At 45.1% G+C, this 72,089-nt stretch overlaps 1 pseudogene; it reads left to right on the forward strand.

The window, feature by feature from the left end:
- The first annotated feature begins 4,857 nt into the window (after positions 1–4,857).
- Positions 4,858–31,999, forward strand: LOC123067690 (probable nucleolar protein 5-1; annotated as a pseudogene).
- Positions 32,000–72,089: the final 40,090 nt, after the last annotated feature.

Raw genomic sequence — 72,089 nt, forward strand, 5'->3', positions numbered from 1 at the left:
AAGGTTACGACGATGCAAGCTTGACACCTATCCGGATAGCTCTGAGTAGAGAGACCGGATACATATAATGGAGCAATAATTTAGAATAGCTCCAAGTAGAACAGTTGTTTGGAATAGCTCCAAATAGAGCGTGGTAGCTGCATCTAGGAGATGACATAGAGATTTGTAAAGCACACACGGATCTGAAAGGTTCAGACCCGTTGACTAAAACCTCTCTCACAAGCAACATGATCAAACATAAAACTCATTGAGTGTTAATCACATAGTGATGTGAACTAGACTACTGACTCTAGTAAACTCTTGGGTATTAGTCACATGGCGATGTGACCTGTGAGTGTTAATCACATGGCGATGTGAACTAGATTATTGACTCTAGTGCAAGTGGGAGACTGTTGGAAATATGCCCTAGAGGCAATAATAAAAGTGTTATTATTATATTTCCTTGTTCATGATAATTGTCTTTTATTCATGCTATAACTGTATTATCCGGAAATCGTAATACACGTGTGAATACATAGACCACAATATGTCCCTAGTGAGCCTCTAGTTGACTAGCTCGTTGTGATCAACAGATAGTCATGGTTTCCTGGCTATGGACATTGGATGTCGTTGATAACGGGATCACATCATTAGGAGAATGATGTGATGGACAAGACCCAATCCTAAGACTAGCACAAAAGATCGTGTAGTTCATTTGCTAGAGCTTTGCCAATGTCAAGTATCTCTTCCTTTGACCATGAGATCGTGTAACTCCTGGATACCGTAGGAGTGCTTTGGGTGTATCAAACGTCACAACGTAACTGGGTGACTATAAAGGTGCACTACAGGTATCTCCGAAAGTATCTATTGTTTTATGCGGATCGAGACTGGGATTTGTCACTCCGTGTAAACGGAGAGGTATCTCTGGGCCCACTCGGTAGGACATCATCATATGCGCAATGTGACCAAGGAGTTGATCACGGGATGATGTGTTACGGAACGAGTAAAGTGACTTGCCGGTAACGAGATTGAACAAGGTATTGGTATACCGACGATCGAATCTCGGGCAAGTAAAATACCGCTAGACAAAGGGAATTGAATACGGGATCGATTGAGTCCTTGACATCGTGGTTCATCCGATGAGATCATCGTGGAACATGTGGGAGCCAACATGGGTATCCAGATCCCGCTGTTGGTTATTGACTGGAGAACGTCTCGGTCATGTCTACATGTCTCCCGAACCCGTAGGGTCTACACACTTAAGGTTCGATGACGCTAGGGTTATAAAGGAAGCTTGTATGTGGTAACCGAATGTTGTTCGGAGTCCCGGATGAGATCCCGGACGTCACGAGGAGTTCCGGAATGGTCCGGAGGTAAAGATTTATATATAGGAAGTCCTGTTTCGGCCATCGGGACAAGTTTCGGGGTCATCGGTATTGTACCGGGACCACCGGAAGGGTCCCGGGGGCCCACCGGGTGGGGCCACCTGCCCCGGGGGGCCACATGGGCTGTAGGGGGTGCGCCTTGGCCTACATGGGCCAAGGGCACCAGCCCCAAGAGGCCCATGCGCCTAGGGAACCCTAGAGGGAAGAGTCCTCGAGGGGGAAGGCACCTCCGAGGTGCCTTGGGGAGGATGGACTCCTCCCCCCTTCTTGGCCGCACCCCTTTCTTGGAGTAGGGGGCAAGGCTGCGCCTCCCCCCTCTCCCCTGCCCCTATATATAGTGGAGGGGAGGGAGGGCATCCATACCTGAGCCCTTGGCGCCTCCCTCCCTCCCGTGACACCTCCTCCTCTCCCGTAGGTGCTTGGCGAAGCCCTGCAGGATTGCCACGCTCCTCCATCACCACCACGCCGTTGTGCTGCTGTTGGATGGAGTCTTCCTCAACCTCTCCCTCTCTCCTTGCTGGATCAAGGCGTGGGAGACGTCACCGGGCTGTACGTGTGTTGAACGCGGAGGTGCCGTGCGTTCGGCACTTGATCATCGGTGATCTGAATCACGACGAGTACGACTCCATCAATCCCGTTCACTTGAACGCTTCCGCTTAGCGATCTACAAGGGTATGTAGATGCACTCCCCTTTCTACTCGTTGCTGGTCTCTCCATAGATAGATCTTGGTGTTACGTAGGAAATTTTTTGAATTTCTGCTACGTTCCCCAACAAAAACTACCGCACGACAAACCACCTCGGACGTACGAATTGTAAGACCTGTGTGCCGTGTGCGTGCGGAGAACGCGGCGTGGGCCGGCCCAAAGCAGCGCGGTGTCAAACTACAGAAATTTTGACGGACGGACAAAACTACAAACGGTTCCCTAAATTAGTACCACCTCGTTTATATTATGATTTTGTCTGTACAAATCGTAAAAGCGTATTATGACATAAGAAGAAAGCGTATTGTGACGGTGAACCCGAAGACCCAATCCGTGCTTTATTATTAAGGATAGACTAGCAAACATGCCCGTGCGTTGCAACGGAAGAACAATAATAATCAGTAACATGATCAAGCAGAGTGAGTCAACAAAAATACAACAATTGTATCGTTCTAGGAACCATCTCTGTAATCTATAAACATGATCAAGCACTCAACAGTCATAAATAGGTTGTCTAATAGAGCGAAGCACAACAAAGGGAATTCAGTTCACAAGAGCTTCCAAAGAGAATGTTTAATTTATGAATTTTTCTTGATAAGGAGGAGGATCTAAAGCTTGATATCACATGGAGGTTAAATTCATGTGTGTGACTGCTGCTCTACATCCCTCTATCTCTCACTTTAAAGGTACGACACCCAAGCCAAATATAAACATGTGAAAGTTCAGACAAATTAAGAAGGAATAGTCTGCAAGGACAAATAAGTTATTGACAACACCTTGCAGTCCAATGGTGGAATTTAAAGAATCATCTAAACCATTTGAATGAAAAACCGATGTACTAAATAGTTGAGGACTTGACGGTGCCCACAGGCCATTACTCTATGATGGTTCCAAGATAATTGACACAAATGAAACACGACATGTGACAAAATACAGCTAAACTGTTGGACTTTCAAACAGAGTAGATAAAATGCACTCACCTATATTTTGGAAAAAGTTATATGCACCAGCTTTATCTAGAGATGGGGAAACTACAGCTAAATGTTAACGAAATGTGACGTAAAAGAAAATAACTGCTTTAGTTAATGGCATATGTTGTGCTTTAATGCAGGCCCTAGTCAGGTCTGACTCCACCAATATTTAATTGTTGCTTTTCCACTTACTGTGCGAGTAGTAGCAAGGGGTTGTTGTTCGCTAAGAAATACTCCCTCCGTCCGAAAATACTTGTCATCAAAATGGATAAAGAGGGATGTATCTAGAACTAATATACATCTAGATACATCCCCTTTTATTTATTTTGATGACAAGTATTTCCGGACGGAGGGAGTAGCTTATTGCTCCCTGAAAAAAAAATAGCTTATTGCTTTCAGATGAGGCTCTTGAAATCATACTGTCGAAAATATCATTAAAAATAAAAAATGATGGCATGTGTGATCTCGATAGTGGACTAAATGATCATATGGACAACTCAACATTGAGTGTGAATTGATCTGCTTGTCTTAAACAGTAAAGCTACAGGGAACAGTAAAGCTACAGGGAATGCAGGTATGTAAGCCTTATGTATGAGATGGGCAGATTAACCATGTGCATATGTTAACTTCAACTTCCCGCTGGGACTTCTATTGACCGGGAGTTCAAAATACAAATTATTTTAATATTTTCCAAAAGTGGCAGGTGTACTGAACAAACCTGTAACTTTGATGTCAGTTTATTCCCCACATGAAAATGGCCACCATCAAATAATAAACCATTGTGACCTGATGTTCTAATAAAGAACGTTTTCTATGAGATGAAGTGATGAACTCACGGAAGGGAAGAGGGAGATTAGCAATATACAGTACGGAGTAATACGTAAAAGAAACAATACTTGAGCTTACCATGGAGTATGCATATAAGCAGAGGTTGTTTCCACTACATCGGCCATAGCCGGCAATGGCAACTACGATCTAATTAATCATCAGAGCGCACAAAGACTTGATGCGGCCGTGTTTCAAGCGCAGAGGCGGGGCATGGTAGAACGGAGGATAACGTCATGCCGCTACTCTGTACCCTTGTTGCAGAACAGGGAGGAGGAGGCCGAGGAAGCGGCTAACGACGCCCTTGTGACCAGTGGTGGGCTACACGCTACACTTGACACTCACCACCATACCTAGCCGGTCTTGGTGCAGTGGATGGCACGACAAGGAGGTAGGGCTGTCAGATTGAAATCTAGGCAGAGTGTGGGGGAGGGAGAGAGAGAGGAACCTGTTCCCGTAGACCCCGTAGGCGCCGCCGTGTTGTCAAGGTCCTGGCGCTGCAGCGGCCCGGTGACGGCACAATGCCCTCTTAAGAGAAATCCCAGTTGTGATCCAGAGAAATTTGAGGAGAGCTCGCTCCTTCCCAAGATCAACACATATAGCGCTACCCTTCGACGGCGTGTTGCTGGCCTGTACGCACGGAGGAGGAACCGTCAGGCGTTCGTGTTTCATGAGACAACAGGGGTCGGTTTCAGATGTTGGGGCCTGGCTGAAGCAACACACTCGAGCGTGACTTGCGTGGCCGGTGGCAATGGTCGACGCCTGTGGTGGTGCGACAAGGCGTGGTGATCAAGGAAAAAGTGGGGAAGAAGCTATGCTAGCGCCGTTCACCATCGGCTACGCTTTGGCGACATTTGGTGGACTCGACCGTGCCACCGCCGGATCTGAAATTATCTCCTATGGATGATCGGCAATAGAGCAACAGCACGTGCGTGTGGACGCCGGTGATAGTGCCTGTGGTACGGGCGCAGTGGAGGAAAAGGTATTCCGACGACATGGGCCTAGTTGGCTTGGCTTTGGCCGTTGCTGCCGTCGGCCTCGGCGAGGTCATGTACCCAGATGACTTCCGTGGGATCGTCCTCGTCTTACGCCTCCTCATCCGACGGCTTCGTCTCGTGCTTCTCCACAGCGTATTTATGGAGAGGCTAGGCAAGGCAAGAGGGGATTCAGAGTTTGACTCCAGGTAAGAGAGACCTGGTCAGTATGCATATAGATTATTACGTAAAGATTCCTACACAGTTATGAGTTAGATTAGATGAGTCCTGATGGTTTACGTCTAGCTCTTGGGACGAGAAGTCTTCGGTTCGAAGTCCAGCAACCCAGTTTTTTTTTACTGTCAGGCAGGCCAATCAGCGCGTCACGGAAGGCCCAGGCCACACGTACTGCGGGTTGATTTCAAAGGATGTCAGGTTCTTTTTGCAAAAAGTGCGCGACGGTGAACCCGGAGACCCAATCCGTGCTTTATTATTAGAGAGAGACTAGGAAAATTGCCCGTGCGTTGCAACGGAAGAAAAAAACCATATACCCATGACCTGCGTTTTGATATTGACTATTGGGATCAATATCACCTGGCAATTTATTTTATTGTACTTACATCAAATTCTCTCTTTGTACATGTTTTATAAGATAAGACCTTATGTAGGTATATTTTCTTTGCAAAATTCACACATGTACATACCATCGAACTACACTTTTTCTAGCAGCGTGGTGGCTCAAGCCTATCGCTTCCACCGGTTCGAACCCTAGGTAATACCGATTTTTCGCCTCCTTTTTCTCGGGCAACTCCCCCCCCCCCCCCACAACGCCTTCATGGGCCGGCCCGCTGGGCGTCACGTCCCTGTTTTTTTTTCATTTTGTCTTTTCTTTTCTTTTCTCATTTCTGTTTCAGTTTTTTTCTTCTTAAAATTAATTCAAGAATTCGAAATTATTAAAAGTTTCTTGTTTTTACTGTCAGGCCGGCCCGCTGGAAGTCCAGCAACCCAGTTTTTTTTTACTGTCAGGCAGGCCAATCAGCGCGTCACGGAAGGCCCAGGCCACACGTACTGCGGGTTGATTTCAAAGGATGTCAGGTTCTTTTTGCAAAAAGTGCGCGACGGTGAACCCGGAGACCCAATCCGTGCTTTATTATTAGAGAGAGACTAGGAAAATTGCCCGTGCGTTGCAACGGAAGAAAAAATCCATATACCCATGACCTGCGTTTTGATATTGACTATTGGGATCAATATCACCTGGCAATTTATTTTATTGTACTTACATCAGATTCTCTCTTTGTACATGTTTTATAAGATAAGACCTTATGTAGGTATATTTTCTTTGCAAAATTCACACATGTACATACCATCGAACTACACTTTTTCTAGCAGCGTGGTGGCTCAAGCCTATCGCTTCCACCGGTTCGAACCCTAGGTAATACCGATTTTTCGCCTCCTTTTTCTCGGGCAACTCCCCCCCCCCCCCCCCCCACAACGCCTTCATGGGCCGGCCCGCTGGGCGTCACGTCCCTGTTTTTTTTTCATTTTGTCTTTTCTTTTCTTTTCTCATTTCTGTTTCAGTTTTTTTCTTCTTAAAATTAATTCAAGAATTCGAAATTATTAAAAGTTTCTTGTTTTTAAAAATGTTAGATAAATTATAAAATGTGAATGAATTCAAAAAATGTTTGAGAAATCATGAAAAACTTGCTGTTTCAAAAAACGTTGGTGATTTTACAAAATTATTCGCCGATTGAGAAGTATTTCATGTCTAGGATTTGATTAGTGGGATTGAGGCCTAAATTCATTTGAAATAAAAATAGGGAAAAGCAGGTAAAAATAGGGAAAATCATTTGAACCTAGCTTTTATGTAAGTGCCTTTTCAAAATTGTTCCAAACCTTTCTAAAATCCCACGCTTTTTACATTTTAATATAGACCACCAAACCATTCTCTTAATTATTTATGCATTTATCAGCTCCACAAAAAATATGAACATTTTTGGAAATTCGAATGAGTCTGATTTTCAACTTTTCCAAAGTGGGTGTAACTTTTTTATTTGGGCTAAGTATAAATCTTAGACTCCATGTATAACTTTTTCAACATTTAATTTCTTTTTTTAATAAAGAAGACAACAGTAGGCACATGGGCCAGCCCACCTAAACTACCGCACGGCCTAAGGGCCCAAAGGTCGGCTTCCTCTATAACCTAGCCCCGATCCATGGTGTGCGCGCAGTGGCGGCTCACCAGATTTGGCGGCGGTGTTTGGGGACGCTGGTTCGCGTTCGTCTTCCCGTCGCGGATGTGGCGGCCGACCTGTGCGCGCCATGGCAGCCTGCGAGGCCGGCCTCTGGCGGAGGCGGTCTGGCGCAGCGGCGGCCACCCGCTTTGTCTCGAGGCTTTCTCTTAGGCTAGTCACCTCATTCATAATGCTTTTTTGTTGGATTCATCATGCGTCTCTCCTCTCTGATTGATCGTATCTCATCCTCTTCTTGTTGGCTTGTTGGTTCTTGCAATTTGGAAGTATATAAGTTGCTAGGATTTGATGCAAACTGCCGGGGTGGTACTATTAATTCGAATTGGATTGGAAATCACAAACTCTGATTGCCGCAGCCGGAGGGAAGAGTAGGTTGTGAGATCGAATATTTTTAGTGGTCCATAATAAAAATTCTGGCCCGTTGACTTATGCAGCTGCGAACGATGTCCTGAACCAGCGAACGCGGGAGACCAGAAGCAGTCGCCCTGCGGACCCCAAATTAGTATCACCTCAAATTTTATTTATACAAATCGTAAAAGCGTATTATGACATGAAAAAAAGCGTATTGTGACGGTGAACCCGAAGACCGAACCCGGAGACTCAATCCGTACTTTATTATTAGGGAAAGACTAGCAAAAGAGTCCGTGCGTTGCAACGAAAAAAAATAACACATGCCTCTAACACCGTAACCATGACTCAAGACCCAATAGGTCGATGTCGTTTATTTCAACATGCCATCTTATCAGTGTTGCCGTTTATCCTTCTTCCCACAGTCGTCGACGGACATGCATGGTTATATATGATTTGTTTCGTCTTCAATCTGATTTTGCTGAGGTGTTTATTTTCAATCTGGATTGGCACTGGTACAAAAGAAAGACGGATCATGCACTGCTGATTAATGTTGTGTAAGCCCGACAATCACGGTTGGTTTTCTCTTCTCTATTTCAAAGTTATAATCTTGTGAGGATTGGTTGCCTCTGCCTTTTTTTTTTTGCCTCTGACTTGATGCTACAAATTGTGTATTGTTTTGCTCATAGTCCGTTGTATTTGGCACTTTGGTTGGAATACGAAATATCTGAAATGGTTGAATAGTGACTACTTTCACTGTCATGCACACAGTTCTGTTTTGGCCAAATTCCTTGGAGCGGGCAGTTTTGTTATTACTTTCCCTGTACTAATACCAATGTGATGTACATGTACTAACTTATGTGCATATTTTCAATGCACGGCGCTTGCTTAGACGCTTATAGGCAAAAAAAAATACGTAAAGAGTAATTATGTAAGCGCCCTCTTACTCAACTCTGGCCGCTAACTAAGGCGCTAAATAAACTACGAAACCGGCGAGGAAAAAGGGGCCGATGCCATGCGTGGCTCCAGATTCTTTTTTGATCTGGTGAAACTCGTCTGTGAGTAAAAAAGAAAAAGAACTGCGGTCAACATGTGTGCACGCGAGCTTAACACGTTGGCTGGTCTAGAAAAAAACAAGCAGCCTCGGTGGCGCTCCTTCAGCCATGTATATGGACTCCTCCCTCGTAAGCCATTCATGTTGACAGCGGTTATCTTCCGCAAGGCTCGGCTCTTGCCGGTTATCCACTGCCCCACGATATCACGGGAACCGGATCCTCTAACATTAAGAAGGAAAGTTAGAAAAGCTATAATACTTTAACTTTTTTTCTTTCTATTCATGTGATTATGGCAAAAACGATTTAAATTAATTTGCAAACTGATGATCTACCATGTATATTTATTGTAATTATATATAAACAATTTGATGGTGAATTAAAATTAATTTTAAATTATTTATATCTACAGTAAATACCAACAGTAAACAACCTACTAACTATCTACTAACAATCTCTAACTTTTCTTCTTCATTTTACACTAGACAAATATTGTAGCACTGTGACTTTCCTTCACAATGTTACAGAATGTGGTTCCCATACCACGACCCCTCACCCCGGGACACGCCGTTGGCGCCTAAGCCCACCGCCGCCGGGTGACCCTGCACAGCCTGGGAAACCGCCCCCGAGGAGTTCCCCGTCTCCGTCGGTTGCGCCGGCCATGTCGCCGCCTGCAACACCTCGTTGCCTCTCCTTCTCCATTCATTCTTTTCCCAAGTCCAGCCGCAACCGCCGCCGGATCTCGGTTGCCCTCGACCCAACGCAGGACGCCGCAGCCCCTACAAGTCCAGCCGCCGCCGGATCTGGCTGAGTTCAACTTTCTGGTCGGTGCAGCCACTAAAATTGCATTCCACACCAAAAAAATCCCCACCGAGAAGCTCTCAATTGCGTTGCTCTTCTTCCACATCTCCATTCCTCTAGCACAGAGCTGCTCTTCTTCTTCTTCCCTCTATTCATCCATCCAGCGAGCCCACGAACCCACATCGTCAGCGCTGCTCTCCTTCTCTTCTCTCTATCAGTGGCTGCTCTCCTTCCTCTTCTACCCGTTCTCCAGCCACACCAAACTCACGCACGCCCGTGGCGGCTGCTTCACGTTCGTCGCCCGGTTGCGGCGCGGCTGCATATTGTGTATGGGCTCATGGTGGTCGGGCCGCGCGCACGGTGCTGGCTGGGCTTGTGGCGGAGGGTGCGGCAGTAGTGGCCTCGACCTTGGAGGCGCGACAGTGGTGTGGCCCGGCTGCGCATGTTAGAGTTGTGTTGAATATTGTATATAAGGTAGGTTACAGTTGGACTTGTAGTTATATTGTGTTTACATAGGATATGGCGTCGTGTTTTAGTAGGACACTTGTATCCTAGGCCTCTCTTATATAGCGAGGGTAGACACACGATGTAACCTATGCCAACATAATAGCACAGGCGCGCAAAGGGGAGCCGGCGCCCGTGTGGCCGGTGTGCGATATTGTGACGGTGTCACGGGGAGGAGCGCCCGTAATCAGGCCCCGAGGATGTAGCCATATCGGCGAACCTCGTTAACAAATCTATGTGTCATGCTTGTGTGATTGCTTGGTCCTTGGATGATCGACAATATTGCGTCGGATTTTATTCTAACAAGTGGTATCATGAGTGTGACACCCCCGATTCAATCGTACACTAATCATGCACGCAAATGTGTACGATCAAGATCAGGGACTCACGGGAAGATATCACAACACAACTCTACAAATAAAATAAGTCATACAAGCATCATAATACAAGCCAGGGGCCTCGAGGGCTCGAATACAAGTGCTCGATCATAGACGAGTCAGCGGAAGCAACAATATCTGAGTACAGACATAAGTTAAACAAGTTGCCATAAGATGGCTAGCACAAACTGGGATACAGATCGAAAGAGGCGCAGGCCTCCTGCCTGAGATCCTCCTAAACTACTCCTGGTCGTCGTCAGCGGGCTGCACGTAGTAGTAGGCACCTCCGGTGTAGTAGGGGTCGTCGTCGACGGTGGCGTCTGGCTCCTGGACTCCAGCATCTGGTTGCGACAACCAGAAAGAAGGGAAAGGGGGGAAAAGGGGGGAGAAAGCAACCGTGAGTACTCATCCAAAGTACTCGCAAACAAGGAACTACACTACATATGCATGGGTATATGTGTAAGGAGGCCATATCAGTGGACTGAACTGCAGAATGCCAGAATAAGAGGGGGATAGCTAATCCTGTCGAAGACTACGCTTCGGGTCACCTTCGTCTTGCAACAGGTATAAGAGAGTAGATTGAAGTCCTCCAAGTAGCATCTCCAAGTAGCATCTCCAAGTAACATCTCCAAGTAACATCTCCAGTAGCATAATCCTACCCGGCGATCCCCTCCTCGTATCCCTGAGAGAGAGCGACCACCGGTTGTATGTGGCACTTGGAAGGGTGTGTTTTATTAAGTATCCGGTTCTAGTTGTCATAAGGTCAAGGTACAACTCCAAGTCGTCCTGTTACCGAAGATCACGGCTATTCGAATAGATTAACTTCCCTGCAGGGGTGCACCACATAGCCCAACACGCTCGATCCCATTTGGCCGGACACACTTTCCTGGGTCATGCCCGGCCTCGGAAGATCAACACGTCGTAGCCCCACCTAGGCTCAACAGAGAGGCCAGCACGCCGGTCTAAACCTAAGCGCACAGGGGTCTGGGCCCATCGCCCATAGCACACCTGCACGTTGCGTACGCGGCCGAAAGCAGACCTAGCCTAGTGGCGTTCCAGTCCAATTCGGCGCGCGCCGCTCCGTCGCTGACGTCTGAAGTGCTTCGGCTGATACCACGACATCGGGATACCCATAACTACTCCCACGTAGATGGTTAGTGCGTATAGGCTCGTAGCCAGACTCAGATCAAATACCAAGATCTCATTAAGCGTGTTAAGTATCCGCGAACGCCGAACAGGGCCAGGCCCACCTGTCTCCTAGGTGGTCTCAACCTGCCCTGTCGCTCCGCCACAAAGTAACAGTCGGGGGCCGTCGGGAACCCAGGCCCACCTCTACCGGGATGGAGCCACCCGTCCTTTCAGCCCCCTCGTCAGAATCACTTGCGGGTACTCAATGAGCTGACCCGACTTTAGTCACCATCTGTATAGTATGTATGTATGTATAGTATATACCCGTGATCACCTCCCAAGTGATCACGGCCCGATAGTATAGCAAGGCAGACTGACAAGAATGTAGGGCCAATGATGATAAACTAGCATCCTATACTAAGCATTTAGGATTGCAGGTAAGGTATCAACAGATGTAGCGACAATGTCAGGCTATGCATCAGACTAGGATTAACGAAAGCAGTAACATGCTACACTACTCTAATGCAAGCAGTATAGAGGAGAATAGGCGATATCTGGTGATCAAGGGGGGGGCTTGCCTGGTTGCTCTGGCAAGAAGGAGGGGTCGTCAACTCCGTAGTCGAACTGGGCAGCAGCAGCGTCGGTCTCGTAGTCTACCGGAGATAAGAGGGGGAAGAAACAATGAATACAATGCAAACATAAACACGACGATGCGTGACATGACAATGAGCGGTGCTAGGTGTGCCCTAACGTGGTATGAGGTGGTACCGGTTAAGGGGGGAAACATCGGGGAAGTATTCCCGGTGTTTCGCGTTTTCGGGCAGAGGAGCCGGAGGGGGAAAGTTGCGAGTTCGATAGGTTAGGGGTGTGTGGCGAACGAACGGACTGCGTATCCGGATTCGTCTCGTCGTTCTGAGCAACTTTCATGTAGAAAGTATTTTAATCCGAGTTACGGATTAAAAGATATGATTTTCTAAAGATTTTATTAATTTCTGGAATTTAATTAATTATTTAATTAATTCGAAAATGAATTAATGACATCAGCATGATGTCATGCTGACATCAGCAGTCAACAGAGTTGACTGGTCAACCTGACCAGTGGGTCCCACTGGTCAGTGACACATTTTAATTAACAGGTTAATTAAACTATTCATAATTAATTAAGGAGGGTGGGCCCCACTGTCATACTAATTAATTAGCTAATTAACAGTAGTTAATTAAGTTAATTAATCATTAGTTTAATTAATTTTAATTGGTTAATTTAATCAGAATTAATTAAGTTAATTAATTAGTTAATTAATTAGTTAATTAATTAATTTCATTATTTATTTATTATTACTATTATTTTCTAATTATTTTTTTATTAAAACGTTCTCTGGGCGGGGGCCCACTTGTCATTGGCCCCGGGGGCCTTAGCGGATCGGGCGCAGGGGCGGGTCGGGCATTGCGGCGCCCGACTGGGCGTTCGCCCAGATCGCCGGGGTGAGGAGGCCCAGGGCAGCTTGCAGGCGCGGGCGCCGGCGAGGCCATGGCGGGGCGAGGAGCTAGCGGCAGAGGGCAGTGGGGAGGCGCGGGCGAGCACACGACGATGCGGGGAACAAGGGGCGTGCGCGGGCATAGGAGGGAGGGCGCGTGCTGCCCGGAGCGCGAGCTTCGGCACACGGCGGCGACGATGCGGGCGATGGCCACGACGGGGAGCACGAGCGGCACGACGAGCAAGGACGGCAAAACGCCGGCGAGCTAGGGAGAGGCCACGACCGTGTGCGAGCGCGGCGGGCGTAGGGGAACGGAGGCCGAGGGCCTCACCGGGCTTTGTAGGGACTAGGGCAGCGGGCGCGGTGGAGGTCGGGGTGGCCGGAGTAGCGCGAGGGAGAGGTGAGGAGGCGACGCGATGACGGCGGTGAGGAGCAGCGCCGAGGCTCGGGGCGCCGCGGGGCCGAGCCCTCCCCGATTTAGCTCGGGTCGAGGGGGCAGGCGCCTGTGCTGCAGACGACGAAGAGCGTCGGGGGAGCGATCCGGCGAGGGTCGTCGGCGTCGAGGGGGGGGGGCGACGGGATCGGGCAGCTCCCGATCCGGACGGCGCGGGGGAGGAGAAGGAGGGGATCGGGGGGGGAGAGGAGAGATTGCGAGGGGGGTATGAGGCGCCGTGGAGGCGGCGCTGGGGCGACGGGATCGGGGGGTTGCCCCGATCCAGATCGGGGAAGGGCGAGAGGGAGGAGTGGGAGCGAATGGGGACGACGTGGGGGTGGGGGTTAGGGTTTCAGGGGGATAAGGTGGAGTGGGAGGGTCCGGCCGGGCCAGTGGGCTGGCCTGGCGGCCCGTCGGCTTGCTGGGCCGAGGCCTAGATGGCCAGGGGGTTCTCTCCCTCTCTTTTATATTTTTTTGTTTTACCTTTTGTCTTTTCTTTTTATTTATTCTTTTCTGTTTTAGTTTATCTATAAACACTTAGGCATTTTATAAAATTGTGAACCTTACACCATAATTATCTTTGTAATATTTGGCACTAACCGAACATTTTTGTTTTGATATTTGAAAATTTTTGATGTTTGACAATATTTAAATTTTTAATTTAAAAAGTTTCGAACCGTCGCGAGATTAGCAACAGTAAACGAGGTGACGTGGCATCATTAGCAAAGGCCCACTGTAGCTTAAATACCCGGGCGTCACAATTCTCCTCCACTACAAGAAATCTCGTCCCGAGATTTAAGAGGGGTGTAAGGGGGGAAGTTTGGTAACGAATCTAGCGATTCTTCTCATCCTGGCCTGCTCTTCTCGAAGAGGCCGGTCCAATACATTGATATCTTCATTTCTCTGCTTTAGGTCATCAAGATGAAGTCGGCGTCCTTTCTTCCGGAACTCCATCGTACTTACGAAGGAATAAAGGGTGGGCATTCTGGGAGAACGGACCTCGGCAAGGTTGACTATCGGGTCGACAACATCAAGGCAGGTGGCGGAAAGTAACTCTCGAACCGAAACTTAAGAAAATATCAAGAGCAAAGTAAGGAGGTATCCTGGGAAGTTTCGAGCGGGCAGGCAATCGTTCGATGCCTGAAACAAAGGGTGAAAGGGGTTCAGAGCAACGAGAATAAGTATTGCATCTGGTACCAGAATAGATCGTCTCTAGGAAGGTGGTTGGTGATCTTCATACGAAGCCAATCGTGAGGAATAACTTCGGAGATATGGGTGTGCCGGAGAGTCAGGTTTCGATCCAGTGGACCTGTGGGTTATGGGCCCACCATGTGGGTTAGAAGTAGGAAGGGCGGAGACGTCTTGCGTGATCATGCAAGCAAGGCATGTCAGGGGGGTAGCCTGTCGATTATGTCGGCGACAACGTCGATACCAAGGGCGAGGGACGAAGAGAACTATTTTCCTGCTCGTTGAACGAGGCGGGCCAAGAGGCAAAGTTCTCATCCATCGGCGGTTACCTAAATGCCATCAACAATAGAAACAGGGTCTTACTGACAGAGTTGTACATCGGGGTGTTTGCACAAGCAGTGGATTATTACTGCTTATATCATATAGATCATAGCAAAGGTCTAAACAAACCAATGGAAGGAAAATATGATCATCAGATTAAACAGAACAATGGAAAGGAAAATGTGTTTAAACACATATTTCAGGGGTATATCCTTCCTAATGACAAGCAGAGCATGATATCCATGACAGGATATAAAGTAGAAAACCATTTAGGTAAGGGGGAAGGAATCTCATGATATTACCCATACAACGGTGTTAGGATAAATGATAAGCAAAATTTAGCATCGTGCTTCAAATGTTCTTGTTGAAACATCGGAGTACCATTGACATGCTTCGAGATAGAATTGACATGGTCTTCAGGTGAAGATCAAACTTTGGAAACACGAAGGATCCATCAAGAATAACTTGTAGAATAAGTCTTACAATTTCCTCATGGATGAATGGATAACCTTGCTGAAAAGGAATCTATAATGATAGGTCCTCCAGCCGGGGGGGGGGGGTGCTAGGCATGACATCATGTTACCGGGTCATCAGAGGATCAACATTATAACTCTTGGAAAGTTGTCCCAACCATCATATCTGACCGAGATTCATATCCGATTGGTGTAATGATACCTCAGACTCAAGATGTCTGAGAATAAAAGGTGCAACACAAATCGTGGAAATGGCATTGCAAGCTTCTCGGGAAATGAACTATGGGAGCGGGTTTCTGAAGCAATAGTTCACCATTAAACCAGGGAGAGGACAAGGAGGTGTCTGGTGAACTCAACGGCAATTCACCGAGATTCCCAAAAGATGGATTTCCACCATTAAGTGAACAAGGAGATAACATTTGTCAGATCGAATGATATAGGGAAGTATGCTCGAGGAAAACATACACAATTAAACATTGGTTGAAAGGTGCGCCCGAAATATGGGTTGGGTTGCACGACCAATGTCAGAATGGTGATTCAATTAGCGAAGGACTTAGAATGAACTATCGCCCATTCACTTCAAAGTAATAGGGTTGCTAGAAGTTTTGAATTCACACGTCATAGCTCCATTGTCGGTATTCCGGTTGAAACAATACGGGGACCAAGGAATGAACGAAGATGGCAAGTAGTATTATGATATCAAGAATTATTTAGAAGCGGACTCGGTTCAGTTATCGATGTCTTTGAGTGTTCAATAACTCAGAGCCCATGAAAAATTGTAATCAGTGAGTATGTAGTACTTGATGAAGAACTCATAGGAAGTTATGCAGTTCCAAGATAATCTCGAGATACCATGGGGTAATACTCGACGACAGATCAAAGTAGAGGTTGTACCGGGGTATTGATCCACAGAAGACAAGTGCTTACACTTGCATCAAAAATGGTATTTAAAGGAGAACATGGTCGGAACCACGATTGTAAAAGGCCATACCCCAGATATAAGATGAACTTATATCAAGGGAATAATTAATTTTAAAAGAAGCTTCGATGAGAAGATGTACATCGGGTCCATGGGCATGAACACAAAGTTCAAGGTCGACTCCCACTTCTCCAATGCATAACCTTTCATTCACTTCTCGCACTCGATAACGTCGTAGTTTTGAAATTTTATCTGGCAAAATACCAGAAGAGTACGACTCGTGAAAACTTTCGAGTTCTCACCCATTAAGGAAGGCATAGGTTCAACCCATCGGGGCATCTTATAATCATATACCAGAATCTTTAGAAGTAATTAACTCAAGCTCGAAGACAGAGCATGGTTAAGAAAGCAGAGGATACAATTTACCAAAGGCATTATGTATCAGAGGAAAGGCTCACAAGGTTATTGAATATGAAGGGCGTTGTCAGATAAAATCCAACAAAGGATTTGGTGGTCCACAAGGGATCTGACGTGAGCATCGGTACTCAACCAGAGGAAGAAGAATGCACGGGCATCATATTATAGAACATCGGAATGATTCGATGCTTAGATAATAAAGGAATTTCGATTTCCAAAACAAAGGATCAGAAGCAATGCTCTGAGTAGGGATGGATAAGTTGAATATACCAGAGGCACAATTGACGACAAATAGTTTGGTCGAGAACCAGCTCATGTTCAAAAATGATGTCTGAGCCGGAAGGATAATTTAGAAGGGTTGATAGATGATTGTGTGCATTCGCACACATGCTGAATCAATAGGATCAAAATGACGATGCCTAAGGATACTAACGAATATTGCCAATGGAAAGCATCCATAATGCAAGCAGACAAGTATTGCAGAGCAATAAGCTATTAAGGATTTTTGGAGGATCAAATAGTATTTCGAAGACCATTGTGAAACACATGAACAACTGGGGGATGAGCGGATACTCGATAAGTGCGAGAATTATCCATAGGGGTATTCAGGTGACAAGGAACAGCAAGGTGATAATCTCAAGGATTATCGAGACAACGACGAGTGTTTCGAGGTATCTGGTAATGACAAGACCAACTGGGGATGAATGTAAGAATAACAACTGCAAGTAGTTATCCATAAGGGTTGACGGTGGAAGGGGAATTGCAAATGCGATGAACATAAGTTCTCGGGTTAACAACGGAGAGTATCTTCAGGGTCTTCACGTGCCGCAGACGATCATCATTAATAAGGGGCTCTCCGGGTGAAAGTGATAACGAGATCCTAATGTTAGATTTTAGCAAAAATCATTTAACCCGAATAGAAGAGAAATAAGAGTCCCAGAGTATAGGTCGAGGAGTAAAAGATCCTACTACCACCCAATGGCGACGTGGGCCCATGGGCCGCACAGCCATGTTAGTAAAAGTTTTGTAAAGTCTAGACTCGACTTCGGCCAAGGAGTTGGAAGGGGGATTCCTACAGGCAGTCGGCTCTGATACCAACTTGTGACGCCCCCGATTCAATCGTACACTAATCATGCACGCAAATGTGTACGATCAAGATCAGGGACTCACGGGAAGATATCACAACACAACTCTACAAATAAAATAAGTCATACAAGCATCATAATACAAGCCAGGGGCCTCGAGGGCTCAAATACAAGTGCTCGATCATAGACGAGTCAGCGGAAGCAACAATATCTGAGTACAGACATAAGTTAAACAAGTTGCCATAAGATGGCTAGCACAAACTGGGATACAGATCGAAAGAGGCGCAGGCCTCCTGCCTGGGATCCTCCTAAACTACTCCTGGTCGTCGTCAGCGGGCTGCACGTAGTAGTAGGCACCTCCGGTGTAGTAGGGGTCGTCGTCGACGGTGGCGTCTGGCTCCTGGACTCCAGCATCTGGTTGCGACAACCAGAAAGAAGGGAAAGGGGGAAAAGGGGGGAGAAAGCAACCGTGAGTACTCATCCAAAGTACTCGCAAACAAGGAACTACACTACATATGCATGGGTATATGTGTAAGGAGGCCATATCAGTGGACTAAACTGCAGAATGCCAGAATAAGAGGGGGATAGCTAATCCTGTCGAAGACTACGCTTCGGGTCACCTTCGTCTTGCAACAGGTATAAGAGAGTAGATTGAAGTCCTCCAAGTAGCATCTCCAAGTAGCATCTCCAAGTAACATCTCCAAGTAACATCTCCAGTAGCATAATCCTACCCGGCGATCCCCTCCTCGTATCCCTGAGAGAGAGCGACCACCGGTTGTATGTGGCACTTGGAAGGGTGTGTTTTATTAAGTATCCGGTTCTAGTTGTCATAAGGTCAAGGTACAACTCCAAGTCGTCCTGTTACCGAAGATCACGGCTATTCGAATAGATTAACTTCCCTGCAGGGGTGCACCACATAGCCCAACACGCTCGATCCCATTTGGCCGGACACACTTTCCTGGGTCATGCCCGGCCTCGGAAGATCAACACGTCGCAGCCCCACCTAGGCTCAATAGAGAGGCCAGCACGTCGGTCTAAACCTAAGCGCACAGGGGTCTGGGCCCATCGCCCATAGCACACCTGCACGTTGCGTACGCGGCCGAAAGCAGACCTAGCCTAGTGGCGTTCCAGTCCAATTCGGCGCGCGCCGCTCCGTCGCTGACGTCTGAAGTGCTTCGGCTGATACCACGACGTCGGGATACCCATAACTACTCCCACGTAGATGGTTAGTGCGTATAGGCTCGTAGCCAGACTCAGATCAAATACCAAGATCTCGTTAAGCGTGTTAAGTATCCGCGAACGCCGAACAGGGCCAGGCCCACCTGTCTCCTAGGTGGTCTCAACCTGCCCTGTCGCTCCGCCACAAAGTAACAGTCGGGGGCCGTCGGGAACCCAGGCCCACCTCTACCGGGATGGAGCCACCCGTCCTTTCAGCCCCCTCGTCAGAATCACTTGCGGGTACTCAATGAGCTGACCCGACTTTAGTCACCATCTGTATAGTATGTATGTATGTATAGTATATACCCGTGATCACCTCCCAAGTGATCACGGCCCGATAGTATAGCAAGGCAGACTGACAAGAATGTAGGGCCAATGATGATAAACTAGCATCCTATACTAAGCATTTAGGATTGCAGGTAAGGTATCAACAGATGTAGCGACAATGTCAGGCTATGCATCAGACTAGGATTAACGAAAGCAGTAACATGCTACACTACTCTAATGCAAGCAGTATAGAGGAGAATAGGCGATATCTGGTGATCAAGGGGGGGGCTTGCCTGGTTGCTCTGGCAAGAAGGAGGGGTCGTCAACTCCGTAGTCGAACTGGGCAGCAGCAGCGTCGGTCTCGTAGTCTACCGGAGATAAGAGGGGGAAGAAACAATGAATACAATGCAAACATAAACACGACGATGCGTGACATGACAATGAGCGGTGCTAGGTGTGCCCTAACGTGGTATGAGGTGGTACCGGTTAAGGGGGGAAACATCGGGGAAGTATTCCCGGTGTTTCGCGTTTTCGGGCAGAGGAGCCGGAGGGGGAAAGTTGCGAGTTCGATAGGTTAGGGGTGTGTGGCGAACGAACGGACTGCGTATCCGGATTCGTCTCGTCGTTCTGAGCAACTTTCATGTAGAAAGTATTTTAATCCGAGTTACGGATTAAAAGATATGATTTTCTAAAGATTTTATTAATTTCTGGAATTTAATTAATTATTTAATTAATTCGAAAATGAATTAATGACATCAGCATGATGTCATGTTGACATCAGCAGTCAACAGAGTTGACTGGTCAACCTGACCAGTGGGTCCCACTGGTCAGTGACACATTTTAATTAACAGGTTAATTAAACTATTCATAATTAATTAAGGGGGGTGGGCCCCACTGTCATACTAATTAATTAGCTAATTAACAGTAGTTAATTAAGTTAATTAATCATTAGTTTAATTAATTTTAATTGGTTAATTTAATCAGAATTAATTAAGTTAATTAATTAGTTAATTAATTAGTTAATTAATTAATTTCATTATTTATTTATTATTACTATTATTTTCTAATTATTTTTTTTTATTAAAACGTTCTCTGGGCGGGGGCCCACTTGTCATTGGCCCCGGGGGCCTTAGCGGATCGGGCGCAGGGGCGGGTCGGGCATTGCGGCGCCCGACTGGGCGTTCGCCCAGATCGCCGGGGCGAGGAGGCCCAGGGCAGCTTGCAGGCGCGGGCGCCGGCGAGGCCATGGCGGGGCGAGGAGCTAGCGGCAGAGGGCAGTGGGAGGCGCGGGCGAGCACACGACGATGCGGGGAACAAGGGGCGTGCGCGGGCATAGGAGGGAGGGCGCGTGCTGCCCGGAGCGCGAGCTTCGGCACACGGCGGCGACGGTGCGGGCGATGGCCACGACGGGGAGCACGAGCGGCACGACGAGCAAGGACGGCAAAACGCCGGCGAGCTAGGGAGAGGCCACGGCCGTGTGCGAGCGCGGCGGGCGTAGGGGAACGGAGGCCGAGGGCCTCACCGGGCTTTGTAGGGACTAGGGCAGCGGGCGCGGTGGAGGTCGGGGTGGCCGGAGTAGCGCGAGGGAGAGGTGAGGAGGCGACGCGATGACGGCGGTGAGGAGCAGCGCCGAGGCTCGGGGCGCCGCGGGGCCGAGCCCCCCCCCCCCCCGATTTAGCTCGGGTCGAGGGGGCAGGCGCCTGTGCTGCAGACGACGAAGAGCGTCGGGGGAGCGATCCGGCGAGGGTCGTCGGCGTCGAGGGGGGGGGGGCGACGGGATCGGGCAGCTCCCGATCCGGACGGCGCGGGGGAGGAGAAGGAGGGGATCGGGGGGGAGAGGAGAGATTGCGAGGGGGGTATGAGGCGCCGTGGAGGCGGCGCTGGGGCGACGGGATCGGGGGGTTGCCCCGATCCAGATCGGGGAAGGGCGAGAGGGAGGAGTGGGAGCGAATGGGGGCGACGTGGGGGTGGGGGTTAGGGTTTCAGGGGGATAAGGTGGAGTGGGAGGGTCCGGCCGGGCCAGTGGGCTGGCCTGGCGGCCCGTCGGCTTGCTGGGCCGAGGCCTAGATGGCCAGGGGGTTCTCTCCCTCTCTTTTATATTTTTTTTTGTTTTACCTTTTGTCTTTTCTTTTTATTTATTCTTTTCTGTTTTAGTTTATCTATAAACACTTAGGCATTTTATAAAATTGTGAACCTTACACCATAATTATCTTTGTAATATTTGGCACTAACCGAACATTTTTGTTTTGATATTTGAAAATTTTTGATGTTTGACAATATTTAAATTTTTAATTTAAAAAGTTTCGAACCGTCGCGAGATTAGCAACAGTAAACGAGGTGACGTGGCATCATTAGCAAAGGCCCACTGTAGCTTAAATACCCGGGCGTCACAATGAGCTAGGTCGTTCGGAGGCAGCGGGTCGTTGGTCTAGAGGATGAAGAAGCAGTAACGTGGTTGGATGTCTTGGCGGCGGTGAGTTGTAGTTGTTTGGTCGATTCGGTGATCAGACGAGTTCTTGGTGAGATCGATTTAATCGATACAGGCGTGAACTCGGCGAGATGCAATCAACGACGGTGGCGTATCGTGCGCGGACTGGCAGACAGCACATCGGTTCGGAGCGCTGGCTGTGAAAGCGCACAGCGCGCACGTGGTGCGGCGGCCTAGACGGACTAACGGGAGGCAGGTGGCCAGGCCAGGCGTGTGGCGCTCGAGATCATGGTCGTGGCAACCGTAGCCAGGTCCAGGTTTGGTCGTGCGGCCGAGTACGAAGCAATCGTATCGAAGGATTTGTTTTGGAAAAAAGAGGACTGAGTCCTTGTGTGACACGGAGGCAGATCAATCGGCAAGGAAAAAGTCTATCAAGGGATATGCGTACATCAGGAAGGCTAAGGATTTGACAAAGCAAATAGCTAGCATTGAGAGTTGAGCCTAGGAGCTACACCACGTGAAGACCAACATTGTTTTGGTTGAATTGCTACTAGCACCGGGAGGTGACCACGTTAGGTTTGCTTATGTACTTTGGCATCGTGGAAAGAAGCTCGGTTATTTTTTGCAAGGTCAGTCGTACAAAGAATCATGACGTCATCGGGCATCGGGTTTGAGGTGGAGAAGTTCATCAGAACTAAAAACCTTGGGTTATGGCAGACAAGGACGAAAGATTTGTTGGCACAACGAGGATGCTTGAAGGCATTGCGGGAAGTCAATTCAGCTAAGATGGAATTATCACATGATGGATGGAAATTCGCGGAAGACGTTTTGGGAGCCTTGAGCGTGTCATACAGTCGAACGAGTTCAGCTGGGTCGGACTGGGCAGTCTGACGGGATCGACGCAAGTCGGTTGGTACAGAAGACGGTGCGGGATCGGCGACAACGACGTAGGAGCGTGATGATGATGGTGACCGACTTCTGGGGCGTGGAAACACGTGGCGCAGGCCCCGAGGGCTTGTGTGGCTTCGACAAGACTATAGCGCGGGTTTGATTCAAGACGGTGCACATGAGAGCTTGGAGTCGACGAGGCGCGGGGTGGCACGTACAACCACCATGGAGTCATGTTGAAGGTGGAGCTGGATTGAGGGGCTACGGCGTAAGTGCACAGAGAGTCGAAGCCTATTCAGCGGATGAGAAAAAGCGAGTGACACATAGTTCAGACTGGAGCCCAGTGGTCTGATGGAAGCGTGAAACTCGTCATCGGTCGGTGATGATCGGTGGCACTCTGCAGTGGGGGTTGAGTGGTGTGGGTTCGCGACCCTTAAGACTCGATCGGGACAACGGAGGCTTGACGCGGTAATAGCGGCGAGGCGTGCGGTATGCATGGGACATGGAGACGGGCCAGGGCTCTGGTGGCCATACATGTGGTGAGACAACTGCGAATTTGACTCGGGATGACTACAAGCAACGATGAAATTCCTTCATGTTTCAGACAGGCGGTCAAGAAAGGGGCAGTGATGTTGAGTTCAGGTAACTCTTATGTATGACATCCAATATGTGAGTTGTTCACTTTCACGCAGGTCAGTGATCGGTGTGTGATGGTGTTGGACGGATACTCTGGAAGTTGGGAGCACAAGCTAGAGTAACAAGGAACTTAATTTTGCTCGAGTGCTGACTGTGGTCAAGAAAAGAAGGGACTACAAGTTGTAGGTGGAGTCATATGGAGTCTTTGGAGTAGTAGCGGTACTCATGGGATAAGCTCAAGTCCAATGTACATGAAAGTTTGACGTATTGACGAATTCAAGGTGGTGAAGAATATTCGCCAAGGTGGAGTTTGTTAGAGTTGTGTCAAATATTGTGTACAAGGTAGGTTACAATTGGACTTGTAGTTGTATTGTGTTTACATAGGATATGGCGTCGTGTTCTAGTAGGACACTTGTATCCTAGGCCTCTCTTATATAGCGAGGATAGACACACGATGTAACCTATGCCAATATAATACAACTACAAGTCCAACTGTAACCTACCTTGTACACAATATTCGACACAACTCTAACAGCGCACACGGTGTTGGCTGGGCCTGTGGCGGAGGGCGCGGCAGCGTTGGCCTCGACCTTCAAGGCGCGGCAGCGGTGGTCTGCTCAGGGTCGACGCAGCAACGGTGGCCTGCTCAAGGTTGACCTTGGCGGCTGCTTGACGGGGCCGCGTGGATCTGCGTCGGGGCTTCGGGCTCCGATCGGCGTGGTCGTGTCCAGCCCACCCTCCTCCGACTACGCCTTGCTGCGGGTCTGCGGGCCCAGATCTCGCCGGTGGACGCTTGGACTATTTTTTCTGAATCTTTATCTGGGCTCTCTTTTTTCTTTAAGATTAGCCTAAATGGCAAATTAGCTGCAACCATTCTCCTCTGTAAGCTGGGCAGCTAGTGCTGCCTTTTTTTATTCACGGTAGTGGTGGCAAAGAGGCGGAGGAGGTCCCGGCCAGGGGAGGCACAGACGGCGGCAAAGAGAAGGGCCGACGGGAGTGGGCGCGCGTGAACCACTCGCAGTCGTCGGAGATCTGGAGGCTGGCCGGCGGAGATCGCCACCTCTGTTTTTTATCAGGCGGCGGAGGTGTTGAGGAAGAGGAAGACGGGATCGCGGGTTGAATTACTACAAATGCAGGGGCTTTTTTGTAAAAACAAAACATTTTCTCAGATTCACTTAAAAAAGGGACTGCGGGTTTAATTATGAAGAAGTACAGGGACTTTTTTGTAAAAAAAGCGAATGACGGACGACAGAAACCCAATTTTCTTTATTATTAGGTAAAGGTAAAGATTAGGGAGAGATTTTTATTGTTCTTCCCCTATCTCTTTTTTCCCATCCAAGATTATTTTTCTTATAAAATTTATTTCATAAATTCAAAATTGTCGAAAAAACGTTCAGAATTAAAAAAATCAAATTTTGTAAAATGTTCAGAATTACAATTTTTTGTACTTTTTAGAAAACATTTGGAAAGTGAACTTTTTCCCATTTTACAAAAAAATATTGTTTTTAAATTTTATTCGAGATTTCTAAAATGAAAATGGCATTTAAAAAAATTCTCCAAATTCGAAATATATTCTTGGTTTAGTAAAGTTTTAACAATTCTAATAATGTTCGCATATAAAAGATACATATTTTCAAAAAATATTATGAATTTTCAACACATGTTCCTGTTTTAAAAAATGTTCACAAAATCAAATGATGTCCATGTTTTTATTAAAAAAATGGTGTTTTGAGAAAATGTTGTGAATTTAAAAAGATGTTCTTGTTTCAAATTTTGTTCGCGGTTTTCTGAAAGTGTACATAATTTTCAGAAACATGTTCAGGATCTAAAAATTGGTTCATGTTTCCTGCTATATTAAGATACTTCATATCTTTAAATCTCCTCGGTTGGAAGGAAAAATAGATTGAATAATTCATGGGTCTTCTTTAGCGTACGATGACGTAAAAAACTCTTAAATGCCCTCGATCAATGAATGGAAAATAGCGGATTGATTACTTCACACCCGGCGAAACCGAGAAGCTAAATGTGCCTTTTCACGTGCACACAGGATTTTGCTTGCACATATAAGTCTCACTAACTTTAAATGCATATTATATTTTTCTCCCGTTGCAATGCACGAGCATATGTGCTAGTGGAATCCCTAAAAAACTTACATTTAAAAACAGAGGGAGTACATTGCTGCGAACCATAGAGGAGAAGAGTTAGAGAGGAGAAGAAGCTTCTTAAAAGTTGGCGAAAATGTCTTCCTACTTTTAAAAAATATAAATATTCCCTGCAAAAAAAAAAAAAAAAAATACAGCACAAAAGATAGACGCCCACATACATGCACATATAGTCAGCCATATGAATGCACACATGAGGTATTAATTCCACCACAACGAGCCTAACAATTTAAGTTACGCTCACAATATCTTCCTAAATATGAAGACATAATAATGTATAATTTATGTTATGATTTTGTTCATGCAGTTTCGAGATGTGTTATTCTATAGTAAAAAAATTAAAATAATAATTCTAAACAATAATTTTTAAAAACAATAGTTTTTTGAAAAACGGGAAAAAAATTCATTTTCCAAATATTATTCTAAATAGTAAAAAATTGTAATTCTGAACATTTTACAAAATTTGATTTTTTTTAATTCTAAATGTTTTTTCGACATTTTTGAGTTTATGAAACAAATTTTATAAGAAAAAAAATCTTGGATGGGAAAAAAGAGATAGGGTAAGAACAATAAAAATAGAAGTAAAACACCGAAAGAAATAAAAATGGGCCAGCGCATTATTGGTTGTCCTATGAGAAACACCGTCTATTTGTCGCCCTGTGCGGAAAATAGAATTTTCCCAGCTGTGTGGGCAGAAAAATAAGTGGGTTGGCTTCGCTGGGCCACAACACGCGGGCCACGTGCGAAATTTTGGAAAAACCATTTTTTCTAGCAGACAAACGCATAAGAATTTAGTACTACCTCGGATAGAAAAAAAATCTATTTGGTGGTGAACGGATGAAAAAATTGGCGAAACGCTCCTTGCTTTATTAGTAGGTATAGATAACTACATATGAAGATCAACCGTCATGTGTCCGAGAAAGGGAGAGACATAACTAGTGAGGTAAGTGTATCGGTGCGCGGGGAAAACGAATTATAGTCGACCTGGCTATATGTAGGGAGATTCGTACGTACACATGCATGCATGTGTTAGAAGCAGATAAGGTCCTAAGAGACAAGCAGGGGGAGAGGGGTGCGGCTAGGAGGTGGTGCGAGAGACGTACCATGTCGAGGGGGGGGGGGAGTGTGCGAGTATGAGATCAATGAAAAGAAGGGCGGGAGTGTGCACCTGCGTGGAACCATATTGGACCTAGGGGGGCATGGATGGCGAGAAGAGAAGAGGGAAAGTATATATGTGTTTGTGGTAGGCACACTTGGCTAGAGAGGTATATCGACCGATGTGTGCCAGAAAGAAGGAGCCGGGGGGCCTACACACACTGCAGGTGAACGGTCTAAAGAGAAATAACGAACGTGCGCGATGGAGGGGACACTGAGCGAGGGTGAGAGGGCTGCGGGCATGTGCATGCATGATAGAAAGTTAGCGCTAACTAGCTATAAATAGAAAAGGATCGGGAAGGTGTAAAAGACGAACAAAGATCATAATTCATTATAAAAAAATGGATACGGATACTTGAAGAAGATATCATAATGTAGAACATTGATTATAATTTAGGCTAATGTGTGGGTTTTGCAGCTCAGGGCTAAATACTTGCCATAACGTAGGGGGCGGGGCACTATACTTTGTGTGATAAACACAGTGTACGTATGGAACATGGTTTAGATTATGAATATATAGTTAGTACATCAAATATACTATTATTTGGAATCAACATCAAGTCTATTCAAAAAATAGAATTCGACTTCATATAGTACACATAGTGTATATCTATCTCTATAGTAATCATGTGTTGTGTTATTAAGGTAATACACAAATGGTGGTTGAAGTTGGCAACAATCATGATTGTAGATTTTTATTGAAATAGATAAACAAATTCAAATTCAGTTCAAATTGCAGCGGTAGTATAGACATTTTGAATGCACTAAAATATTGGTATGAGTAGGTTACATGCATTATATAGCCAGCAAAAAAATTAATTGGACATAACATGGATTCATACTCCCTCCTTCCATCTATATAGGGCGTAATGCGTTTTTAAGACCGCCTTTGACTATTGACAAGATTAATAGTACATGACATGCACAATGTGAAAATAATATCATTGAAAACTCCTTTTAACACACGAATTTGACAGTGTGCTTTCCGTAAGTTGCATGTCATATATTATTGCTTTAATATTTGGTCAAAGCTAGCCTCGAAAAACGCATTAGGCCCTATATAGATGAAAGGAGGGAGTAGCTTTGAATAACATTTGTATAGTAAATCGGGATAAGACTCTCTTGTGTGGTGTGAATAGTTTTATTTTTTTCGTTTTTTTTTCGTTGAGAGAAGTGTGAATTGATTTGGTACGTACCGGTATAATATTAAACGTTTGGCTTGTCCCTCAATTTCAACCCACGCCTTGTTATATACCAAAAATTCAGATATCGTGCTCCCAGAACTGGCGCCTTCACAACACGCGCCTTGCTATCCCGAAATTACAACGCGCGCGAAAACTCCCTCCAGCTGCCAAATCCCGACGCACGAAATCCCTCTTCTAACCCTAAGCCGAAAGGGTTGTAGTTCAAATAGGTGGGGGTACTTTTGTAACACACCCGATATTTTGGACAAGCGTGTCCCTAAGTCATGGTTCCCCCTCCCATTGCCTCCTTTTCGCCATTCAAAATCCCAGGCCGCCATAACCTCTCCGCTCCAGCCGCGAAACCCCACCCTCTTCCGTCCGCCACCTCACCGCTGCCCAGCCGGAGCCTCTTCCCCGACGACATCTTCCACCGCAACAGCTCAACGTCCCTCGTCCACCTCCCCGGATGAGGATCCGTCGTCCATCTCGTCGTCCCGCCGGTTCAGCCGCCCCGTCCTCCACGTCCAAGGAGCTGCTCCGATAATCACCTCGTCTATCACGGCTGCTCCAGCCCCACAGCGCCGCCTTAACCTACTCCACCGGAACTGCAACATCCTCACCGACTCCTCAAACGAAGCCGAGGCCTACTCAGCGCCACCGAAGAAGCTGTACACTAATCGCATCGCACCTTCTCCTTAACTCGACCTCCCGGCGCCAACAGTGCTCCACCCTGCACCCCCATGGAGTGGCTACCTCGAAGCCGGCACCGCGGGCGACATCTCCATGGCGACTCTCCGCCTGAGATGAGAGAGAATAGAGGGACATGCATGTGATTCGTCAAGTGCATGTTCAGACTCCAACAAAACTCCCCCATGTTTGTCTCCAAAATACCGGAATTTGGATGTTCGGACAGCTTCGCGGATTGATACAGGTCCCCATTGGATTGCAAACGTAAATAAAAGTTGTTTGGACACCATATGCTGGAGTTTTGCAGGTCTTTGTTGGAGATGCCCTAAGTAGGACCGGCGCATCAGCAGCCGTCATCGATGAAGAGTAACGTAGATCGAAAGGATCTAACATGGATACACACAAACGTAGACAAACGACAATCAGATCCGCGCAGATCCACGAAAGACAAATCCACTGGAGACACGCTTCACACATCCACGGTTGTGCTCATGAATGAGACCAAACTAAATCTCAGTTAGCCGAGTTGCAATCGCGTATTTGTATATACAACATGTGATACCTTCCTTTTCCCAACCCCACTCGACGCAACCAGACTCCCTCCTCAGTTCCTCCTACCTCATGCTCTCCATCGAACAATCGGTAAGGGCAAGCTCAAAAAGGTCAAGGACCTACTCACTCCATCCTTTGAAGAGTGTACTTCCAACTTTGTTGAAAAGACAAACATTTTTATGTTTGACCGTATTTATACAATAATACATTAACATTTATGCCATCAAATCAGTACCATTAGATTCATAATAAAATAAATTTTCATCATATACCTATTTGGTTTCACAAATATTGATATATTTTCGCACAAGCTCGGTCAAACTTTAAAATAGTTTGACCCTCCAATAAAATTGAAAGTACACTCTTTAAAGGACAGATGGAGTACGGAACAAGGTCATGACGTTGAAGCAAAAAAGGTGATTGACCTGAAGCCTTTCAACAGAGAAATATTGGTTATGACTGCAACCATCATTGATTGCATGCCCACCAAGGGTTTGCACAAGTTCTTGCAGAATCATTGCGACTGTGTAACGTAAACTGTTGCCGATTCTAAACTTGGAAATTCTATGAAGGATATGCTGAAAATTGCCAGCGCTCTTGATGTGTGTGCGTGGGGGGTTAAAAGCTTCAGCGTGTTTGATTTGGGGGAATTAGAGATGGGGAATGGAAGTTGAAGTGGGAAGAAGACTGAGAGTTGAGGAAGCCAAATCCCACTGATTTCTTTCCAAGGGGTACCATGTTAATTGGTGAGCAGAGTTTTATCCCACGCCAATTCGCATCATATGCCAAACAAGGGAATGGAAGTAAAAATCCACTTCCAATGCCTAATCCCTTCATAAACATCCTTGTACAAACTTCCATTCCCCTGCCAGAGTGTTTAGATAATGACTGGGGATCAGGTGAACGCCTCCCCTATTTTCCCTCAAATCCACATACCCTGCACATAAACTGTTGTTTGACAGGCAAGGATTGCCATCGTACAATTTTAGATAATAAAACTTTGATTTTTACACCATACTGATAAAAACTGATTTTTTTTATGTCACACTTCACAACCCACAAGTAAGCAACCATTTACTTGCAAAACTTGAAAAAAAAATTACTACAAATTCCAGGTGAAGACGCATTCAAATAACACATGCAACAGATAAGCTACGCCATCCAAGGTATGAAAAAGTGTACCAAAGATAATTCTAATGCCAACAGATAGCTAAGTAGGGACAGGGCATGAATTCCATTCAACCACAAGCTTGCAAACATAGTAAGCACTAAGCACAAGTGTCGCAGCCATTTATTCTCATCATTCTGGAAAATATCCCATAGTTCCAACCACCAAGAGCGGCACAGCCAATGCAATTTCTTTTTCAACCCAACATCAGCTTCAACTACTTTGTACTAGTATGTACCAGGACGATTCTGCACTTTTAACTGTGTTCACTTCATGCCTGTCGTCTTACCACTTGAAGCTGCAAACATAAGACAAAATATTAATTACGCACAAGAGTAGACTGAAGAATGCAAACACTAGACAAAAAAATATGGCCTGCTGAGTTTGTATATGCATTATGCACCAGCACAACTAAAATGTTCCTAGAACTGTATATGAATTATGCAAACACTTGCAACACAACAAGTTAAGGCCAAAATGAAGCAAGAATGGACTAGTTTACAAACAAGTGACAATTTGGGACAAGAAAAAAACACTTGGAATCACAAAGAATTAGCTTGGCACATGACAACATAGCTAAAGTTATCTTCATACATCATAAAGTGTGTAGGCAAATAGTAACAGGTTTAAAAATTTGAGTGAAAAGATGGCATAATTGTTTTCTGAATAAATTGGCCGAGGATCATCTAGGTAAAGAATGTATGCAAATACCTGATCTGTAAACTTGCCAGATCATGTAACTTCATGTTCCAGAAAACCAATTACTACCAAAAACATGAACATGGGGATCAATCTCATTCTCATCTGTTGGTGCAATGTGGATCAAGACCAATGAACATGAGTCCTCTATCCAATTTCTACCAAATGATTCCTCAGTGATGCTAACATGGGAATGCAGAACAAAGAAGCAAACTGGGTGGTAGTTTGAAAAGCAAAAGTCCAGAGTCATTTTGCACTCCTCCTATGACTAAACAGCAAGATTGCAGGAGTGTAGAAACATTTACCACTAGAAATTCGGAAACCATGATCAAGCTACAGTATAGTGGTGGTTTATGGTTAAATTACAGCACAAAACAAGGATTTGTTCGGCTCAGTGCAGGCAAAAGTATGAATAGCAACTGCAGTACCATAAACGTGACACTCACAGCTGCTCATCCTGGGCCCTCAAGCAGAGAACCAAGAAGCCCCATTGACATTGAGGACACAGAACTAGATAGATGGCCTAGATGGCCTAATATGCAGGATTCATGAAAGGTATGGTTGGCACTTCCCAGAGGTCACCAAAATAATATCCATGGTAATGATCTCGACTTATCAAACATTAGGGTACTTTGTGATCGATTCTTGGCTCTTTCTGAGTACAGAGCTCAGCTGTATGATTATCTGAAAAGTAGGACGAGTGCAATCGCACCAAATTTAACTGTACTAGTGGGCAAACTTATTGGTGCTTGACTTATTTCACATGATAGCAGTCTTCTAAATTTGGCCAAGCAGCCTGGTAGCACAATTCAGATACTCGATGCAGAGAAGGCTTTATTCAGAGCTCTGAAGTCAGAACATACTATACCTAAGTATGGCATCATCTACCATGCATCCTCAATTGTCAGGCAGCTCCAAAACACAAGGAAAAAAATTCTCGTTCGTTTGCTTCAAAAGTCACTCTTGCCATCCAGTGTGATGCCCTTGGTGATGGTGAAGGTAACTCCATCGGCCTTTAGAGTCAACTGAAGCTTGAAACATGGGTTCAGGTTCTTGAGGGTAGAGAACTAGGGAGATCTGCTGGTTCCATGAAGGGAACGCCCAAGATAGAAGTGTATGGAAAAGACTGGAAGAAGGGTGCTGGGTTAATTACTCCTGCTAAAACGTACAATCCATTCGCTGATCTGGTTCGTGCACAATCTACCAAACAAACACCATAGAAGCTTGAGGCGGCTTCAACGAAGAAGAAACATGATGATGCGGAGACTGCACCATCAACTGAGCTTGCTGGCGAAGCAATTCAAAAAGGGTGGGAACCAGGGAAAATCGCAAGAGTACAAGGACAGTGAGGCCTAATTTGGTTGCATGGGGAAAGCACCCCAGGGCTCCAATCCTCCACCGGGGATTGCTATGGCCATCGGGGATCCTCTCCTCCTACCACGGGCAGATCATCATGGCAGTTTGGAAGACAGGGTAGAGGGGAGAAGATCACGTTGAGAAAAAAAACGCTAGGCGTAGCGCTCAGGTAGTCGCTGGAGGAGATCGCTAGATGCAACCGCGTGAGTCGTGGCTTTTCTCCCTGAGCTATCTAGGCGTGGATCTCTCGCCCGGGGAAAGGAAGGGGATCGGGGCAGAATATCCCTAGCGAACGAGCGACCAAACGTCCTCGTGGTTTTCCACGGGCCGAGTTTGCCTCGTGGGCTCTATGCCCTGGTATTTGACGAGGATCCCCAGGGATCACGGGCTACCAAACTAGCCCTGAGGAGTCCCCTGCAGGGGGTGCTAATGGCGACAAGAAAAGAAAAGGAGTCCAAGGAGAGCAAGGATCCTGACATGACCACTGCCGAAGGCAAGAAGTAAAAAAAAGAAGAAAACCAAAGCACAAGATGAGGAGATTGTCATCATGGAAGCCGAGTCTAGTTAAGGGGATAAAACAAAGAAGTAAACAGGCTGGTTGGTGAGCAATTCCCCAGAGAAGAAGGGAGAAAGGCAGGTCATTTTCTGTAGGCCTCGGTTCAAGACTTCCTATTCGGTAAAATGGAATTTTGTTGGCTAGTCTGTGTTAGTTAGCCGTGGTATAGGAACATTGCAGGGTTCAGTTTGATCATGCGGCTGTATTGAACAACTACTATTTAGACGATTGGTGAAACTTAAATTTTGCTCTATCTATTAAAAAAACATGCATATTCAGAAACAAAAAAATAGTCACTTAGAAATAGTCGGTACCTTCAAGATTGAGCCTGCTCATCATATTGGTATCTCTATCTTCCTCATCTGACTGATCGGGATAATCATTCTCAGTTTCAGGAACTAAATAGTCAACCAATTCCTCCTCGGCTTCTTCAATCGAATGAACCGGCTCAGGCAACATTAAACCAGGATTTTGTTCCAGCCACTTAAGATCTTGTATCAGGTCCTTGATTTTGCTGCTTACTTGTAGTATCAAGTTCTCCTCTATCACATATTTGAGGTACATTAAATGTTCAAAATGCTTGGCCATGTACCCACGGTGGGAATAATAGAAGTCTTGAATTACGCCAACATCATGCACAGACGGATTCTTGATGTCAGGGAGGCACATGGGACCATAGAACTTATCGCTCAAACTGCAGGTTTGGATGTCCCGTTGCTGATCATGATACACCTTCCAATATCCGTGTGTGTCTTCTTCATAAGATGACCAAAAACCATCAGGCATACGCATTTTTCTTCATGGTACGATGTCCTGTGGAATTGGATTGCAATATACTGCATGACCAAAAAAAAACATTTCAAAACTTAAAACTCGTTTTAAATATTGCATATATAATATATATCTACAGATTACAAACACTTCGTTGCCGCATATATTTCATTCATCATGATAGCTTAAATATTTTCTCTAGTTGTTATCAACTTGACATTCCTAAATCAGATGCACAGAAACACCATACAGTTTGACTTGTAAGTCATGAAAATCAAATTAAAGTTAATACAAGCACGGAGATGGTTAAGCTATATGAATGCTAAACACCACAATCCAATGAAATCCATTCTGTTCAAAAGGAGTTAAATAGAGAACTTGTGACATGGCAAAACAATGACCCATGCCAGTGTCATCCCATACATGGCAAGAATTGACCAACCCAAATTCGGATGTTCCATTTGGTGGTGCACCATTGGTGTTACCAGGGTATGCAGCCACTTACTCAGTTCCACCAAAGCTGTCACATTGACCACCCTATTTATCATGTATTCCAGTAACTCCACCTCTAGTCCTATTTTCATCTATTCTAGTATGTTCCTTCGTTTTACAAGTTCTGCTATCAAGTTAAATAGAGGAAAATAAGTAATGTTTTTATTACTACAATGGGATGTAACACTTACAGCCTCCTGTGCTCAATTCCACGAATTTTGGCCCACTGTGTAGCACAATAAGATCTTTAGGATCCTTGCATAAAGACTCATTGATCATTTTGGACTTATGCTGCAGCCAAATCCTCACGCTCTCCCACCATTTGATCTTCTCCCGGCATGCTTCAATGGCGTTTGGTGACTCAGCTGGTGGTGCAGAAGGGGGACACGGCTGTTCGATAGCCCCCAGCTCCTGGCAGACAGTATGAACGCACCGTCGACGCCTGGGAGTTGATGGAAAGAACACCCTGCTTCTTATTTCTGCACCCACATCCACATCAGCGTTTTGTGACTCAGCTGGTGGTGCAGAAGGGGGACGTGGCTGCTCGATAAGCCCCAGCTCCTGGCGGGCAGTATGGGAGCGATGTGGACGCCTAGGAGTTAATGCAAAGAACACCTTGCTTCTTATTTCTGCACCCAAATCGACATCAGCATTGGCCTGTGCTCGTCTAGGAGACATCGAGAAGGTTCCCCAGGGATATAAAGGGGGCCGCAGACTTATAGTTGACAAACTGGAAGCTAAAGCAATCGGAGAAATTCAGTTTTCCCTGCCAATGCCACAAAAGTAATAATGATAGTTAAAGAGGAACTGCAATGAGTAATTGGATATAGTAACTAACAGAATACATGATCATGCAATGCAAAGAATGGCGCCAGTGGCATGCACTCTAGTTTCTTATTTTATTTCCAGCATGAATCTATGTCAATGAACATCAAGTAATAATTGTGTAACAGTAACTATCCTACCAGTTGCTAGTTGAGTTTCTATAAGCACCAGGAACACAATCAACCATCAAGATATAAACATGAAGGTACAAAATTGCCAAGTCTATAACTCGGTCGCAGCATGGGCCCCTGCTGAAAGCTTGGATTTCACTAAAACATTTCTAAGTCTGTGATTTGGATGCAGCCTTGGATGCTGCTTGGGAAGCAACTTATCACACGGCTTACCTTGCAAATGATCCTGCTCAATGCATACTGAATTCAACAGCTCCACCTTGTAGCTCAGTCCAGAACCACCCACCAACTCCTGTGCTGCATCAAGACATTTCATTATTTAGAGATGAAAGGGCATGGCAAGCCTAATTAAATGGTAGTCATGCCCTCCTTCTATTGTTATACAACAAGCATTGACTATTCTAATAAGATTGAATTGCAACAGGCCATGATACCTACTTTAGTTAATTAATTTGCAGCAATATAGTGTCATATATCACATAAACATTGAACTGTTGCAAGTCACAAAGGCACAATCACATATATGTTCTTATCAATTTACTTAACTTGTATAAATTGTTGATTGCATATAAAAGATGGCCTGCATTTAATCAGAAGTATTTCAAGCCAGATATGGTTGACAAACATGATATAAGGTAAACATGGGTGCTTTTAGAACATTTCATGTTTGCATTTCTTACAAGTTACACCAAATTATATCTAACTCGTGGAGAACTCAAGAATATTTTTCAAAGAAAAATCACACAGATAACCTATTACAATCCCCTTTTATATAATTGTTAATTATGCAAAAGGATGTCCAATTGGAGTTTTTTATGCAACATGCAAAATATAAACTACTACAGGAAACACAGAGTTGGCCTTGGCCACAGTGCAAAATACAACAAAATAAAATCCTGTGCCATAATTATCACCAAAATGTATGAAGAAATCACTCTTCTTAGTTCACCTTAAGCTAACACTGTTCTCTTTCCGAATCAAAGTGTCAAGTTATACAACTACAAGTTTTTGCTTCAGAACCAAACGCCAGCTGAATGTAATGAAACAGTAGCTCATATTGGATAAACAAAGGGTTGCAACCTGAAGCATATGAACACATAACCACCCTGACCATGTATAATCCACAATCAGTCAAACATATCAAGTAAAATTCAGAATGAGGAAGCCTAAGATCTTCATTTCAGTCAAGCATATCCTGCCCATTTTTGCAAGTCAAATGATTTAGAAGCAAGTCGTTCGAGATCGTTATTGACTCTGAACGTTTTCCTGTGTCTCCTCGGTTTTCGAAAAATCACTTGAACAAGGTGATTATGTCAGTGCTAGCATGTGTTTTCTAGGGTTAAATAACACTAGCAAAAGAGGCATACATACAGAAATAAACGAGCAAGTGGTAGTGGTTGGTTGATTCGGCCGGGTTAGTGTTACGGGTACGAAGTCGGACAACCAAGCGAGGGCATCAGCAATTCACCATCCCAAAACACGCAGGGAGGGGGAGGGGGTGGGGGGCGAGGGGGCGAGCTCACCGACTCGAAATCGTCGCCGTGGTCGTTCGTACCCCCGAGCGAAGCGAGTGGGTCGGCGGAGGCTGCGGGGATGGGCCGGCTGGGGAGCAGGGCGGAGGGGAGCCGGGTCGCGGGACTCCACCAGGCTCTCCTCGGACTCGGAGGGGTTGAGAGGGCGATCGGAGAGGAGAGGGGAAGGGAGAAACCCTCGAGCTGAAGACACCGGTCGGTGGCGGTGGGAGGGAGAGGGAAGCGGTGCGGCGGAGGCGGCGGTCGAGGATGGTTTGGGTTGGGGAAAATGAGAGAGGCGCGAGTGAGGGCGGCGTGCGTTTCGACTTTCGAGCCGAACGCGAAATATGTGGTTGCATTTGCACGCAGGAGTGCTACAAGTGTGCAACGGCAGAAGGCAGATATTCTTTCCGAGAAAAGTTTCGATCAATTCATCTTCAATCATGGCAGTACAACGAATACCAAAAATAATAAAATTACATCTATATCCATAGACCATCTAGCGACGACTACAAGCACCGAAGTGAGTCGAAGGCGTGCCGCCGTCATCGCCACTCCCTTGCCGGTGTCGGGCACAACTTGTTGTATTAGACAGTCGAGAAATCGTCGTGCTAAGCCCCCATAGGACCAGCGCCCCAGAACTACAACCGCAGCCGATAAAAAATAACGTAGATCGAAAGGATCCAACTCGAAGACACACGAATATAGACGAATAACAACCAGATCCGAGCAAATCCACCGAGGATAGATCCTCCGGAGGCACACCTCCACACGCGCACCAACGATGCTAGACACGTCACCGGAACGGGGCTAGGCGGGGAGACGTTTATTCTATCTTCAAGGAGTCGTCGTCGTCTAGTCTTCCTGGGCAGGACACAAATCCTAACAAATCTAAAAAGAACGACTAACAACGGAGCCCTCCCGCCGGCCTTGCCACTTTGCGAGGATCCACCGCACCCCCATGGCCCTACGGCCACCGAAGACGAGGCGGACCTATGGCGGAGCCGGCGAGAGGCACAAACCCTAGTTTTGGGAGGATGCGGCAGCGGCTCTACGTGCCACACAGATAATGTGGACTGTCGACACGAGCACAACCAAATTCATCTTCCCGACAAGTTTGCATTTTTTTTTAACTTCTGATCTATTCATCATGCCATGACAATACAAAAAACACAGAAATAACAAGAAATGCATCCATGTCCGTAGACCACCTAGCGACGACTACAAGCAACGGAGCGAGGCTAAGGCGTGTCACTGTCATTACCCCTCCCTCACTATAGTCGGGTCAAACTTGTTGTAGTAGACAGTCGAGAAGTCGTCGTGCTAAGGCCTCACAGGACCAACACACCAGAACAACAACCGCCGTCGATGAAATGAAGTATAGATCGAAAGCATCCAACCTGTAGACACACGCACGAAGATGAACAAAGCTGGATCCAAGCGGATCCATCGAGGACCGGCACCGACCGAATCCCGCAAGGCCCGGTAGAGACACACCTCCACACGCCCTCCGACGATGCTAGACGAATCACCGAAATGGGGGCCAGGCGTGAATAACCTTATTCCATCTTCAGGGAGTTGTCACCTCCTCATCTGCCTGAGTAGGACACAAACCCTAAACGAACTCACGAAAACACCAAAAAACGGGAGCAAGATCCTTCCCCCGGCAAGGGTCGGGGCCCACCGCACCACCATGGCCCCTAGGGCCACCGGAGACAAGACGGACCGTCGGCGCCGACGGAAGGCGGAGGAACCGTAAGTTCTTTTCTCAAGAGGAGGCGACGGTGACTGCGTCCAGGGCAAGTTTGCATCCTTAACGCGGCAACGCTACATGCCACAAAGACAGAGATCGGCTAATAGCAACAAGTGACCAGAATGCCAATCCCAACACGTGCCCAGCTGACCAAACGGACAAAACCATGGTTTGACAACCACCAGTGCTTTTTCTTTTGAGGAAAAGCTCGTGTTCACCTGGCTGATTTCTCCGCGCGCGTCTACCGCATCTGTGGTTGTGGGATCATTTTTTATCGGATATCTCCAGAGCAACCTTTCCTGTAGCCTAGGTTTGCAACTTGGCCATTGTTGTGATATGTTTGACCACAACAAAGGTTCTGTTGCAGAACGACAACAGTGACCGCCTAGGCGAGGGTAACAACGGTGACCGCTGGATCCCCGCAACGGTGACGGACGGCGGCATCGGGGCCCGTGGCTTCAGGATCTGATGGAGAGGGGCCTTGGTCGTCTCAGATCCAATGAAGGGGAGGACAAGGCGATGCGGAGAGGGCGGGGATGTACCCTTCGTCTGCGGAAGAAACTAGTGATAGGGCAGGCTATGCGCGACGCATAGCCGGGGCTAAGGTGGGGCAGGGCTATGTCGGTATCAAACCATTGCTTCCGGAAGAAGGTTGGCATGGGTAGGGAAAGCACGAAAGCAGGAGGGTGGAAATAGGCTACTCATATCAATAAGGACTTCCTTCTTTTCCGGGAGTCTATTCGAAAAGAACTCCAAAGTTAAGCATGCTTAGTTTGGAGCGATTTCAGGATGGGTGACCGACTAGATAGTTGGTTGATACGTCTCCAACGTATCTATAATTTATTGTTCCATGCTATTATATTACCCTTTTTGGATGTTTACGGGCTTTATTTTACATATTTATATCATTTTTGGGACTAGCCTACTAACCGGAGGCCCAGCCCGTATTGCAGTTTTTTTTGCCTATTTCAGTATTTCGAAGAAAATAAATACCAAACGGAGTCCAAACAGAATGAAACCTTCGGGAGCGTGATTTTTGGAACGAACGTGATCCGGAGAACTTGGAGTGCAAGTCAAGAAGCAAACGAGGCAGCCAGGAGATAGGAGGGCGCTCCCCCTGTCTCCTGGGCCCCACAGGCGGCTATCGACATACTTCTTCCTTCTATATATACCAACGTACCCCGAAAACATCCAGGGAGCCAACGAAACACAATTTCCACCGCCATGACCTTCTGTATCTGCGAGATCCCGTCTTGGAGCCTTCGCCGGCGCTCCGCCGGAGTGGGAATCGACCATGGAGGGCTTCTACATCAACACCATAGCCCCTCCGATGAGTTGTGAGTAGTTTACCATAGACCTTCGGGTCCATAGTTATTAGCTAGATGGCTTCTTCTCTCTTTTTGGATCTCAATACAATGTTCTCCCCCTTTTTTATGGAGATCTATTCGATGTAAACTCTTTTTGCGGTGTGTTTGTCGAGACTCGATGAATTGTGGGTTTATGATCAAGTTTATCTATGAATAATATTTGAATCTTCTCTGAAATCTTTTATGTATGATTGAGTTATCTTTGCAAGTCTCTTTGAATTATCAGTTTGGTTTGGCCTACTAGATTGATCTTTCTTGCCATGGGATAAGTGCTTAGCTTTTGGTTCAATCTTGCGGTGTCCTTACCCAGTGACAGAAAGGGTTGCAAGGCACGTATTGTATTGTTGCCATCGAGGATAAAAAGATGGGGTTTATATCATATTGCTTGAGTTTATCCCTCTACATCATGTCATCTTTCTTAATGCATTACTCTATTCTTATGAACTTAATACTCTAGATGCATGCTGGATAGCGGTCGATGTGTGGAGTAATAGTAGTAGCTGCAGGCAGGAGTCGGTCTACTTGTCGCGGACGTGATGCCTATATATATGATCATGCCTAGATAATCTCATAATTATTCGCTTTTCTATCAATTGCTCGACAGTAATTTGTTCACCCACTGTAATACTTATGCTATCTTGAGAGAAGCCACTAGTGAAACCTATGCCCCCCGGGTCTATCTTTTATCATATAAGCTTTCAATCTACTTTTATTTGCATCTTTAATTTTCCAATCTATATTATAAAATACCAAAAATATATTTATCTTATCATACTATCTCCATCAGATCTCACTTTCGCAAGTGGTCGTGAAGGGATTGACAACCCCTTTATTGCGTTGGTTGCGAGTTCTTTGTTTGTTTGTGTAGGTGCGTGGGACTTTTGAGGAGCCTCCTACTGGATTGATATCTTGGTTCTCAAAAATTGAGGGAAATACTTACGTTACTCTGCTGCATCACCCTTTCCTTTTCAAGGAAAACCAACGCAAGCTCAAGACATAGCAAGAAGGATTTCTGGCGCCGTTGCCGGGGAGTTCTTCGCTCAAGTCAAGACATACCAAGTACCCATCACAAACTCATCTCCCTCGCATTTACATTATTTGTCATTTGCCTCTCGTTTTCTCTCCCCCACTTCACCATTGCCGTTTTATTTGCCCTCTCTTTCCCAGTCTTCTCCTCTCTCTTTTTCGCTTGCCTTTTGTTTGCTCGTCGTTATGTCTAGTTCCTTATCCGCTCCTATGTCTCCCGAGTTTGAAGTTCTTCACTTCAAGCAAAGGCAAGGAGAAAACTTCAAAGATGCTTGGTATAGGATGATGGAATCTTATCGCAAATGCACCCTAGAGGTGAACTTTAGAATTCTTCTTCACAATTTTTATATTGGGTTAAATATGACGCATAGACAACTCTTGGATTGCATTGCCAAGAGAAATTTTATTGAAATTGATCCTAGTATTGCTCATGAAATTATAGAGGGAATAGTGGGAACACTACCTCAAGAGGGAGGATCACATCCTACCCAAGAAGAAACACAAGTGTTTGGAAAGATTTGCGAAGTAACAATTTTTTTACAAAAATCTCTTGAGCCTCTTAAAAGTGTTAGCAGAAATCCTCACCGCATGAATATGTTGATTACTCTTTGCAATAAGCGGTTGGATTCTTTAGATCTAAAATTTTTTGAATATGAAGGGAAACGTAAGAAACCTCCCGGATTCGAGCATGACTCCGCTAAAAAACTGAAAATCAAATATGGCACTATGTAGATCTATCTTCGCTTTTATGCCTAGCTAGGGGCGTTAAACGATAGCACTAGTTGGGAGGCAACCCAATTTTATTTGTGTTTTTGTTTTTGTTCCTGTTTAGTAATAAATTTTGCATCTACCTTCTGTTTAGATGTGTTTTTATCTTTTAATTAGTGTTTGTGCTAAGTAGAACCTATAGGATAACCTATGATGATAGTTAATTTGATTCTGCTGAAAAACAGAAACTTTGCATGCACGAAATTGTTGGAAATATGCCCTACATGCAATAATAAAAGTATTATTATATTTCATTGTTCATGATAATTGTCTTTTATTCATGCTATAACTGTATTATCCGGAAATCATAATACACGTGTGAATACATAGACCTCAATATGTCCCTAGTGAGCCTCTAGTTGACTAGCTCGTTGTGATCAACAGATAGTCATGGTTTCCTGGCTATGGACATTGAATGTCGTTGATAACGGGATCACATCATTAGGAGAATGATATGATGGACAAGACCCAATCCAAAGCATAGCACAAAGATCGTGTAGTTCGTTTGCTAGAGCTTTGCCAATGTCAAGTATCTCTTCCTTCGACCATGAGATCGTGTAACTCCTGGATACCGTAGGAGTGCTTTGGGTGTATCAAACGTCACAACGTAACTGGGTGACTATAAAGGTGCACTATAGGTATCTCCGAAAGTGTCCATTGGGTTGACACGGATCGAGACTGGGATTTGTCACTCCGTATGACGGAGAGGTATCTCTGGGCCCACTCGGTAATGCATCATCATAATGAGCTCAAGGTGACCAAGGTGTTGGCCACGGGATCATGCATTATGGTACGAGTAAAGTGACTTGCCGGTAACGAGACTGAACAAGGTATTGGGATACCGACGATCGAGTCTCGGGCAAGTAACGTACCGATTGACAAAGGGAATTGCATACGGGATTTGATCGAATCCTCGACATCGTGGTTCAACCAATGAAATCATCGAGGAGCATTTGGGAGCCAACATGGGTATCCAGATCCCGCTGTTGGTTATTGCCCGAGAGTTGTCTCGGTCATGTCTGCGTGTCTCCCGAACCCGTAGGGTCTACACACTTAAGGTTCGGTGACGCTAGGGTTGTATGAATATGAGTATGCAGCATACCGAATGTTGTTAGGAGTCTCGGATGAGATCCCGGACATCACGAGGAGTTTCGGAATGGTCCGGAGGTAAAGAGTAATATATAGGAAGTGGTATTTTGGCCATCGGGAAAGTTTCGGGGTCTCCCGGTAATGTACCGGGACCACCGGAAGGGTCCCGGGGGGTCCACCGGGTGGGGCCACCCATCCCGGAGGGCCCCATGGGCTGACGTGGGGGGGGGGGGGGAGCCAGCCCATAGTGGGCTGGTGCGCCCCCCTAGGCCCACCCCCTGCGCCTAGGGTTGAAACCCTAGGGTGGGGGGGGGGCGCACCACATGCCTTGGGGGGCACTCCTCCCCCCTTGGCCGCCGCCCCCTTGGGAGATCCAATCTCCCAGGGCCGGCGCCCCCCTTGGGGGCCTATATAAAGGAGGGCAAGGGGAGGGTAGCCGTACCCTCGTGCTTGGCGCCTCCCTCCCCCTGCTACACCTCGTCCTCCTCCCGTAGTCGCTTGGCGAAGCCCTGCTGGAGTTCTGCTGCATCCACCACCACGCCGTCGTGCTGCTGGATCATCATCAACCTCTCCTTCCCCCTTGCTGGATCAAGAAGGAGGAGACGTCTCCCGTCCCGTACGTGTGTTGAACGCGGAGGTGCTGTCCGTTCAGCACTTGGACATCGGTGATCTGAATCACATCGAGTACGACTCCATCATCACCATCCCCTTGCAAGCTTCCGCACGCGATCTACAAGTGGTATGTAGATGCAAACTCACTCCCTTGACTCGTTGCTTAGATGAACTCATAGATAGATCTTGGTGAAACCGTAGGAAATTTTTTAATTTTCTGCAACGTTCCCCAACAGTGGCATCATGAGCTAGGTCTATGCGTAGTTCTCTAATGCACGAGTAGAACACAATTTTGTTGTGGGCGTGGATCTTGTCAACTTGCTTGCCACTACTAGTCTTTTCTTGCTTCAGCGGTATTGTGGGATGAAGCGGCCCGGACCAACCTTACACGTACGCTTACGTGAGACCGGTTCCACCGATTGACATGCACTAGTTGCATAAGGTGGCTGGCGGGTGTCTGTCTCTCCCACTTTAGTTGAAGCGGATTCGATGAAAAGGGTCCTTATGAAGGGTAAATAGAAGTTGACAAAATCACGTTGTGGTTATTCGTAGGTAAGAAAACGTTCTTGCTAGAACCCAATTGCAGCCACGTAAAAGATGCAACAACAATTAGAGGACGTCTAACTTGTTTTTGCAGCGATTGTTCATGTGATGTGATATGGCCAGAAGTTGTGATGAATGATGAATTGTGATGTATGAGATCATGTTCTTGTAATAGGATTCACGACTTGCATATTGATGAGTATGACAACCGGTAGGAGCCATAGGAGTTGTCTTTATTTTTGTATGACCTGCGTGTCATTGAAGAACGCCATGTAAACCACTTTACTTTATTGCTAAACGCGTTAGCCATAGAAGTAGAAGTAGTCGTTGGCGTGACAACTTCATGAAGACACGATGATGGAGATCATGATGATGGAGATCATGGTGTCAAGCCGGTGACAAGATGATCATGGAGCCCCGAAGATGGAGATCAATGGAGCTATATGATATTGGCCATATCATGTCACAACTATATAATTGCATGTGATGTTTATTATATTTATGCATCTTGTTTACTTAGGACGACGGTAGTAAATAAGATGATCCCTTAAAAATTTCAAGAAGTGTTCTCCCCTAACTGTGCACCGTTGCTACAGTTCGTCGTTTCGAAGCACCACGTGATGATCGGGTGTGATAGATCCTTACGTTCACATACAACGGGTGTAAGACAGTTTTACACAGCAAAACACTTAGGGTTAACTTGACGAGCCTAGCATGTACAGACATGGCCTCGGAACACAGAGACCTAAAGGTCGAACACGAGTCGTATGGAAGATACGATCAACATGAAGATGTTCACCGACGATGACTAGTCCGTCTCACGTGATGATCGGACACGGCCTAGTCGACTCGGATCGTGTAACACTTAGATGACCTAGAGGGATGTCTAATCTGAGTGGGAGTTCATAATTTGATTAGATGAACTTAATTATCATGAACTTAGTCTAAAACCTTTGCAAATATGTCTTGTAGATCAAATGGCCAACGCTCATGTCAACATGAACTTCAACGCGTTCCTAGAGAAAACCAAGCTGAAAGATGATGGCAGCAACTATACGGACTGGGTCCGAAACCTGAGGATCATCCTCATAGCTGCCAGGAAACAATATGTCCTAGAAGGACCGCTAGGTGACGCTCCCGTCCCAGAGAACCAAGACATTATGAATGCTTGGCAGTCTCGTGCTGATGATTACTCCCTCGTTCAGTGCGGCATGCTTTACAGCTTAGAACCGGGGCTCCAAAAGCGTTTTGATCATCACGGAGCATATGAGATGTTCGAAGAGCTGAAACTAGTTTTTCAAGCTCATGCCCGGGTCGAGAGATATGATGTCTCCGACAAGTTCTACAGTTGTAAGATGGAGGAAAACAGTTCTGTCAGTGAGCACATCCTAAAGATGTCTGGGTTGCACAACCGTATGACCCAGCTGAACATTAACCTCCCAGATGAGGCGGTCATTGACAGAATCCTCCAGTCGCTCCCACCAAGCTACAAGAGCTTTGTGATGAACTACAACATGCAGGGGATGGTGAAGACCATTCCTGAAGTGTTCTCGATGCTGAAGTCAGCAGAGGCTGAAATCAAGAAAGAACATCAAGTGTTGATGGTCAATAAGACCACTAAGTTCAAGAAGGGCAAGGGCAAGAAGAACTTCAAGAAGGACGGCAAGGATGTTGCCGCGCCCGGTAAGCCAGTTACCGGGAAGAAGTCAAAGAATGGACCCAAGCCTGAGACTGAGTGCTTTTATTGCAAGGGGAAGGGTCACTGGAAGCGGAACTGCCCCAAATACTTAGCGGATAAGAAGGCCGGCAACACCAAAGGTATATTTGATATACATGTAATTGATGTGTACCTTACCAGTACTCGTAGTAACTCCTGGGTATTTGATACCGGTGCCGTTGCTCATATTTGTAACTCACAGCAGGAGCTGCGGAATAAACGGAGACTGGCGAAGGACGAGGTGACGATGCGCGTCGGGAATGGTTCCAGAGTCGATGTGATCGCCGTCGGCACGCTGCCTCTACATTTACCCACGGGATTAGTTTTGAACCTTAATAATTGTTATTTAGTGCCAAGTTTGAGCATGAACATTGTATCTGGATCTCGTTTAATACGAGATGGCTACTCATTTAAGTCTGAGAATAATGGTTGTTCGATTTATATGAGAGATATGTTTTATGGTCATGCTCCGATGGTCAATGGTTTATTCTTAATGAATCTCGAGCGTAATATTACACATGTTCATAGTGTGGATGCCAAAAGATGTAAAGTTGATAACGATAGTCCCACATACTTGTGGCACTGCCGCCTTGGTCACATTGGTGTCAAGCGCATGAAGAAGCTCCATGCTGATGGACTTTTAGAGTCTCTTGATTATGAATCGTTTGACACATGCGAACCATGCCTCATGGGCAAAATGACCAAGACTCCGTTCTCCGGAACAATGGAGCGAGCAGCCAACTTGTTGGAAATCATACATACCGATGTGTGCGGTCCAATGAGCGTTGAGGCTCGCGGAGGATATCGTTATGTTCTCACTCTCACTGATGACTTGAGTAGATATGGGTATGTCTACTTAATGAAACACAAGTCTGAGACCTTTGAAAAGTTCAAGGAATTTCAGAATGAGGTAGAGAATCAACGTGACCGAAAGATAAAGTTCCTACGATCAGATCGTGGAGGAGAATACTTAAGTCACAAATTTGGTACACACTTAAAGAAATGTGGAATCGTTTCACAACTCACGCCGCCTGGAACACCTCAGCGAAACGGTGTGTCCGAACGTCGTAATCGCACTCTATTGGATATGGTGCGGTCTATGATGTCTCTTACCGATTTACCGCTATCTTTTTGGGGATACGCTCTAGAGACAGCTACATTCACTTTAAATAGGGCACCGTCTAAATCCGTTGAGACGACACCGTATGAATTATGGTTTGGGAAGAAACCTAAGCTGTCGTTTCTAAAAGTTTGGGGATGCGATGCTTATGTCAAGAAACTTCAACCTGAAAAGCTCGAACCCAAGTCGGAAAAATGCGTCTTCATAGGATACCCTAAGGAAACTGTCGGGTATACTTCTACTTAAGATCCGAGGGCAAGATCTTTGTTGCCAAGAACGGATGCTTTCTGGAAAAAGAGTTTCTCTCGAAAGAAGTAAGTGGGAGGAAAGTAGAACTCGATGAAGTACTACCTCTCGAACGGGAAAGTGGTGCAGCTCAGGAAAATGTTCCTGTGATGCCCACACCAACCGAAGAGGAAAACAATGATGATGATCAAGGTACTTCGGATCAAGTTGCTACTGAACTTCGTAGGTCCACAAGGACACGTTCCGCACCAGAGTGGTACGGCAACCCTGTCCTGGAAATCATGTTGTTAGACAACGGTGAACCTTCGAACTATGAAGAAGCGATGGCGGGCCCAGATTCCAACAAATGGCTTGAAGCCATGAAATCCGAGATAGAATCCATGTATGAAAACAAAGTATGGACTTTGACAGACTTGCCCGATGATCGGCGAGCGATAGAAAACAAATGGATTTTTAAGAAGAAGACGGACGCGGATGGTAATGTTACCATCTATAAAGCTCGACTTGTCGCTAAGGGTTATCGACAAGTTCAAGGGATTGACTACGACGAGACATTCTCTCCCGTAGCGAAGCTGAAGTCCGTCCGAATCATGTTAGCAATAGCCGCATACTATGATTATGAGATATGGCAGATGGACGTCAAAACGGCATTCCTTAACGGACATCTTAAGGAAGAGCTGTATATGATGCAGCCGGAAGGTTTTGTCGATCCTAAGAACGCTAACAAAGTATGCAAGCTCCAGCGATCCATTTATGGGCTGGTGCAAGCATCTCGGAGTTGGAACATTCGCTTTGATGAGATGATCAAAGCGTTTGGGTTTATGCAGACTTATGGAGAAGCCTGCGTTTACAAGAAAGTGAGTGGGAGCTCTGTAGCATTTCTCATATTATATGTAGATGACATACTCCTGATGGGAAATGATATAGAACTTCTGGACAGCATTAAGGCCTACTTGAATAAGTGTTTTTCAATGAAGGACCTTGGAGAAGCTGCTTATATATTAGGCATCAAGATCTATAGAGATAGATCAAGACGCCTCATAGGTCTTTCACAAAGCACATACCTTGATAAGATTTTGAAAAGGTTCAAAATGGATCAGTCCAAGAAAGGGTTCTTGCCTATGTTGCAAGGTGTGAGATTGAGCTCGGCTCAGTCACCGACCACGGCAAAAGATAAAGAAGAGATGAGTGTCATCCCCTATGCTTCAGCCATAGGATCTATTATGTATGCCATGCTGTGTACCAGACCTGATGTAAACCTTTCCGTAAGTTTGGTAGCAAGATACCAAAGTAATCCCGGCAAGGAACACTGGACAGCGGTCAAGAATATCCTGAAGTACCTGAAAAGGACAAAGGACATGTTTCTCGTTTATGGAGGAGATGAAGAGCTCGTCGTAAAGGGTTACGTCGACACTAGCTTCGACTCAGATCTGGATGACTCTAAGTCACAAACCGGATACGTGTATATGTTGAATGGTGGAGCAGTAAGCTGGTGCAGCTGCAAGCAGAGTGTCGTGGCGGGATCTACGTGTGAAGCGGAGTACATCACAGCCTCGGAGGCAGCGCATGAAGCGATTTTGGTGAAGGAGTTCATCACCGACCTAGGAGTCATACCCAATGCGTCGGGGCCAATCAAACTCTTCTGTGACAACACTGGAGCTATTGCCCTTGCCAAGGAGCCCAGGTTTCACAAGAAGACCAGGCACATCAAGCGTCGTTTCAACTCCATCCGTGAAAATGTTCAAGATGGAGACATAGAAATTTGCAAAGTACATACGGATCTGAATGTAGCAGATCCGTTGACTAAACCTCTCTCGCGAGCAAAACATGATCAACACCAGAACTCTATGGGTGTTCGATTCATCACAATGTAACTAGATTGGTGACTCTAGTGCAAGTGGGAGACTGTTGGAAATATGCCCTAGAGGCAATAATAAAAGTATTATTATATTTCATTGTTCATGATAATTGTCTTTTATTCATGCTATAACTGTATTATCCGGAAATCATAATACACGTGTGAATACATAGACCTCAATATGTCCCTAGTGAGCCTCTAGTTGACTAGCTCGTTGTGATCAACAGATAGTCATGGTTTCCTGGCTATGGACATTGGATGTCGTTGATAACGGGATCACATCATTAGGAGAATGATATGATGGACAAGACTCAATCCTAAGCATAGCACAAAGATCGTGTAGTTCGTTTGCTAGAGCTTTGCCAATGTCAAGTATCTCTTCCTTCGACCATGAGATCGTGTAACTCCTGGATACCGTAGGAGTGCTTTGGGTGTATCAAACGTCACAACGTAACTGGGTGACTATAAAGGTGCACTACAGGTATCTCCGAAAGTGTCTATTGGGTTGACACGGATCGAGACTGGGATTTGTCACTCCGTATGACGGAGAGGTATCTCTGGGCCCACTCGGTAATGCATCATCATAATGAGCTCAAGGTGACCAAGGTGTTGGCCACGGGATCATGCATTACGGTACGAGTAAAGTGACTTGCCGGTAACGAGACTGAACAAGGTATTGGGATACCGACGATCGAGTCTCGGGCAAGTAACGTACCGATTGACAAAGGGAATTGCATACGGGATTTGATCGAATCCTCGACATCGTGGTTCAACCGATGAAATCATCGAGGAGCATGTGGGAGCCAACATGGGTATCCAGATCCCGCTGTTGGTTATTGCCCGAGAGTCGTCTCGGTCATGTCTGCGTGTCTCCCGAACCCGTAGGGTCTACACACTTAAGGTTCGGTGACGCTAGGGTTGTATGAATATGAGTATGCAGCATACCGAATGTTGTTCGGAGTCCCGGATGAGATCCCGGACGTCACGAGGAGTTTCGGAATGGTCCGGAGGTAAAGAATAATATATAGGAAGTGGTATTTTGGCCATCGGGAAAGTTTTGGGGTCTCCCGGTAATGTACCGGGACCACCGGAAGGGTCCCGGAGGGTCCACCGGGTGGCCACCCATCCCGGAGGGCCCCATGGGCTGACGTGGGAGGGGAGCCAGCCCATAGTGGGCTGGTGCGCCCCCCTAGGCCCACCCCCTGCGCCTAGGGTTGAAACCCTAGGGTGGGGGGGGGGGCGCACCACATGCCTTGGGGGGCACTCCTCCCCCCTTGGCCGCCGCCCCCTTGGGAGATCCAATCTCCCAGGGCCGGCGCCCCCCCTTGGGGGCCTATATAAAGGAGGGCAAGGGGGAGGGCAGCCGTACCCTTGTGCTTGGCGCCTCCCTCCCCCTGCTACACCTCGTCCTCCTCCCGTAGTCGCTTGGCGAAGCCCTGCTGGAGTTCTGCTGCATCCACCACCACGCCGTCGTGCTGCTGGATCATCATCAACCTCTCCTTCCCCCTTGCTGGATCAAGAAGGAGGAGACGTCTCCCGTCCCGTACGTGTGTTGAACGCGGAGGTGCTGTCCGTTCAGCACTTGGACATCGGTGATCTGAATCACGTCGAGTACGACTCCATCATCACCATCCCCTTGCAAGCTTCCGCACGCGATCTACAAGTGGTATGTAGATGCAAACTCACTCCCTTGACTCGTTGCTTAGATGAACTCATAGATAGATCTTGGTGAAACCGTAGGAAAAATTTTAATTTTCTGCAACGTTCCCCAACAGAAATTAGTTTTGTTAAATCACAGAAACGTGATTTTGCATTGATTCTTTTTTATGCTGATCAATAGACAAATTGTCCTGGACTTCCTATTTTGGTAAGATTTTTAGAGTTCCAGAAATTTGCGTTAGTTACAGATTGCTACAAACTGTTTTGTTTTTGACAGATCCTGTTCTTCGTGTGTTGTTTGCTTATTTTGACGCATCTATGGCTAGTAAAATAGTTTATAAACCATAGAGAAGTTGTAATACAGTAGGTTTAACACCATTGTAAATAAAGAATGAGTTCATTACAGTACCTTATGTGGTGGTTTTGCTTTCTTTCACTAACGGAGCTTATGAGATTTTCTGTTGAGTTTTGTGTTGTGAAGTTTTCAAGTTTTGGGTAAAGATTTGATGGACTATGGAATAAGGAGTGGCAAAAGACTAAGCTTGTGGATGCCCATGGCACCTCAAGATATTCAAGAATAGTCAAAAGCCTAAGCTTGGGGATGCCCCGGGAAGGCATCCCCTCTTTCGTATTCGCTCATTAGTAACTTTACTTGAAGCTATATTTTTATTCGCCACATGATATGTGTTTTGCTTGGAGCGTCATGTATTATATTAGTCTTTGTTTTTTAGTTTTCCACAATCATCTTTGCTGTATACACCTTTTGGGAGAAGCCTACTTGATTAGAATTTATTAGAATATGCTATGTGCTTCACTTATATCTTTTGAGCTTGATAGTTTTTGCTCTAGTGCTTCACTTATATCTTTTAGAGCACGGCGGTGGCTTAATTTTGTAGAAATTGCTAGTCTCTCATGCTTCACTTATATTATTTTGAGAGTCTTTTAGAACAGCATGGTATTTGCTATGGTTATAAAATTGGTCCTAGAATGGTAGGCATCCAAGCTGGGTATAATAAAAACTATCATAGGAAGTGAATTGGATGTTATGATCAATTTGATACTTGATAATTGTTTTGAGATATGGAGGTAGTGATATTAAAGTCATGCTAGTTGGGTGATTATGAATTTAAAGAATGCTTGTGTTGAAGTTAGCAAGTCCCGTAGCATGCACGTATGGTTAAAGTTGTGTAACAAATTTGAAACATGAAGTGTACCTGGCTTGTGCATCCTTATGAGTGGCGGTCGGGGACGAGCGATGGTCTTTTCCTACCAATCTATCCCTCTAGGAGCATGGGCGTATGATACGTCCATTTTGCATCATGCTTTTATGTCGATATTTATTGCATTATGGGCTGTTATTTCACGTTATGTCATAATACTTATGGCTATTCTCTCTTATTTTACAAGGTTTACATGAAGAGGGAGAATGCCGGCAGCTGGAATTCTGGGCTGGAAAAGGAGCAAATATTGAAGGACTATTCTGCGCAACTCCAAAAGTCCTGAAACTCCACGAAATACCTTAGAATAAGTAAAGACAAATCGTCGCCAAAGATGAAGGCCAGGGGGCCCACACCCTGCCCACGAGGGTGGGGGGCGCGCCCCCCCCCCCTTGGGCGCGCCCCCTACCTCGTGGGCCCCCTGGTGGCTCTCTGACGCCCATCTTCTCCCATATGAAGTCTTTCGATGAGAAAAAAAATAGAAGAGAACCTTTCGGGACGAGACTCCGCCGCCATGAGGAGGAACCTTGGCGGAACCAATCTAGGGCTCCGGTAGAGCTGTTCTGCCGGGGAAAATTCCCTTCGGGAGGGGGAAATCATCACCATCATCATCACCAACGCTCCTCTCATCGGGAGAGGGCAATCTCCATCAACATCTTCACCAGTACCATCTCATCTCCAAACCCTAGTTCATCTCTTGTATCCAATTCTTGTCTCCAAGTCCGGGATTGGTGCTAGTAGGTTGCTAGTAGTGTTGATTACTCCTTGTAGTTGATGCTAGTTGGTTTATTTGGTGGAAGATCATATATTCAGATCCTTTATGCACAATATTACCCCTCTGATTATGAACATGAATATGCTTTCTGAGTAGTTACGTTTGTTCCTGAGGACAAGGGAGAAGTCTTGCTATTAGTAGTCATGTGAATTTGGTATTCGTTCGATATTTTGATAAGATGTATGTTGTCTAACCTCTAGTGGTGTTATGTGAACATCGACTACATAACACTTCACCATTATTTGGGCCTAGAGGAAGGCATTGGGAAGTAATAAGTAGATGATGGGTTGCTAGAGTGACAGAATCTTAAACCCTAGTTTATGCGTTGCTTCGCAAGGGGCTGATTTGGATCCATATGTTTCATGCTATGGTTAGGTTTACCTTAATACTTTTGTTGTAGTTGCGGATGCTTGCAATAGAGGTTACATAAGTGGGATGCTTGTCCAAGTAAGGGCAGTACCCAAGCACCGGTCCACCCACATATCAAATTATCAAAGTACCGAACGCGAATCATATGAGCGTGATGAAAACTAGCTTGACGATATTCCCATGTGTCCTCGGGAGCGCTTTTCCTATTATAAGAGTTTGTCCAGGCTTGTCCTTTGCTACAAAAAGGACTGGGCCACCTTGCTGCACTTTATTTACTTTTGTTACTTGTTCCTCGTTACAATTTACCCTATCACAAAACTATCTGTTACCACTTATTTCAGTACTTGCAGAGAATACCTTGCTGAAAACCGCTTATCATTTCCTTCTGCTCCTCGTTGGGTTCGACACTCTTACTTATCGAAAGGACTACGATAGATCCCCTATACTTGTGGGTCATCAAGACTCTTTTCTGGCGCCGTTGCCGGGGAGTGAAGTGCCTTTGGTAGGTGGAATTTGGTAAGGAAAAATTTAGTTAGTGTGCTGAAATTTTCTGTCACTTGTTACCATGGAAAGTAATTGCTTGAGGGGCTTGTTCGGGGTATCTTCACCCCGTCTAGTTGAGCCAAGAGTTGCTCCTCAACCTACTGAACCTACTGAATCTATTGAAAATGAAACTGCTTTTCAGATTCCTTCGGGTATGATGGAAAAACTGCTAGCTAACACTTTCGCAGGAGATGGAACAAAGCATCCTGACGAACATCTACGCTTTGTGGATGATATATGTGGACTATTTAAGCTTGCAGGTATACCCGATGATGTTGTTAAGAGGAAGGCTTTCCCTTTATCTTTGGGGGAGACGCATTGACATGGTATACGCTATGTGATGATACAAGATCATGGAACTATAAAAGATTGAAATTGGAATTTCATCAAAAGTATTACCCTATGCATCTTGTTCATCGCGATCGCAATTATATATATAATTTTTGGCCTCGCGAAGGAGAAAGCATCGCTCAAGATTGGGGGAGGCTTAAATCAATGTTATATTCATGCCCCAATCATGAGCTCTCAAAATTGACAATTCTCCAGAATTTTTATGCTCGGCTTTCTGATAATAATCGCACCATGCTCGATACTTCTTGTGCTAGCTCTTTTATGATGAAGTCTATTGAATTTGGATGGAATTTATTGGATAGAATTAAACGCAACTCTGAAGATTGGGACCTCGACGAAGGTAAGGAGTCAGGTATGACACCTAAGTTTGATTGTGTTAAATCTTTTATGGATACCGATATTTTCTGTAAGTTTAGCACTAAATATGGACTTGACTCTGAGATAGTAGCTTCTTTCTGTGAATCTTTTGCTACTTATGTTGATCTCCCCAAGGAGAAGTGGTTTAAATATCATTCTTCCATAGAAGTAAAAGTAGCTACACCTATTAAAGTTGAAGAAAAGATTGTCACTTACAATGATCCTATTGCTCCTACTTCTGATGTTGAGAAACCTCCTTTCCCTGTTAGAATGAAGGATCATGCTAAAGCTTCAACTATTGTTCGTAAAAGCAATATTAGGACTTATACACCCCCTGAGCAAGTCAAAGTAGAACCCAATATTGCTATTGTTAAAGATCTCTTGTCTGGTAATACTGATGGGCATGTTATTCAATTCACTGGTGAAACTGCTAGAATTGCTAAACCATGTGATAGAGATAAACATAGACCTGTGGTAAGCGTGCCTGTTATTTCTGTTAAAATAGGATATCATTGTTATCATGGCTTATGTGATATGGGTGCTAGTGCTAGTGTTATACCCATTGACTTATACAAAGAAATTATGCATGATATTCCACCTGCTGAGTTAGAAGATATTGATGTTACAATTAAACTTGCAAATAGAGATACTATATCTCCAATGGGAATTGTTAGAGATGTTGAAGTCTTGTGTGGGAAAACCAAATATCTCGCTGATTTTCTTGTTCTTGGTTCTCCACAAGATAGCTTTTGTCCCATTATATTTGATAGACCCTTCTTGCGTACTGTTAATGCTAAGATAGACTGCAAAAAGAATGTTGTTACTGTTGGCTTGGACGATATGGTCCATGAGTTTAATTTTTCTGAATTTAGTAAACAACATCGTGAGGAAGAATTGCCTAGTAAGGATGAAATTATTGGTCTTGCTTCTATTGTTGTACCTCCTAGTGATCCTTTAGAACACTATTTGCTAAACCATGAAAATGATATGTTCACAAATGAAAGAAGGGAAATAGATGAATTATTCTTTAAACAAGAACCTATTCTGCAACACAATTTGCCTGTTGAAATCCTAGGGGATCCTCCTCCACCCAAGGGTGATCCCGTGTTTGAGCTTAAACCGCTGCCTGATAATCTTAAATATGCTTATCTTGATGAAAAGAAAATATATCCTGTTATTATTAGCACTAACCTTTCAGAGCATGAAGAAGAAAGATTATTGAAAACTCTGAAGAAGCATCGTGCCGCTATTGGATATACTCTGGATGATCTTAAGGGCATCAGTCCCACTCTATGTCAACATAAAATAAATTTGGAAGCTGATGCCAAACCAGTTTGTGATCCTCAACGATGTTTGAATCCTAAAATGAAAGAAGTGGTAAGAAAAGAAATACTCAAGCTTCTGGAGGCAGGTATAATTTATCCCGTTGCTGATAGTCAGTGGGTAAGTCATGTCCATTGTGTCCCTAAGAAGGGAGGTATTACTGTTGTCCCTAATGATAAAGATGAATTGATTCCGCAAAGAATTATCGCAGGTTATAGGATGGTAATTGATTTCCGCAAATTAAATAAGGCTACTAAGAAAGATCATTACCCCTTACCTTTTATTGATCAAATGCTAGAAAGATTACACAAACATACACATTATTGCTTTCTAGATGGTTACTCTGGTTTTTCTCAAATACCTGTGTCGGCTAAAGACCAATCAAAGACTACTTTTACATGCCCTTTTGGTACTTTTGCTTATAGACGTATGCCTTTTGGTTTATGTAATGCACCTGCTACCTTTCAAAGATGCATGATGGCTATATTCTCTGACTTTTGTGAGAAAATTTGTGAGGTTTTCATGGATGACTTTTCCGTCTATGGTTCCTCTTTTGATGATTGCTTGAGCAATCTCGCTCGTGTTTTGCAGAGATGTGAAGAAACTAATCTTGTCTTGAATTGGGAAAAGTGCCACTTTATGGTTAATGAAGGTATTGTCTTGGAGAACAAAGTTTCTGAAAGAGGTATTGAAGTTGATAAAGCCAAGGTTGATGCTATTGAAAAGATGCCATGTCCCAAGGACATCAAAGGTATAAGAAGTTTCCTTGGTCACGCCGGATTTTATAGGAGGTTCATCAAGGACTTCTCAAAAATCTCTCGGCCTCTGACTAATTTATTACAAAAAGATGTACCATTTGTCTTTGATGATGATTATGTAGAAGCATTTGAAATACTTAAGAAAGCATTAGTCTCTGCACCTGTTGTTCAGCCACCTGATTGGAATTTACCCTTTGAAATTATGTGTGATGCTAGTGATTATGCTGTAGGTGCTGTTCTAGGGCAAAGAGTTGATAAGAAATTGAATGTTATCCATTATGCTAGTAAGACTCTAGACAATGCTCAAAGAAATTATGCTACTACCGAAAAAGAACTTTTAGCGGTTGTATTTGCATGTGATAAATTTAGACCCTATATTGTTGATTCTAAAGTCACTATTCACACAGATCATGCTGCTATTAAATATCTTATGGAAAAGAAAGATGCAAAACCTAGACTCATTAGATGTGTTCTCTTGCTTCAAGAATTTGATTTACATATTGTTGATAGAAAAGGAGCTGAGAACCCCGTTGCAGACAACTTATCTAGGCTAGAAATGTTCTTGATGACCCACTACCTATCGATGATAGCTTTCCTGATGAGCAATTAAATGTCATAAGTACTTCTCGTAGCACTCCATGGTATGTTGATTATGCTAATTATATTGTTGCTAAATTTATACCGCCTAGCTTCACATACCAACAAAAGAAAAAGTTTTTCTATGACTTGCGACATTACTTTTGGGATGACCCACATCTTTATAAAGAAGGAGTAGATGGTGTTATTAGACGTTGTGTACCTGAGCATGAACAAGAACAGATCCTACGCAAGTGTCACTCCGAAGCTTATGGAGGACATCACGCTGGAGATAGAACTGCACATAAGGTATTGCAATCCGGGTTTTATTGGCCTACTCCCTTCAAGGATGCCCGTAAGTTTGTTTTGTCTTGCGATGAATGTCAAAGAATTGGTAATATCAGTAGACGTCAAGAAATGCCTATGAATTATTCACTTGTTATTGAGCCATTTGATATTTGGGGCTTTGATTATATGGGACCTTTTCCTGCCTCTAATGGTTACACTCATATTCTAGTTGCTGTTGATTACGTTACTAAGTGGGTAGAAGCTATTCCAACTAGTAGTGATGATCATAACACTTCTATTAAAATGCTTAAGGAAGTTATTTTTCCGAGGTTTGGAGTCCCTAGATACTTAATGACTGATGGTGGTTCACACTTTATTCATGGTGCTTTCCGTAAGATGCTTGCTAAATACGACGTTAATCATAGAATTGCATCTCCATATCACCCGCAGTCTAGTGGTCAGGTAGAATTGAGCAATAGAGAGCTCAAATTAATTTTGCAAAAGACTGTCAATAGGTCTAGAAAGAATTGGTCCAAAAAACTGGATGATGCATTATGGGCCTATAGAACTGCATATAAAAATCCTATGGGTATGTCTCCGTATAAAATGGTTTATGGAAAAGCATGTCATTTACCTCTCGAACTAGAACATAAGGCATATTGGGCTATTAAGGAGCTCAACTATGATTTCAAACTTGCTCGTGAGAAAAGGTTATTTGATATTAGCTCACTTGATGAATGGAGAACCCAAGCTTATGAAAATGCCAAGCTGATTAAAGAAAAAGTTAAAAGGTGGCATGACAAAAGGATACAAAAGCGTGAGTTTAATGTAGGTGATTATGTATTGCTATACAACTCTCGTTTAAGATTTTTTGCAGGAAAACTTCTTTCCAAATGGGAAGGTCCTTACATTATCGAGGAGGTCTATCGTTTCGGTGCCATAAAAATCAACAACTTCGCAGGCACAAATCCGAAGGTGGTGAACGGTCAAAGGATCAAACACTATATCTCAGGTAGTCCTATAAATGTTGAAACTAATATTATTGAAACCGTAACCCCGAAGGAATACATAAGGGACACTTTCTAGAACGTTCCAGACTCCGAAAAGGAATAGGTATGTGGTACGGTAAGTAAACCGACTCCAAAACAATTTTTAAGGCAATATTTCTTCTTTTTGGAATATTTAGAAAAATAGAAAAATAAGTAGCAGTCCGGGGAGGACACGAGGCCTCCACGAGGGTGGAGGGCGCGCCCTACCCCCCTGGACGCACTCCCCTACCTCGTGAGCACCTCGTGTGCCCTCCGGACTCCGTTTCCTTGCACGATACGTATTTTGGTCGGTAAAAATTCATTATATATACTCCCGAAGGTTTTGACTCTCGTATCACGCAAATATCCTCTGTTTTCGTTTCGAGCTGTTGCTGCTGCAGATTAGAGCAAGATGTCTTCCCAAGATTCGGAGGGAGAGAGCTACATGGCTGATTATATTGCAAATCCAAAAGTATATGGGGATGTGGAGCATTATGGCTGGACCACGGAGGAAGAAGAAGCTTTTGATCCAAAAAGGAAGGAGGAAACGAGTTCCGACGAAGAGGACTATCCCCTACCTCAACCTGGTGATATGCATGTGGAGTTCAAGAAGTCAAGCCTCCATAAGGTCCAATCTATCTCGCCTCGTTTCTTGCAGGACAACAAGGCAGCACTATGCAAAAAGATAATGAAACTTGAGCTCGAGAATGAGGATCCGAGGGAGGAAAATTTTAGCCTCAGACGCAAGCTAGAGAAGAAAAATGCAACAACTCCACCATCATCAACAACTCCACCGCCAACAACAAAGAAGGAGACATAATCACATGGGTATGGGCACTCCCCTTGGCAACTGCCAAGCTTGGGGGAGGTGCCCTGGTATCGTATTTGTTGGGGAACGTAGTAATTTCAAAAAAATTCCTACGCACACGCAAGATCATGGTGATGCACAGCAACGAGAGGGGAGAGTGTAGTCCATGTACCCTCGTAGACCGTAAGCGGAAGCGTTATGAAACACGGTTGATGTAGTCGTACGTCTTTATGATCCGACCGATCCAAGTACCGAACGTATGGCACCTCCGAGTTCAGCACACGTTTAGCTCGATGATGATCCCCGGACTCCGATCCAGCAGGGTGTCGGGGATGAGTTCCGTCAGCACGACGGCGTGGTGACGATGATGATGTTCTACCGATGCAGGGCTTCGCCTAAGCACCGCTACGATATGACCGAGGTGGAATATGGTGGAGGGGGGCACCGCACACGGCTAAGGAACGATCACGAAGATCAACTTGTGTGTCTATGGGATGCCCCCCTGCCCCCGTATATAAAGGAGCAAGGAGAGGAGGGCCGGCCAAGGAGGAGGAGGCGCGCCCAAGGGGGCTCCTCCTTTCCTAGTAGGAGTAGGAGAGAAGGAAGGGGAAGAGAGAAGGGAAGGAAGGAGGGGGTGCGGCCCCTCCCCCTAGTCCAATTCGGACTAGGCCTTGGGGGGCGGCCTTCCCTAGGCAGCCCCTCTCTCTTTCCCGTATGGCTCAATAAGGCCCAATACTTCTCCCCGGCGAATTCCCGTAACTCTCCGGTACTCCGATAAATACCCGAATCACTCGGAACCTTTCCGAAGTCCGAATATAGTCGTCCAATATATCGATCTTTACGTCTCGACCATTTCGAGACTCCTCGTCATGTCCCCGATCTCATCCGGGACTCCGAACTCCTTTGGTACATCAAAACTCATAAACTCATAATATAACTCTCATCGAAACCTTAAGCGTGCAGACCCTACGGGTTCGAGAACAATGTAAACATGACCGAGAATCGTTTCCGGTCAATAACCAATAGCGGAACCTGGATGCTCATATTGGCTCCTACATATTCTACGAAGATCTTTTATCGGTCAAACTGCATAACAACATACGTTGTTCCCTTTGTCATCGGTATGTTACTTGCCCGAGATTCGATCGTCGGTATCTCAATACCTAGTTCAATCTCGTTACTGGCAAGTCTCTTTACTCGTTACGTAATGCATCATTCCGTAACTAACTCATTAGCTACATTGCTTGCAAGGCTTATAGTGATGTGCATTACCGAGAGGGCCCAGAGATACCTCTCTGACAATCGGAGTGACAAATCCTAATCTCGAAATACGCCAACCCAACATGTACCTTCAGAGACACCTGTAGAGCTCCTTTATAATCACCCAGTTATGTTGTGATGTTTGGTAGCACACAAAGTGTTCCTCCGGTAAACGGGAGTTACATAATCTCATAGTCATAGGAACATGTATAAGTCATGAAGAAGGCAATAGCAACATACTAAACGATCAAGTGCTAAGCTAACGGAATGGGTTAAGTCAATCACATCATTCTTCTAATGATGTGATCCCGTTAATCAAATGACAACTCATGTCTATGGTAGGAAACTTAACCATCTTTGATTAACGAGCTAGTCGAGTAGAGGCATACTAGTGACACTATGTTTGTCTATGTATTCACACATGTATTATGTTTCCAGTTAATACAATTCTAGCATGAATAATAAACATTTATCATGAAATAAGGAAATAAATAATAACTTTATTATTGCCTCTAGGGCATATTTTCTTCAGTCTCCCACTTGCACTAGAGTCAATAATCTAGTTCACATCGCCATGTGATTTAACACCAATATTCACATCTGTATGTGATTAATACCCATAGTTCACATCGTCATGTGATCAACACCCAAAGGGTTTACTAGAGTCATTAATCTAGTTCACATCGCTATGTGATTAACACCCAAAGAGTACTAAGGTATGATCATGTTTTTCTTGTGAGAGAAGTTTAGTCAACGGGTCTGTCATATTCAGAGCCGTATGTATTTTGCAAATATTCTATGTCCACAATGCTCTGCACGGAGCTACTCTAGCTAATTGCTCCCACTTTCAATATGTATCCAGATTGAGACTTAGAGTCATCTGGATTGGTGTAAAAGCTTGCATCGTTGTAACTTTTTATGACGAGCACTTTTATCACTCCCATTATCGAGAAATATTTCCTTAGTCCTCACTAAGGATATTCTTGACCGTTGTCCAGTGATCTACTCTTAGATCAAAATTGTACTCCCTTGCCAAACTCAGAGCAAGGTATACAATAGGTCTGGTACACAACATAGCATACTTTATAGAACCTATGACTGAGGCATAGGGAATGACTTTCATTCTTCTTTTCTATTTTCTGCCATGGTCGGGATTTGAGTCTTACTCAATTTCACACCTTTGCAACACAGGCAAGAACTCTTTCTTTGACTGTTCCATTTTGAACTATTTCAAAATCTTGACAAGGTATGTACTTATTGAAAAACTTATCAAGCGTCTTGATCTATCTCAATAGATCTTGATGCTCAATATGTAAGTAGCTTTACTGAGGTCTTTCTTTTTAAAGAACTTCTTTCAAATACTCCTTTATGCTTTCCAGAAAAAATTCTACATCATTTCTGATCAAAAACATGCTACTCACATATATTTATCAGAAAGGCGGTAGTGCTCCCACTCACTTTATCGTAAATACAGGCCTTTCCAAAGGTCTGCATAAAACCATATGCTTTGATCAACTCATCAAAGTGTATATTCCAACTCCGAGATGCTTGCACCAGTCCATTGATGGATTGCTGGAGCTTGCACACTTTGTTAGCATCTTTAGGATTGACAAAACCTTCTGGTTGCATCATATACAACTCTTCTTTAATAAATCCATTAAGGAATGCAGTTTGACATCCATTTGCCAGATTTCATAAAATGTGGCAATTGCTAACATGATTCGGACAGACTTTAAGCATCGATACGAGTGAGAAAAAACTCATCGCAGTCAACATCTTGAACTTTGTCAAAAACCTTTTTCGACAAATCTAGCTCTGTAGATACTAACACTACTATCAACATTCGTCTTCCTCTTGAAGATCCATTTATTTTCTATGGATTGCCGATCATCCGGCAAGTCAATCAAAGTCCACACTTTGTTCTCATATATGGATCCCATCTCAGATTTCATGGCCTCAAACCATTTCGCGGAATCTGGGCTCATCATCACTTCCTCATAGTTCATAGGTTTATCATGGTCTAGTAACATGACTTCCAGGATAGGATTACCGTACCACACAGGCGCGGACCGTACTTTGGAATACCTACGAGGTTATGTAGTAACTTGATTTGAAGTTTCATGATCATCATCATTAGCTTCCTCGCGGTGTAGCAATCACTAGAACTGATTTCTGTGATGAACAACTTTCCAATTTGGGAGAAGGTACAATTACCTCATCAAGTTCTACTTTCCTCCCACTCACTTCTTTCGAGAGAAACTCCTTCTCTAGAAAGTATCCATTCTTAGCAATGAATGTTTTGCCTTTGGATCTGTGATAGAAGGTGTACCCAACAGTTTCCTTTGGGTATTTTATGAAGACGCACTTCTCCGATTTGGGTTTGAGCTTATCAGGTTGAAAACCTTTTTCATATAAGCATCGCAACTCCAAACTTTAAGAAACGACAGCTTAGGTTTACTGCTAAACCATAGTTCATACGGTGTCGTCTCAACGGATTTAGATGGTGCCCTATTAAACGTGAATACAGCTGTCTCTAATGCATAACCCCAAAACGATAGTGGTAACCGATAAGAGACATCATAGATCGCACCATATCTAGTAAAGTACGATTACGACATTCGGACACACCATAACGCTGTGGTGTTCCAGGTGGCATGAGTTTGTGAAACTATTCCGCATTGTTTTAATTGAAGACCAAACTCGTAACTCAAATATTTGTCTCCGCGATCAAATCACAGAAACTTTATTTTCTTGTTACGATGATTCTCCACTTCACTCTGAAATTCTTTGAACTTTTCAAATGTTTCAGACTTGTGCTTCATTAAGTAGATATACTCATATCTGCTCAAATCATCTTTGTGAAGGTCAGAAAAATAATGATACCTGCCACGAGCATCAATACTCATTGGATCGCATATATCGGTATGTATTATTTCCAACAAGTCAGTAGCTCGTTCCATTGTTGTGAAGAACGGAGTTTTAGTCATCTTTCCCATAAGGCACGGTTCGCAAGCATCAAATTATTCATAACCAAGTGATTCCAAAAATCCATCTTTTATGGAGTTTCTTCATGCGCTTTGCACCGATATGACCCAAACAGCAGTGCCACAAATAACTTGCACTATCATTATTAACTTTGCATCTTTTGGCATCAATATTATGAATATGTGTATCACTACGATCGAGATCCAACAAACTATTTTCATTGGGTGTATGACCATTGAAGGTTTTATTCATGTAAATAAAACAACAATTATTCTCTGACTTTAAATGAATAACCGTATTGCAATAAACATGATCAAATCACATTCATGCTCAACGCAAACGCCAAATAACATTTATTTAGGTTCTACACAAATCTCGAAAGTGTAGGGAGAGTGTGATGATGATCATATCAATCTTGGAACTACTTCCAACACACATCGTCACTTCACCCTCAACTAGTCTCTCTTTATTCCGCAACTCTTGTTTCGAGTTACTAATATTTAGCAACTGAACAAGTATCAAATACTCAGGGGCTACTATAAACACTAGTAAAGTACACATCAATAACATGTATATCAAATATACCCTTGTTCACTTTGCCATCCTTCTTATCCACCAAATATTCAGGGCATTTCCGCTTTTAGTGACCATTTCCTTTGTAGTATAATCACTCAATTTCAGGCTTTGGTCCAACATTGGGCTTCTTCGCGGGAGTGACAACTTGCTTGCCATTCTGCTTGAAGTTCCCTTTCTTTCCCCTTTTCCCTTTTCTTGAAACTAGTGATCTTGTCAACCATCAACACTTGATGCTCTTTCTTGATTTCTACCTTCGTCGATTTCAACATCACGAAGAGCTCGGGAATCACTTTCGTCATCCCTTGCATACTATAGTTCATCACAAAGTTCTACTAACTTGGTGATGGTGACTAGAGAACTCTGTCAATCACTATCTTATCTGGAAGATTAACTCCCACTTGATTCAAGCGATTGTAGTACCCAGACAATCTGAGCACATGCTCACTAGTTGAGCGATTCTCCTCCATATTTTAGCCATAGAACTTGTTGGAGACTTCATATCTCTCAACTCAGGTATTTGCTTGAAATATTAACTTCAACTCCTGGAACATCTCATATGGTCCATGACGTTCAAAACGTCTTTGAAGTCCCGATTCTAAGCCGTTAAGCATGGTGCACTAAACTATCAAGTAGTCATCATATTGAGCTAGCCAAACGTTCATAATGTCTTCATCTGCTCCTGCAATAGGTTTGTTACCTAGAGGTGTATTAAGGACATAATTCTTCTGTGTAGCAATGAGGATAAACCTTATATCACGGATCCAATCCGCATCATTGCTACCCACAATTTTCAACACAATTTTCTCTAGAAACATATCAAAATAAACATATGAAAGCAACAACGCAAGCTATTGATCTACAACATAATTTGCAAAATACTATCAGGACTAAGTTCATGATAAATTTAAGTTCAATTAATCATATTACTTAAGAACTCCCACTTAGACAGACATCTCTCTAGTCATCTAAGTGATCACGTGATCCAAATCAACTAAACCATGTCCGATCATCACGTGAGATGGAGTAGTTTTCAATAGTGAACATCACTATGTTGATCATATCTACTATATTATTCACGTTCGACCTTTCGGTCTCCGTGTTCTGAGGCCATATCTGTATATGCTAGGCTCGTCAAGTTTAACCTGAGTATTCCGTGTGCGCAACTGTTTTGCACCCGTTGTATTTGAACATAGAGCCTATCACACCCGATCATCACGTGGTGTCTCAGCACGAAGAACTTTCGCAGCGTTGCATACTCAGGGAGAACACTTCTTGATAATTAGTGAGAGATCATCTTAAAATGCTACCGTCAATCAAAGCAAGATAAGATACATAAAGGATAAACATCACATGCAATCAATATAAGTGATATGATATGGCCATCATCATCTTGTGCTTGTGATCTCCATCTCCGAAGCACCATCATGATCACCATCGTCACCGACGCGACACCTCGATCTCCATCGTAGCATCGTTGTCGTTACGCCATTTATTGCTTCTATGACTATCGCTATCGCTTAGTGATAAAGTAAAGCAATTATAGGGCATTTGCATTTCATACAATAAAGCGACAACCATATGGCTCCTGCCAGTTGCCGATAACTTCGGTTACAAAATATGATCATCTCATACAATAAAATATAGCATCACGTCTTGACCATATCACATCACAACATGCCCTGCAAAAACAAGTTAGACATCCTCTACTTTGTTGTTGCAAATTTTACGTGGCTTCTACGGGCTGAGCAAGAACCGTTATTACCTACGCATCAAAACCACAATGATAATTTGTCAAGTTAGTGTTGTTTTAACCTTCGCAAGGACCGGGCGTAGCCACACTCGGTTCAACTAAAGTTGGAGAAACTAACACCCACTAGTCACCTGTGTGCAAAGCACGGCAGTAAAACCAGTCTCGCGTAAGCGTACGCGTAATATCGGTCCTGGCCGCTTCATCCAACAATACCGCTGAACCAAAGTATGACATGCTGGTAAGCAGTATGACTTGTATCACCCACAACTCACTTGTGTTCTACTCGTGCATATAACATCAACGCATAAAACCTAGCTCTGATACCACTGTTAGGGAACATAGTAATTTCAAAAAAAATCCTACGCACACGCAAGATCATGGTGATGCATAGCAACGAGAGGGGAGAGTGTAGTCCACTGTAACGCCCCGAGACCGACGCTCCAGAAGACTTCCAGCTACTCTGAGTTTCGTCGTGTGTTTTTGTTTTGTTCGTGCATTCATCTCTGCATCATGTGCATTGCATCATGTCATCTTGCACCCCCTTTTAAAAACTCATCTAAATAAATTGTATGGATCATCGGTCCATTTAAATCGAGGGATATTCACAATGGTGATTTATCTTTATAACACATCCTCCCAATATTTTAGGGAGCTATATTGAAATATTCCATTAGTTTGGAACCACCTTCAAACACACTTGCAATTTAATTCTCACGCCTTTTGCTTCAAGTTCATTCTCCAAACTTTCCCCATAATTCTTTCTCCATTTATCGAGGCTCCTCCTATTTTCTCAACATTTTTGAACACTTCTAAATCCTAGTCCTGGTTCAAACCATTTGAATTAAATTCAAATCACTTTGAATTTAATTCTTGCAATCTTGCCCACTCCACTTTTCTTGGGTCAAGCTCATTTTTATGAGTCCGGAAAAATAATCCCCATGTCCAACTTCTTTCCCTAACCCTCCTTTTCTTTTCTTCTCTCTAATTCTTTTATGTTAAAGAAAGTATGAGAGGAAGGGAGAGAGAGAGCCTGCAACCCAGCCGGCCTCTAAGACCAAGGCCCAGCCGCGCCCCGCTCCTAACCATAGCCCCCAGAGAGCCCGATCCCCATCTCTCGATCCCTCCTCCTCGTTCCCTTCCGCCGCCTCCTGCCTCGACTCCTCTCGATCCCATCTCCTTCCTCTCGCTCGTCTCCCCCTCCTCTCCTCGCGTCGCCTCTCCACCGCGCCACCGCCTCGCGCCTCCACTTCCTCACCGGTCGCCCACAGCTCGTCGTGCCCTGCTTCTCCTCCCGCGCCGACGCCCTCCTTCGGCTGCTCATGCCTGCACCTCCGTCTGCGAGCTCGTGCAGCCATGGCGCCACAGGAGCCCCACGCCTGACCACCTCCTCGCCACCCTTGGTGCCGCGCCACAGGACCTCCCCGTCGCCCTTCTCCCCTCGCATCAGTGATGGCCGCGCCACCCTGCCTGTGTTGCTCCGGCCATGGCCATGTCACCCCGCGCCTCCGCCTTCGCCTTCACGCCAACGCCTCGTCGCCGGGAGCTCGTCCCCAAGTCTCGCCAAGACGTCGCCGTCCCTTCTCCGGTGCCCCGTCCTCGTCGGATTTGCTCGAGCTCGCCACCCTTGCGCCTCAAGTCTCTCCCGCCGGAGCCCCGCAGTCCCTTGTCGCGCCGCCCTTCGCCAAGTCCTGCTCGCCTCCGCCTCTCCTGCTGCCCCGACCGGTCTAGCCTCGGCTCAGCTAGCCCCCTGCATCGCTTCCTCACCAGGAGCCGAGCTCCATCCAGCTCGGCGCCACCACAAGTTCAAGGGCGCATCTGTTCGCCTAGGTTGTTCGTCCTTTGCTCGCAGTTCCATCCATGGCGGCCTCTGTTTGTTGACCACCGAGACCTGAGGCCCTTTTGTGTTGCTTCGCTTTGGATGCGCCAAGATCCTCTCCGACAAGCGCACGACTACAGGGTGACACGTCTAGTGCCACGACTACCACACCGGAACGCCAAGTACGTGGATACGCCAAGTTCTGCTTCGAACGTGTACGACTACACCCGGTGATGCGACAAGTCCCTCTCCAACGTGTACATCTACACCGCCAAGACCGGACCGACAAGTACCCCGACGTTGTGTGTACCACTACCGTCGCCCCGAAGACGTTGGATTCGTCAAGTACCTCTCCGAAATGAGCGTGTACAACTACTTCCACTACCATCGCGAGAACGACTACTTCCACTACAGCCCGTGTACCACTACCGCCGACCCTCGAAGATTCCGTGGACGTCAAGTTCCTCGTCGTGACCCCGAACAACTATGAAACGTGTACCACTACTTCCACGACGTCCCGTGAACGCCTACTTCCTCTACACCGCTCCGAACTCGAACCGCTTCGAAAATGCACGCTTCGAAGGTATAACCCCGAGACGACCGCCCGTGAACGAATGCTTGTGTGATGTATGAGATGCTCGTGTTTGCACCATGTCCGAGAGAGGTCTTTGCAAGTTCCTCCTCGTTTGCCATGCCGTCATCCCGTGGGAACCCGGTAACCGGGATCACCCCCACCATCTTTGCATGTTCCGTACGTCCACACTTTCTTTTGCACCGACATCTCGACGAGTTGTCGGATCATCGAAATGTTGTCGTGGCACCATTTTCATTATCGTTGTCGTGGCACCCCTTTCGTTGCACCATGGTGACAAATGCTTCATAACATGCTCATGTCAACATTTTCATAAAATTGCATAAAACTTGTATATGTCATCCGCATCATGATAACAACATTTAAAATGTTTAAAATTGTGTTTGCATTAAATTGCTAAATGACATGTGGGGATTTTTCGGAATTGTTGTTTGTTGTTTCCGGCCTCACTTAAACTTGCCTAGATAGGTAGTTTAATTATGCTTCACCCGTTGCCATGTTTAATAACATTTAATGTTGTTGGGTACATAAACGAGAGAGAACTAAATAATTGATGTGTTATTTCGTCAATATGCAACTCATTGCATATTGAGCTCCACTTAACTTGTAGTGTTGTTTGTGCATATTGCCATGCCATGCCTTTTTAAACCGGACATGCATCATACTTGATTGTGCATCATGCCATGATTATGTGATGGTTGTTTACCATGTTGCTTGCTTCTTTCCGGTTTGTTTCTCTCGTTAGCTTCGGTGTCGTTCCGGAGTTGTGAGGTTTCGTTCGACTTCTTCTTGGACTCGTTCTTCTTCCTTGCGAGATCTCAGGCAAGATGACCATTACCCTCGATATCACTTCTATCTTTGCTTGCTAGTTGCTTCGTTCTATCGCTATGCTGCGCTACCTATCACTTGTTTACCATGCCTCCCATATTGCCATGTCAGCCTCTAACCTTTTCACCCTTCCTAGCAAACCGTTGTTTGGCTATGTTACCGCTTTGGCTCAACCCCTCTTATAGCGTTGTTAGTTGCAGGTGAAGTTGAAGATTGCTTCATGATGGACAGGATTATGTTGGGATATCACAATATCTCTTATTTAATTAATGCATCTATATACTTGGTAAAGGGTGGAAGACTCGGCCTTATGCCTGGTGTTTTGTTCCACGCTTGCCGCCCTAGTTTCCGTCATACCGGTGTTATGTTCCTTGATTTTGTGTTCCTTACGCGGTTGGGTGATTTATGGGACCCCCTTGATAGTTCGCTTTGAATAAAACTCCTCCAGCAAGGCCCAACATTGGTTTTAACATTTGCCACCTAAGCCTTTTTCCCTTGGGTTCTGCAGACTCAGGGGTCATCTTTATTTTACCCCCCCCGGGCCAGTGCTCCTCCGAGTGTTGGTCCAAACTAGAGCACCGTGCGGGGCCATTCCTTGGCAACTTGGATTACGTCGGTACCTGTACGCTTCGCTTATCCGGTGTGCCCTGAGAACGAGATATGTGCTGCTCCTATCGGGATTTGTCGGCACAGCGGGTGGTCTTGCTGGTCTTGTTTTACCATTGTCGAAATGTCTTGTAAACCGGGATTCCGAGTCTGATCGGGTCTTCCTGGGGAAGGAATATCCTTCGTTGACCGTGAGAGCTTGTGATGGGCTAAGTTGGGACACCCCTGCAGGGTATAAACTTTCGAAAGCCGTGCCCGCGGTTATGCGGCAGATGGGAATTTGTTAATATTCGATTGTAGAGAAGTTGACACCAGATTCAAATTAAAACACATCAACCGCGTGTGTAGCCGTGATGGTCTCTTTTCGGCGGAGTCCGGGAAGTGAACACAGTTTTGGGTTATGTTTTACGTAAGTAGGAGTTCAGGATCACTTCTTGATCATTGCTAGCTTCACGATCGTTCCGTTTGCTCTCTTCTCGCTCTTATTTGCGTATGTTAGCCACCATATTTGCTTAGTGCTTGCTGCAACTCCACCTCATTATCACTTCCTACCAATAAGCTTAAATAGTCTTGATCTCGTGGGTTTTGAGATTGCTGAGTCCTCGTGACTCACCAGATACTACCAACAGTTGGAGGTGCCGATGATACGAGTGCAGGCGATGCAACCGAGCTCAGATGGGAGCTCAACGAAGATCTTGGTTGTTTCTATGCTTCGTTTCATGTTGATCAGTAGTGGAGCCCAGTTGGGACGGTCGGGGATCTAGTAGTTGGGTTATCTTCTTTTCTTTTGGCTACGTCCGTAGTCGGACTATGTGTGTACTCTGAATGATGTATGATTTATTTGTTCATTGTGTGAAGTGGCGATTGTAAGCCAACTCTTTATCCCATTCTTGTTCATTACATGGGATTGTGTGAAGATGACCCTTCTTGCGACAAAACCACCATGCGGTTATGCCTCTAAGTCATGCTTCGACATGTGGGAGATATAGCCGCATCATGGGTGTTACATCCACGTATCCTCGTAGACCGTAAGCGGAAGCGTTATGACAACGCGGTTGATGTAGTCGTACGTCTTCACGATCCGACCGATCCAAGTACCGAACGTACGGCACCTCCGAGTTCAGCACATGTTCAGCTTGATGACGATCCCCGGACTCTGATCCAGCAGGGGTGTCGGGGATGAGTTCCGTCAGCACGACGGCGTGGTGACGATGATGATGTTCTACCGACGCAGGGCTTCGCCTAAGCACCGCTACGATATGACCGAGGTGGAATATGGTGGAGGGGGGCACCGCACATGGCTAAGGAACGATCACGAAGATCAACTTGTGTGTCTATGGGGTGTCCCCCTGCCCCCGTATATAAAGGACCAAGGAGAGGAGGGCCGGCCAAGGAGGAGGAGGCGCGCCCAAGGGGGGAGTCCTACTCCCACCGGGAGTAGGACTCCTCCTTTCCTAGTAGGAGTAGGAGAGAAGGAAGGGGAAGAGAGAAGGGAAGGAAGGAGGGGGTGTGGCCCCTCCCCCTAGTCCAATTCGGACTAGGCCTTGGGGGGGCGAGCGGCCTGCCCTAGGCAGCCCCTCTCTCTTTCCCGTATGGCCCAATAAGGCCCAATACTTCTCCCCGGCGAATTCCCGTAACTCTCCGGTACTCCGATAAATACCCGAATCACTCGGAACCTTTCCGAAGTCCGAATATAGTCGTCCAATATATCAATCTTTACGTCTCGACCATTTCGAGACTTCTCGTCATGTCCCCGATCTCATCCGGGACTCCGAACTCCTTCAATACATCAAAACTCATAAACTCATAATATAACTATCATCGAAACCTTAAGCGTGCGGACCCTACGGGTTCGAGAACAATGTAGACATGACCGAGGACCGTTTCCGGTCAATAACCAATAGCGGAACCTGGATGCTCATATTGGCTCCTACATATTCTATGAAGATCTTTTATCGGTCAAACCGCATAACAACATACGTTGTTCCCTTTGTCATCGGTATGTTACTTGCCCGAGTTCGATCGTCGGTATCTCAATACCTAGTTCAATCTCGTTACTAGCAAGTCTCTTTACTCGTTATGTAATGCATCATTCCGTAACTAACTCATTAGCTACATTGCTTGCAAGGCTTATAGTGATGTGCATTACCGAGAGGGCCCAGAGATACCTCTCCGACAATCGGAGTGACAAATCCTAATCTCAAAATACGCCAACCCAACATGTACCTTCGGAGACACCTCTAGAGCTCCTTTATAATCACCCAGTTACGTTGTGACGTTTGGTAGCACACAAAGTGGTCCTCCGGTGAGTTGCATAATCTCATAGTCATAGGAACATGTATAAGTCATGAAGAAAGCAATAGCAACATACTAAACGATCAAGTGCTAAGCTAACGGAATGGGTCAAGTCAATCACATCATTCTTCTAATGATGTGATCCCGTTAATCAAATGACAACTCATATCTATGGTTAGGAAACTTAACCATCTTTGATTAACGAGCTAGTCGAGCAGAGGCATACTAGTGACACTATGTTTGTCTATGTATTCACACATGTATGATGTTTCCGGTTAATACAATTCTAGCATGAATAATAAACATTTATCACGAAATAAGGAAATAAATAATAACTTTATTATTGCCTCTAGGGCATATTTCCTTCAGTATCACCATCACAACTTCTATCTTTACCGTTTTTCTTAGTTCGATCCTATTAGTAGTATCTTGATTTAGTAGAATAAAGTCATGGCATGATCTAGTTTTGAGTTTTTGCTTTATGATCCTTCTTTGTAATCGAGTCCGTGAGCTATATAATAAATATTAGTGTTGAGTCAAGGGCTTGAGTATTTTGCCATGATCTTGGGTGATTAGAAGAAAAAGAATAAAAAGAATGAAAGAGTTCATATTGATCTTATTGAAAGTAATGATTTCACATAGAAAGAGTATGATGATTTAAAGTTGTTGGGAGTTGGCAAATATAGCTTTGGTCATCATTGCAATTAATAGGAAGTAATAAGGAGAGAGAGATTTCACATATAGATATATTATCATTAACATCTTTTATGATTGGGAGCACTTATTAAAATATGACATGCTAAAGAGTTGAGGTTGGGCAAGGAAGACAACATAATGGGTTATGTTTTCTTATATGTGAGATAAAGTATGTTGTCATGGATCCTCTACCGTGTTGAGCTTGCCTTTCCCCCTCATGCTAGCCAAATTCTCAGCACTAA

Source organism: Triticum aestivum, chromosome 3B (genome assembly GCF_018294505.1).
Source record: "Triticum aestivum cultivar Chinese Spring chromosome 3B, IWGSC CS RefSeq v2.1, whole genome shotgun sequence".
NCBI classification, from domain to species: domain Eukaryota; kingdom Viridiplantae; phylum Streptophyta; class Magnoliopsida; order Poales; family Poaceae; genus Triticum; species Triticum aestivum.